At 36.6% G+C, this 72,089-nt stretch overlaps 1 protein-coding gene across 1 annotated transcript; it reads right to left on the bottom strand.

Annotated features, from left to right (window-relative positions):
• Positions 1 to 18,908: 18,908 nt before the first annotated feature.
• Positions 18,909 to 48,042, bottom strand: LOC149150114 (disease resistance protein RPS5-like). The gene is made up of 3 exons (XM_089442705.1): positions 46,389 to 48,042; positions 19,104 to 19,171; positions 18,909 to 19,022 (listed from the first exon to the last, which is right to left on the bottom strand). Exons 1-3 carry the CDS (start codon positions 48,040 to 48,042, stop codon positions 18,909 to 18,911), a joined length of 1,836 nt encoding a protein of 611 aa, XP_089298831.1.
• Between the last annotated feature and the right edge of the window lie 24,047 nt (positions 48,043 to 72,089).

Consider the following 72,089-nt stretch of genomic DNA (forward strand, 5'->3'; position numbering starts at 1 on the left):
TCTAGGCAGTTCATTTTTGTCCGCAGGAGCGAATTTAACATATAAAAAATTGGCAACCATACTGGGGATTGATATTTCCCTTAGTGGTTTCCTTGGCCTTATGATTTTTTCACCTTTCAAAGCGACCTTGATTGCCTTATTCATATAGTAATTGACCTTAAGAAAATGATATTTGAGCTTGGTTGGGTTTCTTGTGTCATATTTTGACCAAACTTTCTCCAATGCACTTTTTATTCTAAGACATAGCGCCCCAACGCATCCTCTCCTCTCTGGAACTGCGTTGTAGCTCACTGGTCTTTGTTCTAAACTTGTGTTGATCCTCTAGGATGAAAAAAATTCCATTCCTTTTCCTTTCTCCTAATTCTTCTTTAGTCCATCAAGTTTTTGTTTATTCTCTAAGTTTTTCTATGTCTCTGAAAATTCATCATAGTGTTTACATTTGATTTTATTAGCCTTTGAGGAGAGTTTGTTTATTTTCTTATTTCTTCTTGTCATGAGGGTTGTAAACATTGACCTTGATTATTGATTTGATAAAATGGATTTTCATATTATATTTGCATTATATGTGAGTTCTTTTGGTCAATGGTCTAGCTTCATTTTCATTTTCACTGCATTTAAAAGTGGAAAGGAAAAGAAAAGAAATTTTTCAGTTTCTTAACAATTTGGTGTATGAGTGTATGAGTGTTAATGGCCTTTGAGCGTCATCTCTTTTGATCTTTGGAATTCTCATCCAATTTCAGTTTGAGTCCTTTGTTAATGAAATCTTAGATTACATTTGATTTCATTGGGAATTCCTTTACTTGCACTTGATTGGTTCTTTCATTGAATTAGTGAAAGAAGGTATTGTTGTTCACAAGTCATCTTGTTATGTTGTTCTTTCATTGATTTGGAATCATCTTGTGTTTTTTTTAATAATTATACTTGCATAGTTAAAATTCTCATCTTCACAACAAGAAAGGAAATTGTGCATAGATTGCATTGCATACTTTTGAGGGGAATTGTGCATAGTTTACATTGCATGATTTGGCATATTCTAAGGCTTTCACATTTTGAATTGGAAAGTGAAATTGAAAGATATATTTAGGAAGCCTTGTTTTCTAAATTATTTTATGTTGAATTATTCTTTCTTTCTTCCCTCCTATAGATAGATTTTCATTGAAAAAAAGAGTTATTTTCATCATACTAGATTGAATTATAGGGAACTCAGGTGAAATTGTACCGTGAGCCTTGAAACTGAAACATAATTGAAGATAAACTATAAAATTTACTCTATCAATATAAGGAGAATTTGGAACATTAACAACATACATAGAGGTCTAGGCAAGAAAAGTGATCATGGGTCTTTAAATGTAGGAGTTGTTGTTACTTGCCTACGTTACATTTGGGGGTAATATGTATTCCATGTATGTAATTATATCGAATTTTTCCCCACATACCTTCGGGTATATAAGATGGCACTCCATGTATGAAAAGCATATTAGAATACTTCCTATCATACAGGATGCATTAGACAACACTACCATAAACTGCACTTTCACATACCTCCGAGTATATTTTGGAAGTCCCCTATAGGTTGCTATCCTACCATAGGTAACTGAGTTGGTCACTTTGTCTATTATGATACACCAAACTCATCATTCGGGGAGATTTCCTACATGTACTAGAAATGGTATATTACATTTCACAATGGCTTGGTAAACCTTTTTGCCTAGTTACCCCTGTTTTGTTTTATTTGTGTCTTTAATTTCTAAGATCAATTAATTGACCGTGGAACAACTCCCTAGTAGATCTTAGATTGAGACTAATGGCAAAAGTCCTTGACTCTACCCGTTAAGGAAACCCTTTCGGTGAGAATCCTAATATTTTACCTTCTTTTGAAAATATTGGTGCTCCTTACGTTGTCCCTTCCCAGATTTACCATTGGTTTACCAATTTGCTCGTTTTCAACCTCCTTTCTTCCAAATTTTCAAACTACTTGTCAACCAATTAGTCCTCCACCTGAATGACATCAACCTCAAGTTGATCCTAAAGTTGACCCTTTGCCTTCTTTTCCTTCTTCACCTGTTGTTTATTCATCCTTTTCTTCCTCCTCGCCTGGTGAAAGTCTTGATTCAAGTAACGAGGAATCTAAGAAGAAAAAGAAAAGGATGATGAAGAAGAAGAAAAATAAGCAAGGATGAAACTAAGAAAACACTCTTATTAATGCAACTAATGTCGAGAAACTTTCCAACCATCCTCGTAAATTTAAATTCCCCTGCATGCTTTGTAAGGGTGATCACCTTCTTAGAGATTTCCCTGGCATTCCACAAGTATTAGAAGTGTGGTCCACATGCTTACATCAACCCTTGTCATCAGCCTCTGTAGAGTCCTTATGCAAGATGGACATGTGGTATTCTATGAGTTCCGAAAACTAAATGAGCATGAGTAGAACTACCCAACACATGATCTTGAGTTAGCAATGATTATACATGCATTGAATATGTGGAGGAAATATCTTCTTTGAAAGAGATTTTTACTTCTGAGTGATCATATTGGGTTGAGGTATTTATTTGACCAACTGAATCTGAACGTCGGGCAGGCTAGATGGTTGGCCACGATCAATGATTTTGATTTTGAGATTAGGTACATCAAGGGTAAAGAGAATAGGGTGGCAGATGCACTCAGTATCTGGGTACATGCACACCACTTGGCAGCTATGAGCTCCTATGGGACAGACTTACAGGATAGGATCTTGCAGGCAGGTTAGTAGGATGTCAGGTATATGGAGATTGTTCATAGGTTGCAGCAATGTACATGTGCTATTATAGGTACAGGTACAGGTACCAGTGCAAATACAGGTACTTGTGGTGGTACATGTATAGGTAGTGGTACAAGTACAGGTGGCAGTACAGGTGCAGATGCACAGGGCATGGTATATTGTCTTACAACGCATGGATTGGTAAGGTTCCGGGGTAAGATATATGTACCGGATAGCATTGAGCTCAAGAAGGTGATATTGAGGGTGTTTCATGCGAAACCATATTTAGGTCACCCAGGTTATCATAAGACACTGGCAGTGGTGAAGAGATATTACTATTGACCGAACTTGAAGAGGGATGTGGCAGAGTTTGTGGTCAGGTGTTTCGACTGTCAGTGAGCGAAAGTAGAGAGTAAAAATCTAGGCAGACTACTACAGCCGATCGCAATTCCAGAGTGGAAATGGTACGTCATTTCCATGGATTTCATCATAGGGTTTCCTAAGACAGTGAAGCAGCACGATTCCATTATGGTTATTGTGGACATGTTAACAAATGTTGCACACTTCATTCCAGTGAAGTCTACATTCTCAGCTAGCGATGTGGCATGCGTATTCATCAGAGATGTGGTTAGCGTCCACGGTGTTCCAAAGAAAATTGTGTCAGACAGGGATGTGAAGTTCACTTCCAAGTTTTTGAAGGAGTTATTTGCAAGTTTGGGCACTGAGTTGGCCTTCAGTACAACTTATAATCCGTAGACATATGGACAGACAGAGAGGGTCAATAGGATATTAGAGGACATGTTGAGGATGTATGTGATGCATCAACAATGGAAGTGGGATCAATATCTCCATTTGGTATAGTTCGCAGACAACAACGGTTGTCAGGATTCTTCGAGGATGAGTCCTTTTGAGGCATTGTATGGGAAAATTTCTAACACTCGCATCAGTTGGAGTGATCCGAATAGCAGGGTATTGATTGGATTAGATATGTTGGTAGACATGGAACAAGAAATGTAGGTGATCAAGAAAAATATAAAGGAAGAACGAGATAGGAAAAAGAGTTATGCAGATAGGAACAGGTTATTCAAGGAGTTCCAGGTTTGGGAACAGGTGTACTTGTGCATCAAACTGAAGAAGAGATCCTTGAAGACTGGATCATGTGCCAAGCTCGCACCACGGTTTTGTGGACCTTTACGTATCATGGAGATGATTCGGTCAGTAGCCTATCGACTTGCACTTCCTCTGACAATGAAATTCCATGATGTTTTCCATGTATATTTGCTTAAGAAGTATGTTAAGGATGTTGATCATGTGATTGACTGGTCTGTATTGCAGGTGGAATCAGATGGATAATTCCATCCAAATCCTCAGTGTATATTGCAAAAGAAGGTGCTCATGCTTCGGAACCGAGCAATCAAGCAAGTTAAAGTGCAATGGAAGCACTTTGGGCCCGATGAAGCTACATGGGAGATGGAGGATCAAATGCGGGCCATGTATCCTTTCGTGTTTGTCAGTTGAGGAAATGCAACTTTGATATGGCGGTGTGGTATATGCTTTATGGTGGTTTGGTATTTGCTTTATGGTGGTTTGGTATTTTTCTTATTGTAGTTTGGTATTTTCTTTATGGTGGTTTGGTATATGACTTATGGTGGTTTGGTATTTTCTTTATGGTGGTTTGGTATATGCTTTATGGTGGTTTGATATATGCTTTATGATGATTTAGTATATGCTATATGATGTTTAGATATATGCTTAGATATGGTGTTTAGTATATGTCTTGATATATGTTTTGGTATTATTATGATTTGGCATATGTTTTGGTATATATATTTTTATGATGTTGCTATATGTACACATGTATATGGATGTAAATACTGCCATGAGCTATGTTATAAATCTCCACCATGCAGTATGGGTGTATGTTATTATGATTATGTTGTCATGTTACCATGCTATCATGTGGTTATGTTATCATGATTTTATGATGTCATGTGGGTTGGAACTCAGTAGGATGATCATTGTAAATACCGTACTGATATGTTTTATAAAGCTCCACTATGTGGTATGTTTTCATGTTGTCATGATTGTTTTGTTTTAAGCCGATCTTTCATTGTAAATATTGCATCGGGTTATGTTATAAAGCTTCATAAGCAGTATGTCTTCTTTCAGCAGGTTTCTAACGTATATGTGTGATTGAACATCGAGGACGGTGTCCCTAAATGGGGAGGGTTCTATAATAGCCCTGGTGAAAATTCCATGTAATAAAATTTAAGAAAAAAACAATAAACATGATCGATGGGACACTTATTCCAAGTTGAATTTTGGGCAAGACATCCTAGTGTGTTCATTCGGTTGTTTATGGCTATGGAAATTGCTAAAGGAAATGGATAAGGCTTTGGGAAGGTAAAATGGCATTTTTGGCACATTTATTTATGAAAAATAATGGAAAGTAGGAGAAAAAGGAGGTGAAAAGTCACAAGTTGCATGTCAGGAGGAGAATGGAGGAAAATAATGGAATATGAAGAAAATAGAGGCCTCCTACATAAATAGGCTTCTGAGAATCAGTTGGTAACCTTTTGTTAGTTCAATTTTGGAGCTCTTTCATTAGTCTCTCTCTCTCTCATACTCTTGGACACTTAGATTTTCTTGGAGAACTTTGACATTAGAGAAAGAAAGGCAAAGAAGGCAAGAGGAAGCAAAGATCAAGCAGGGAAAGGTAGGATCAAACAACTACAATAGGCTTCATTGCGGGTATCGACTTGCATGTGTATTTTTCTTGCTAGATTTGGAATTCATGGGATTGCATGCGTTTCTTTTCAACTGTGGCATGGGTTTTTCTAGATGTGAAAATATTTTTAGCCTAGCCTTGCCATTTCCTGATAGCTTTGATGAGATGGGTTCTCTCATTCGGTTTATGTGGGATTGTCGGATTGGATTTGAAGCTGAGTGGGGTGGATCTCCAAATTGACAAAAACATGGTCTTAGTGGTCCCAGAAACAGATTGTGGATCACGAAGCCACTGGCCTAGTAACCCCTGGACCATCATCTAGGTTACGGTAAAGCCAAATTGTGTGCCTCGATGGGCCTGGGAATCCTTGTCGATGAATGACGGGATATATGGTAAAGTCTAGAGGTGGATTTTCTCTCTGTTGGGCCAAGTGGTCTCGGGATGGGATGCATAATAAATCCCGGGGAGTATGTTTCGGTGTAGGGCCTAGTGATCCCTGGATCAGATTGTGGATACATGATAACGCCTAAGAGACTAGGACGCACTCAAATTCCTCACTGTGTAGGTGGAGAAATCCGGTGGCATCCATGTTGATTGGTGTTTTTGATGTGTTTTATGAGTCCCACATTCATGCTTGGAATATGGAACGGGGGTGATTAGCTGAAGAGAGACTTGGCTCATCCAATCTATGGTCAGGTGGAATGTGGTAGGCCCATCTCCAGTTAGTTTATTGCTTTCATTAATGAGGAATTCATTCCCTTGATTTTCATGTGTAAATGTACTGATGTATATATGGATTTTGATGGCTGATATGTTTATGGTACTTATGTTCCTATTACACTAGTTATATGTATATTTTATGACAACAGCTATGTATGGCTCTTAGCATGTTTTTACTTGTATATGAATGGATAATGTGTCTATGACCTAATAGATGATAATGTAGCAAATGACATGAGGGAACAATGGTTCATAGTGATTTTCAGATAAGTATGAGATCCCTACACTTAATTATGTTGTTTACACTTGTAGGTTACATGTTGATGATATGTTTGACGAAATGCCTGTCATGGCTAGTAGGGGTCTGGTTATGGTCTTGATCAACTCATTGCTTTTGCATCATTGTTTCCCTATACTTTTATTGATTCTAAGCTATCATTCAATTCTGGGTAGCGGCCTAAGCTCTGGGCCTGAAAAACTGGCTTAAATCCTAGGGTTGTTGGCACAGAACTGGAAACTTGGGTCTTTGGTCACTGGCAAGCAGGCCTGTGAGAGCGACTTTAGGCTTTTCGTTTCTCCCTTACCCATAACATGAGAAAGAATATGGCCTAAGAGATCTAGAACAATAGTAGGACCTAGGGACAAGTTGTCTAAGTGGTTGACTTGTCTCCTAAGGGTTATGTTGATGACGTTAGATGACTGTATGTGATGTTCCATCGATTCCACTTCCTTATCATAGTAGGTCGAATATGATCATAGTAGCCTCTCATCTCATGTTTACCCCAGTTGGCATGGTTACTTGGATGGATGTGGGAGGACGGTGTTACATCTTCCAAGTATTTGGGCCTCTAACCTCCAGCCTCCTAATCCTATGTATGGAATATAGGAGGTGGATTTGTGGGCCCGCCCTCTTATATGTCTCGATCAACCTGTTGATGTTATCCAACATCAAAGACAAACTATGCCTAGTAGGTGAACTAACAGAGATTTTATCTAGCTCTCGTGTGATCCATGTCTGTTGGGCCTTAACATCCTCAACTGTGATACTGGCTATAACATCATTCCACGGAGGCATCAACACTACACTTTAATCCTCATCTTCACCCTGTTGATAGTCTGCAAATCATAAATAGAATTCAATACATATAACAAACTAGAATCATAATTACATATGCATTAAATTCAAACACATCAAATAAAGACAATTTAAAAATTAAAGACAAATTTGAGACATAAACACATAAAGTTTAAACGGGATTTAAAATGCAAGATGTGTACATGCAATAGGTGAAGAAGGTCCACTATCCATAGCAAGATCATCAACAAAGACAAAAAAACTACCTCTGACACTTCAATTGGTGTCAAAGGGAGGATCTATGAGTGGAACAAACACTTTAGTATGGCTATGTGATCTCGCCCAACCATGTATAATAGATCCCCCAACACTCCAATTGGCTGCGGTCGGGGGGCATATGGGAGATGGATCTACAAATTACATATAATACATATAAACTAATCTAAGGAAAAAATGTTGCCATAGAAATAATGTTAACAAATAAACCATTTATAAACTCAAGTAGAATAATCTAGGTTGAACTCCTAAACTAAATAGAGTCTATTTTTTGATAAATTATCAACCAAAGTATTGAGTTCTATGCAAGCACATTCAAAAAATGTGATGAAATCTATCTTACACTTTTTCCCATTTATAAATAATGCATTTCATTCATAGAGCATAAATATGTAAATATATGTAAAAAATTAAATAAACTTATTGACAAAACTAATAAAATGTCATGCCAACCAAATACTCCATAAGACAAGTTCTTATAATGTTTGGTTTTGACACATGACATGCGCTGGGTGCAAGCACATGAAGACAATGTTTCTAGTACAACAGACAACATAAGGAAATGATATGGTACAAATTAGAAAAGAGTCAAAATGCTTATATATTCACTTTAAATGCACTTTTCATCATGGATTTAATGTATGTATCAATGATGCATTGTTGAAACCTGAATATATATATATATATATATATATATATATATATATATATATATATATATATATATATATATATATATATATATATATATATATATATATATATATATATATATATATAAGTATTGCCTTATATAGTTAAATAAAAATATAGGAAGTGTAAGTTACAAAATCATTACTCAACTAATAAATTTAATAAGAGTGGGAAATAAGAGATAAATAGTTGTCATATTATTATATTAAATAACTCTACAAATATCAATAGTGGAAATTTAAGGAAAATTACAGTTTATAGATCAACTCGAGTCTTAAAATGTTGTTGAGCATCACTCGTCTCATGTTATTATTAAGAGCACATTATGTTAAATAGTTATAAAACTATGTTACATGCTATATTATGTTATAGATGTTATATATAAACATGTTAAATGTTATATAGGTTAGTTATGTTATATATAGCTCTATGTTAGAGAGAGAGAGAGAGAGAGAGAGAGAGAGATTTAATTAAAAAATAAAAAAATTGGACTTTTAATTTAGTTAATATTTTATTTTAAGTACAATTAATTTTTTTAAAACAAATTACCATATTTATTATTAAAAAATATTTAAAATATAAATTTATTTAAATTTAAAATAAAAAATGAAATAAAATTTCTTATTTGATTTAATAGAGGTTCACCATGGGCAACCATATTCATTATGTCAATCTAAAACTCCTAATTTATTTATTATTATTTATAGTTTAATTGTTTTTTGGTTTGAAACTTTTTGGGGCATATTTTTGGTCAAATTCGTTCAAAATTTAAAATGCATTTTTAATAACAAAAAATCAATTTTTTTTGAAAATTTATTTCACTAAATTCTTAAAAAAAAAATAAAACCTAAAATAATTAAAAAATAAAGTTTTTACCATAGAAAATATTTATAATAAACATGCTACCATTGCAAAAAACTTATACTATATATATATATATATATATATATATATATATATATATATATATATATATATATATATATATATATATATATATATATATATAGTTTTTATGGTGGTTATCAAGGGTTTTCTAAGTTTATTTTGGTCTTCAAGTGTTTTCTTGGCGGTTTTCTAGGTTTTTTTTGTGGTTTTCAAGGGTTTTCTTGGTAGTTTTTTTTTTTGTTTTCATGGTGGTTTTCGTGATTGTTTTTTGTAGTTTTTATGTGGTACTTTTTTTCAAATTAATTTATTTATTTTTCAAAAAAATAAATAAAAGAGACAAAAATGACGAGAAACTTACCTCGACTTGAGTTGTTGCATCGTTGGTGGGGTTGATAGGTCGCTGTATTGAGTTCCTTCATCTCGTTTGAGCTTAGAAATCTTTTGTCGAACTCCTTTTCTGATGGTCTGAGCAAAATGACATGTGTAGGTCATGGTTGGGATTTTTAATAAGAAATAATGCTCGATCAAGCCATAGCCTTGATTGAAACATATAGCTCAATCGAGTCATAACTCTCAATTGAGACTCTAACTTGGGTTAGAAAAGGGCTTGATTGAGGGTTTGTTTAAACGCTTGATCAAGCTATTTTTAAGCGCCTAAATAGCTCGATCGAGCACTAAAACGTTGTTCGGTTGAGCGCTTAAAATTGCTCGATCGAGCATCCTTTTTTCACCAAATGTGGCCTTGCCTCACCAAAAATTGTAACCCAACTCCATGCGCTCACTCATATATGTTGTTAATACCTCATTAGGTTACAATCCCCTGGTTGATAATTTAAAGAGCAACAATTTAAGTAATTAAATTTCTTGACAGAAGAATTTCAAAATGTAGAAAATTGGTTCACGTCACCTAATGCCACATACATCAAGGTATTTATAGCATGAAAGCCCCCACATCAAATTCTTATACTTTTCACTAATAAAGTGATTCTAAAGGAAGTGTCATATCAAGTGACCATTGTGATTGGAGGCATGTTAGCATGAATGAAGAAAGCATCATGGCCAACCTATCCCTTCTATTTAGGTACTTACTTCCTGAAAGGTTATAAATAGGCAGTGGTTGAAGCCTCTGACTTTTGGTGCTTCAAATTCAGGGAACTCAATTTCCATAGGGATGATCCAAGGGGCATTGTAGAGGCTCATTATTTTTAGTTGAAGTATGTGTGGTCATACACTTGAAAAACCAATGAGGAAGAAGAGAAAATAAAAAAATTCTATAATGTTGTAGAGATCATGGAAGCACAAAAAATATCAGTGGCTCTCAACCGATGAATGGTGTTGAACCTACTAATGTATATTCATCAAAGGCGAAATATGTTGAAGATAAGAAGTCTTCCCAAAAGAGGGAAAGAGAAAAAGAAGCATCCAAGAAAGAAAAACAAAACAACTATAAGGAAGGCCAATGACTTGAGAAGGAAAGGGAGAGAATTGAGAAAGAAGAGTCTGAGCAAAGGACTAAAGAAGAAATATCAAACAAATAGGCTCGAGAAGAAGCAAGACAAGAGTAGTAGAGTGAAAAGAAAGCTAAAGAAATATTACCTAGCATGGATAATGATCCTTTGACCCCAACCCTAACACCACTTATAGAAGGTCATCTATTTATTAGGGAGATGGGTATCACAATTGGCAAAGGAAATAAAGTCTTGGATCTTGCGAGTTTCTAGTTTGATAGAAACTCTATCAAGATTGTCCAAGAAAGTCATGGAGATTTATCCCAAGAATAAACAAAATTGATCTCAGTAACCATTGAACAGAATATAGTGTCTAGCACCATGGACAATCCTCTAGCCATTGCTTTTGTAGGATCATCTTTCTTTGTTGCCACTAAAAGAAGAATTTAGCACCTAATAGAAAAGGTCAAGGAGTTAGAGAGGAGTCTAAACAAGGCACAATAGGAAAATAGTAGGCTCCATAAAGAGAATTAAGTTTTTCTACCTTCAAGCTCATACCATAAGGATTACCAAGGAGTGGAATTTAATGCAAATAGGTCATTCGAAGATAAAATGAAGTAATTATATGGAGAACTTGCCACACTTCAAAAGGTAGCTTCTATGCTTCTAACAATTCAAAATGTAATTTGGACAAAGCCCTAACAACCATAGACATAACGCACATGTGGAACATAGAATATCCAAATGCACCAGGAAATTTTTCGAGAAGAGATGAGGTGAGAAAAGAAAGAGATAAAGCAGAGATCAAACTAGTCATCCAATACTAAGAGAAACTAGGGAAGGATGTAATGAGACCTTTGAACATTTACCAACAACTTCATAGGATAACAAAAGTTCTGATCAAATCCCAAAAAATAGACACCTTTAGAGCACATGGAGAAGTGAGGCCAGAACAAAAGATTCAGTAGGAAATACTCTATCAAACAACCATGAGTCTACGAGGGACTTGCTACAAATTTTGGACCAGATGCATGGACAACCAAAGCACCACGATTGTAGATTAAAAATGATGGATTGCAGGCTGGCAAGGATTGAGCATCACCTTGACGTTCCTCCAACAACTCCTAGACCTTCGGCAGACCTAGTAGCCCTTATGCCAGTAGTAGGCTCAGATTTTCAACCACCGCCTTGATTATGTGATGGATCATGTCTATGGATTTCTTTTTGTAAACGATTATGCATATGACTAGATAGGTCAATGTCTCAGTGTAACCCTGTTTAAATATAGTTATGTTAGTTTTTGTTTCGTCTCTTATGTCCCTTCAAAGGGTACGATTTTGGTTTTGTTCTAGTCTCACTTGCAAGAGGTCCATATGACTTATGGTAATTTTTTTATGTGATCTCCTTCTCTTTAAGTAATAGAATTCAATTCATAAATAAATAGGTTTTGTTCTAGTCTCACTTGCAAGAGGTCAATATGACTTATGGTAATTTTTTATGTGATCTCCTTCTATTTATAACTTATGGTAATTTTTTATGTGATTTCCTTCTCTTTAAGTAATAGAATTCAATTCACAAATAAATAAAAATATTTAAGTGTTGTTATTATTTTTTTTTAAGAAATAAAATGCACTTTTAACTCATTTACATAAAAATACAATGTTTATAGGAAAGAAGATTCAACATTTTCATAACTTCCAAAACTTATCTATAAACTTGCCCATTGTTTACAGTATTCCAAATTGATAACAAATATCCCATTTTCATTATTTACATTATTCCAAATTAATAACAAATATCTCATTTTCAGAAAATTGTTTATAAAAAGTTTCCAAGACTAAAATATACCTAACATTATATGAAAATTTATGGCAGAGGTTAGGAACATAAAGCCAAATATAGCTCACAGAAACCACCTTCCTAGTTCACCACAATATGCATATTCCCTGGGGATAAACAAATACCTTGGTTTAACATATTATCTATTTTTTATTTAAAAACTCTCAAAATATATGCTTATAGAACTGTCAACTAAACCTCTGAAACCCAGATTCAAAACCTCATATAAACCATGCATCCAATTCACTTTTAAACCATGCATCCAATTCACTTTTAAACAAGGGAAGCTGCGAGGTAGCAAGTCCCTGCATTGAGTGGGGTAGAATGCTTTTCTGCACTGGTGCGACCGAGCCAGTAAGAGAAGTGGCTGCTGAACGGTGTTCCCCACATAGACCTCGCAGTTCCCCACATAAACCTCGATTCACTTGTCTATCAATATCAATCTCCTGGAAACTCTGTTATTCTGCATGTGGGGATGGCATAAATGTTGTCATGACCTGCAAAGAAGTAGGTGTCAGTGAAATCATACACAATAAAATTATAGTTTAGTTGATAGAATCTGTGATACTTTTAGTTGATTCATTATTTCCCAAAATCACTTGGGGCCAAAATCACTTGGGGGTTTGTCTTAATTGCTTCTTTTGGTCGATGAACCACACAGGACTCTATAATCGGCAGAGATGCTAACATGAATCACATAGAGATGCATCTAAAATGGCATGTCAAGAGAAACATAAACATGTGGAAAGGTCCATGTGTAGCTTAATGCTGTCCTAGACAGAGCTTATAACCTCTTCTATATAGAGAAGAAGAAAAAGCCTTCAAACAAATCCTTGTCTTAGGGCTCTTAAGCAACATACAAACAGCATGATAGTAAGTTTAAAGTTATGAACTCAGATCTGAAAAAAGATGAATGAAAATCCTCAAAAATATGATCTTCCTTGCATATATGGCATGTACCCAGGTCCAGCTTCAAACCCGTGTTAGAGAGACCATCCACTTATTCGTTTCTTTCCCTGTAATTGTGATGAAAAAGAAACTGAATTAAAGCTTGTTTTGAACATTTGTATCTCTTCAAAGGCAAGCCTGAAAAGATAATTTTCCAGATTGTTGATGCCCATCATCCGCTTTATGACCACCATAGAATCACCAAAATTTTGAATTTCGATGATTTCTTTTTCCGCACAGTGGATGAATAATAACCTAACAGCGATCAGTTCAGAAAAATTGTTGGCAGCCCCTCTGAAACCAGCTTTAAATTTTAAACTATATGAATCATTTGCATGAACTATACCTGCAGCTGAACATGTAGAGGGCTTGCCTAGATGGGCCCCATTAAAACATGACCATGCTCCTGCTCATAGATGTCTTTGTATCTGAAGCTTTTTCCAGATGCTTAGGCATTTCCATACTCATTTTCATGCCAGAAGCCTTTACTACAAGGAACCAAGCCCTAGGCCACATGTTTTAGTAACAATAGCTCTTCATCCTCTTCATATTATTCTTGTAATATTCCATGTGTGAATGGGTCATGATAGTACCCAGCCTTGGGATCACGAATGCCTATTGAAGCACAAATTAAGTGAGAATAAATAGAGGTTGGATATTGGTTGCAAGAGTAAACCTGAAAATTTTACTGTGTTTATAAGAGAAACATGTCCTAAGAAAGGTGATGAAATCATGAACCATTCGTATGAATCTTAAGGAACGAAGTTGAGAGACTTGAGAGGGCATTGTCTTGTACAGTGTAACACAGGAGGATTTTAATACAATATTACTCTCTCCAAAGCTCTGTTCTTGTGTGTAACTGTTTTAGCCATGTATCCTAAATTTCTCATGACATTCAATCTATATTAATTTGCAAATTGTATAGTATACCACAAGGATCTTTTTAATGCAAAGATCCTGATAACATCAGATATTTATAACTTTCTTGTATATTTCATTGAAAGACTACAACTATAAAAAAATCATTAGCAGGTCTTTGTTATAAAAAGGTTCGTTTGTGAAGGGCATCTGTGCACAAGAGAACCTTCCAAACTAGCAAATAGTATGGGATGACTGCATTCAAAAGGAGACTTGAGCGGAGTCTAGATCCAACGAGCAGGGAGATGGTGATGAAAACTTGGCCTTCATCAACAAGACAAAGAAAGGGAAAAGGGAAAGTTTTCACCAAGGCAGGTAAAAGTGACAGAGAAGGACATCAGCCTGGAAAGAAGAACGACATGAACATGATCAAGTACTTTGTTTGCAGCAAGGTCACTATGCTTCTTAGTGTCCAAAGAAGAAGAAGGGCAAAGAGAAGACACAGCAGGTAGCAACAGCAACAAAAACCTAAAACTATCTGTGAAATGTGTAATCCTCTTCCTGAAGTAATGTAGTGTATCTTCTCTTCAGCGCTTCCAATTCCTTCTCAAAGTGAACTCTGATTCGTGTATTCTGTCATAAATGGAAAGAAATGTATGTAGTGAGCTTAAGAAATGTATATAGTGAGCTTAAAATGACGCTCCAAGTTCATACACATACTTAGCAGCTTCCAATAAGCTAACATCAGGATCTAGGTAAACTAATAAATATTGGCTGAACAAATCTACCAAATCTTACACAACAAATTTAGCAAATTTAGAATAGAGAAGTTATATGGAAATATTCTGGAAGTACCTCTTCTTCATGAAGCTTTCTATTTCGCTTCTGTTCCTTCAGTATCCTCAACATCTCATGGTACAGAGGGTCAGGAACATTTGCATGCTCACTGTAAAAAACCATCAGCAAAGTTGGTTTAACATAATAAAAGTAAAGCATAGAGGAGATGATCCAAAAGATATCTGAATTTGTGCATTATTAGATGCTACAAATTGTGAAACCTGAAATGGTTCATTCCCTCTAGTAAAGCCATTCAAAAACATGGATGTCTCAGTGGTGGCACTCAATCTCTCAGTCATATCTATCACCTGAGGAGGCTGAGATGATTCAATTGGCATCATAGGCCCAAAGGAGGGACTGCAAACTAATGTATTATCTAAACGTTCAATTTAGCAAATTTAGAATAGAGAAATTATATGGAAATATTCTGGAAATACCTCTTCTTCATGGTGATTTCTAATTCGCTCCTGGGCCTTCCGTATCCTCAGCATCTCATGGTATTTGTTTGCACAGAGCTTGACGGTGCAGATATGTGAATTTGAGCATTATTAGATGCTACAAATTGTGAAACCTGAAATGGTTCATTCCCTCTAGATAATACCGCTACTCATCCTCTACTCATAACCTTGAACGCCCAAATTAGTTAGTTCCGGTGACCCTTCCATCCCTAATGCCACAAAGAAGTTTGAATGCCTACCGTTTGACCCATTGATCCTTCTACCCTTATGCCTATTGTTACTGACCCTCTCAGACCCATGTATTAACCAGGAGGTTCGTATGCCTACCACCATTGACAATCCCACACCACCATGAGGATTTGTATGCCTACCATTGACTGCTCAGTCTAACACCACACACCCACTGGCAGACTCTGGGTAAACGATATCCAATGCCACCAAATTGGAAGAGACGTGTTGCCCAATGATCTCGGACCATACAATGAAAGTATTTATCAATCAAATTTCCCACGCAAATTCCATTCAAATTCAATTCCTTGCCAACACAGTAACGTAACAACCGCGGCAGCGGTTCCAGTTAATTTGGCCAACTGAATGCAACATTCAATCATGGGAAATTAAATCCTCTTTTGTCCACGCTGGGCTACCGTTAGTTTCTAGTTAATACAAAGTTACCCTTTAATGAAATATCCATACCCACAATCCTTGCCAACCCGGCTACATAGTTACTATTTGCTTGCACTTCTGGGTGAAACAGCCCCTATCTTTTCTCTAAATTGAGGAACAAAGAAAGGCAAGGAAACTCCAGCACCTCAGCACCTGCTAATTCATCAATCTCCCATGTTTAGAATTTAATATTACAAGACCAAGAATTGAAATAAAATCCCAGCTGCTCTGTCTTCTGTAATCTGAGGAAGAGGAGGCTTGATTAATCATGTTGTTCCGTTACAGAGGTTGAAGGAAGGAGTCACAGAAGAAAACGGCTTTCACAACATTAGATGAGAAAAAGAACCGCTTTAGACTCTGTACTGCTATTACTTCTATTGCTATTGTTTTCACAATTGCTGCCACTGCTGCTAATCAGTTTCTTCAAGGTCTGTTAACACTGGTTAAATTCTTCATATCATTTTTGAGATTATCTGTTTAGAGTAAGCATGGCATCAATCATCACCTTCTAAACACTCAGGAATAAAACGTCCTTAGAAAATCAGCAATGCTAAAATACTGTACACTGCGCTTAATTTTAGTTTTGTTCCCGTTGTTTTCACAATTGCTATATTCCTACTTATCAGTTCCTTGAGGTTTGCCAATATTAATTTTGGAATTATGTACATAAAGGAAGCCATTTTTTTATAGCAAGGAAAAATCACTGATCAGTCATTCAAAAAATGCCATGGTTCAAGAACACCCAATCATAAAGTTTCTCTATAGTCAAGTTTGTTAAGCGTTTTCTGATAGCAAAAATGATATTTCATACATTGGATTGCTGAACCTAAAACTTAATTCCCTGAAGCCATATTCTTTCTGTTATAAGTTTTGAGATTTTTTCTACTCTATATTTTTTTTTCGAATGTGTTCAAATTTCCAGTAAGAATTTGTTCAATTTACAAGTTTGAATTGTGATTTTTTAATAATGCGAGTGTGCCAATAATTTTGAATGAGCTGAATTTATATATACACTCAAAAAAAACTTTGACCAATTTTTTTACAGAATTCTAAACCATGGCTTTACCTATTAAGTTTCCCTAACATGGGAATTTTACTTCGTTTTCATGTGTTTGCAGTGGCATTGAATCAGATTCCTGGGGACGCCATGCTAGAGAACATATTAGTAGACCCTTTTTATATTCGGGACCTGGTTCTGCTACCTGATGAATTACTGTTACTTGTCCGCTTGCCTTCTACAAAGGCTAAATTAGGGCATAAATCACTGGTTCGCTGTGTCTATTCTGATCACCTCGGTTCAGGAGTTGATGGCATTCAATATTTAAGAGGACGAGCTTTAGTGAGGTGTAGTCAACCTCAAGCAGAGTGGTCTGCGAGCAATGTGTATTTGTTGGACACCTCCACTGGAAGGAAGATTAAACAGAGTATTCATCTTTCAGAGCACCCTATTAAGTGGGATTTTCTTGTTTATGAATGTTTGTCAACGCATACAGATGTGGTTCTCTTCGCTAAAGGGGTGAATCGCAAGCAGGGCATGAATGTAAATTCTGAATCCATAGCCCACTGAGCATGAAGACCACCAGAAGCAAGGCCATGCCCGAAGAAGAAGCCATAAGCAAGCGCCATGAAGATTGAACCAAGCCATTAGATATGAGAATAATCTTCAAGCCATTAGATATGAGAATGTTAAAAAAATAAAAATAATAAAGTGAATTAAATTAAATTAAAAGAGACGTTGCCACGCCAAGAGCATGCTTCCCAGGTGTCGGAGGTATGGAGATCAAGTGCTGCCTGTCTTATCTCTAATGCATGCGTCACTTCCAATTTCTTCTCCTACACAGACTTCGCGGGTGTCTGAGCCCAGATGGGTTGCTGTTGCTGTTACCATTGCCATTGCCAGCGCCACCACCACTGCGTCCATGTTTTTTATTGACAGTATAAACTATCAGACCAATGTCCCCCGCAGCGATTACAACACAACTCAACTCTACTAATTCCCCTCAACCACAGCACCGTGATTCCCCCTTCTACCCCTTCTCTCCACCCCCTCCTCCTGCTATGGCGGAGGCGCCTGCCATCGTTTATAACCCCGCACCTTCCTCCCACAAGAGCTCCAGCCATATTTATGTACCAATTATTGCATCCGTAGGAGGAGCGCTACTTCTTGGACTAGGGCTTCTGGGAGCCATTTGCTTTTCAAGAAAAAGGCGAAGCAAACCAGAGACAATAAAACCAGATGCAATAAAGCCAGACAGAGGGGATGCAGAGGGTTTCGAGATCCAATCAAGCCTTCTTTCGAACATGTTGGAATTGCCAGTATCGGATAGATTGATACGATTTTCCTTCAAGGAACTTCAGGAACTTCAGGAGGCCACCGACAATTTCAGCGGGGCGCACAGAATCAAGAATTTTGTCTTCCACGCGGTTCTGCGTGGAAACAGAGTGGTGATCTTCCACGCGGTTCTACGCGGAAACAGAGTGGCGATCAAACAGATGAGACGACAGGTATCAAAGGAGATCAATGCCCTTCACATATTCTATGAGAGGGCAGGTATCAAAGGAGATCAACGCCCTTCACAGATTCTACCACACGAGTCTCGACACTCTGCTCGGCATCTGCGTTGAAGAATCGTCGGACCAGGACTCAGGACTCTACCTCGTCTTCGAGTAGGACAAAAATGGGTCCCTTAGCGACTATATCCATAGCGCACGGTCACATGCAGGGGGTTCGAACTTGTCATGGAACCAGAGGCTGTAGATCGCTATAGACATCGCAGAGGGGTTGGAGTATCTGCATCACAGCACGACTACCACCTGCGTTCACAACGACCTTAATAGCCGCAATATTCTTCTGGACAAGAATTTTCGAGCAAAGATTGCCAAGTTCAGATTGGCCAAATGCTAAGCAGGGGGTTCGAACTTGTCATGGAACCAGAGGCTGTAGATCGCTATAGACATCGCAGAGGGGTTGGAGTATCTGCATCACAGCACGACTACCACCTGCGTTCACAACGACCTTAATAGCCGCAATATTCTTCTGGACAAGAATTTTCGAGCAAAGATTGCCAAGTTCGGATTGGCCAAATGCTAAGCAGATGCAAGTTCTTTTCCGTAGAAGTGGTTCCAGGTTCGTAGAAGTGGTTCCAGGTTGTAGGAAGAAGGTGAAAGACTCCCTGGTAAAAGCTTATTCCTTCGTTTTCCTTCAGAGCCAACCTTGTACTAGTCAAACCTTGTACTATTCAATGACACAATTAGATGAACCCTGAATGCAGGCTGGATAATACAACAATAGTGTAAAAGTATTGACACAATTAGATGAACCCTTGATGCAGGCTTGATAATAAGGCCGGATAATACAACAATACTGTAAAAGTATTCAGCAGTTGAGCAGGGTTGTATTCAGCAGTTGAACAGGGTCAATCACAGAGTCAATCACAGAGCACTGGATATCAATCACAGAGTCAATCACAGAGCACTGGCTATGGGTAGAGCGCTGGCTATGGGTAGAACCAAAGGTAACTTCTGTATTTTTACTTCTGTATTTTTTCTTCATGATTCATTTCCCTTTCTTCTTCATGATTCATTTCATGATTCATTTCCCTTTCTTCATGAATCATTCCCCTGTATGGCGAATTTCCAGTGCTTCCAGTCCTGGAATAAGATTTGGAATAAGATTACAGCCAGTTACATGCAAACATAAACACAAGAGATAAACACAGATGGTTACATGCAAACATAAACACGAGATAAACACAAGAGATGGCAGCTGGAAGTTGTGCCATGCAAACATAAGAGATGGCAGCTGGAAGTTGTGGCAGGACGCTGTGGCAGGCGTACAAGCGGTGATAAGTATGGTGGCAGGCGTGCCTTGGTGTACAAGCATGGCTACAAACATGGCTGATGCTTTCTCTATTATACTATCCATTTTCTCTATTATACCATCCATGAATCCAAAATATCCAAAATAGAGGAGCTAACATTTAGTGTCATCGACTAATGCCAGTGTTACCTACGTTACATTAGGTAACCTACGTTACATTAGGTAGTATTTTTCCAGTTTCAAAATATCAAGCAAACACAAAATTATAACATATATTTTACCACAAAATTATAACATATGCTTTAGCTTCAAATTAGATTCAGTTTAGCTTCTTCCTCAGGAAGAGGCCAAATAACATGATTTATCAATATATGTCTACAAACTTAGTTTATAGTTAAGAAAAACTTAGTTTATAGTTAAGAAAAGAAAAACTTAATTTATAGTTAAGAAATGAGAAGTAAAAGTAGCACTAAGCTTAGTAAAACTTAATTTATGAGGAGTAAAAGCAGCACTAATAATGCTAAAGTGCTCCGATACGATTACTATAGTCCATGCTGTCCAGTAAAACTTAGTTTATAGTTAAGAACGAAGAGTAAAAGCCGCACTAATAATGCTAAAGTGCTGATTTCCAATACGATTACTATAGTCCATGCCGGGACTGCAGGGACTAAAAAACAGAAAATGCGTCACTTAAAATTTGTGAGGAAGAAAAGCTAGTTTCCGGAAAAAAAATATATTAATCAACAATTTGTACTAACAATTTGAAAAGGTTATTAGTTCAATAATCATTTCAAGTATCTATAATATAAAAATAACTTGAAAATACCCCCCATATATATAAATATACTGGGCACAGAAAATTGATCCACAAAAAACCCATCGAGGATCTCCCACAGATATTTTTATCAGTTTGAAAATCTCATCTTTTTAACAAAGTTCCAAGTTAGTTACCTCTTCCTTTGGCAAATTAAGAAGAACCAAAACCTAATTTGCCGCTAGAAACAGAGGATTATCCCCAAAAACTTTTAAATATTGAAGTTACGCATAAATTTATCAAGTTGAGATTTTTCCTTTAAATTTGATTTCGCATTAACAATGGAGAAGTTGGCATGTCTCTTCTTTTTCTTTTCTGAATTATAATTAGGACAAAAAAGAATTATAATTAAGACAAAATTAAAATATATGATATGCAAACACTGATTTATAATTTGATTTTTTAAATAAGTGGTTGATTTATTGAGTGATTGGAGACTTCCACAGTTTGTCATATTGTTAGTGATTTCCAGAATAATACTATGTAACATGTGTGATTTGTCTAACGTGTCGGACAGTGACTCTAGAAATCACTAACAATTATAAAATATTGTTTTAGCAAAATATATTTAAATAAAAAAATTACAATAAAAAATTAATAAATAAAGACAAACAAATTCTGGTCTAAAAAGGAAATGTGATTCATAAATATAAATTGAGATTGTTTATAATCAAAATTAAAAATAGTTAGTAAAGAAATCATTTAACATAACTTCAAAAAGAGTTGTGTTAGATTAGTTAACTTTCAAAAATCCATTCCATGTCTATGGATATTATTAATATTTCTATTTTTCCTAAAAGCACCCAGCTATGGGAAATTAGCTTTTATATCACACTCTACGAACCTTTAAGGTGTTATTTTTAGTAATATATTTTTTCTAAGACCATGTATACATCAAGTATAAAATATATGGAATCATTCAAGTACATGAACAAAATCTAGCTAGTAAACAAAATAAGGGGAGAGCCCTATATCCTTAGAAAACATGCAATTAAATCATAATCCAAGTGATTATCAATGCACAATTAAATACATGGAACCTATAGCTTGCAGAAGGCTAAGGCTAAGCTAGAAATTGCACTTTAACTCCCACATACTATCTCCAATAAGGCCCGACAAAATAATATTCAATAAACCAGTGGGCATAACCACAATAGGGGTTGATTCCACCCAATCAATGAAACCACCTCATATGCATTATACCTTAAGGGGGGTCAATATGAGTGAGGTGAGAAAGTCATAAAACACAATACTCTCAAGAATCCAGCCCAAACTACTTAGGAGCCAATTATATGGGCTTATAATAATTTATTTAACCTAGATGTCATGGAGAAGCTTCTAGACTTTGACATCTCCAAATCACATGTTACTACATATGAGGGGCTCTTTCTACCACCTTCAACTAGTGATAGCAACCATACTGACAGTGGCACCCCCTCTTCAAGTAAGGATGTTACTACCACCTCTAGCTAGCGATTGCAACCAAGATACTAGTAGTCTCCTACAACCAATGCCTAAGGAGAATTAGATAAGGAGTTAGGCATTTTGAGTCTTAGTGTCTAGGTATACTTTCAACCCCTTAATCCACATAGACCTAGTTGGTATAAACACAATTTTACCCAAGTCATCATTATTATAACACAAGTGCATCATTAATACTAAGTTCTAAAGAGTATTTCCTCATGAGCTAGCTACTCCAAAAAATGGGCATACCAATTCGTCTATAATTCATCTTAATGTGACATATTCCCAATATTTTTCCCTTAGCCTTCCTTGTTCCCATGAAAGGATGAATTTATTCTCAACAAGGAATTTACAAGTGTCAAGAATAGGGTAAAATTGAGATATGATATTTTCCTCTTCTACCCTTTTACCCAAGTTAACTTCAGAGGTCATTTTCATAATCCTTTCCCATTTCCCAAGCTTCCTATGCACTAAGATTAGATAGTCATCTTCATTGAGACAAGAGCCCTTACATTAAGTGCATTTCCATATTTTCCACTCAAGTATCCTATTATAATGTGTTAGTTTATCCAAGATACTAATGTAGATGTAACAACAACATCATAATCAATCTCATTAATGGCAAGGCATATAGTACTTAAAAAAAACATTTATATATCATAAATTATAATTTGAACCAAATTTAGTGAAAATGTATCATCTCATGACAAGGATGGACTCATAGTAAATATTTATCAAGGATCATCATTACTTCACAATCATAATTAAGAATATCAATGCTTCAAATGCAATGTGCTCATTAAACAACAAGTGTATATCATGTCGACCACACCGCCACAAGGAATATTCATGTTAAACCACCATCTAAGATCTCTACCAATACATAAAATTCATTAAGAACAATTAATGCTAATTAGATCATCAACAAAGAAACACTAAGGTTTATTGAAAATTAAGTAATAACATAGATACCAAGGGTATAGCCATTCATTCACACATGCCCAACTGTAATTAAATATGAAATAAGGGACAATAGAGGATGACAAGTCCTAAGCCCCATCTCCTAACAACCATGATAATAACTAGAACCTTCTAGTCATGGTGAAAGGTCAAGAAGTGACACTCGTAGGCATTGGTTAGGCATGGATTAGTCATTCTTAGCAATAATTAGTGGGAATATAATCATACATAATAAGGACCATCAAGATATAATTAATAACATATGCTTAGAAACATACTAAAGGTCGACATTCTCACCCTTGTCATTTTGAGTACATACATCTCAAAGGGATAATGAGTCCAATAAGAGCAATTGGAACTAGAATCTTAGCATAATAATCACCATACAACATGAGGTGTTATAGTGCAACAACATGAGCTTACCTTGACTTCAAGTCAATAATGCCTCAATTTCTATTTTGGTTTTGGGTTTCACAAAATGAGGCATGAATTAAGCATACAAAAAGAGATATAAAAGTAGCAAAGATGTAGGGAATTTTAGCAGCTAAAGAAGGATTTCAAGGAGCCATTTGGCACCAATTTATTTTCAATATCAATTACTAGATTATTGGATTCACCACATCTCTTGTTGAGTCAACTCTCTCCTTTATTGTATTTATCTTTGATTTTTCAACAACACTTTTCATGTTGTTCTTTTATATAACATATTAGGTAAACCTTCATGTATTTATATTAATGTCAAAGCCAGCTGGTGAAGAAAGCTTCCTTCTATGATTACAAATTTCATAAAAGATTAAAAAATGTTAATATAAACCTTCATATCTAGTGTTATTCTATATTTATGAGATTAATACTTTTATAATGATCTAAGTATGGTAAAGAATTTTGAGTAATGTTCAATCTCTAATATTTATTATCATTTTGTGTTGTGAAATGAATTATTTTTCTTACCTTCAATGTTATGGGGTATGCCCTAGAGACCCATGGATGAATTTAAGCTACTAGATTCATTTTCTAATGCCCCACATGGCATATCTCTAGTCATTAAATTCTTAAAGACCTCCATAAACGTTAGGTGTCTATGGTATTTGTGTCCATCTTCATATATTAGTGATTTCCATTCATTTTTTTATTTGAATATGCTTATCCTTCTTTAACATTCCTTTGTATCTTTCTTTGTATAAGTTTATGTTTCTATAATATGTCGTAAAGGTTCTAAATGTATTTGGTGTTGATCCCAAGATTTTAGTGTGAAAGTTTGTGCCTTGCTTGCATTGCTCCGCCATATTTTTATCTTGTAAATAATCATCAAAAATTGGAGTTTGAGTTTAGATTGTAAATATATTATTGAAGTGACACTAAGAAGTCATATGGCATAAGATATCTTAGGGTTACCCTCTTTGGCTTAAGAACTAGCATGATGATCCGGATTTAAACAGGAACATAATAAAGTACAGAAATAAACATAAACACATAAATGAAGTAGAAATAATACTTCATTTCATTGATGGAGAATACTGAAATATGATTACAAACAGAAATAGAAATAAACTAGCTTGGGCGATGGTAGCTTATCTCTGAGAAGAGATGTGGTAGCTACATGCCTTTGAACTGTCTTACAATGAGGCTCGAAGGCCTATTTATTGTTGAGAAACAATGGAAAACCCTAAACATTTAAAATCCTAACCCTAGAAGATGAAGCACCAAACTATGGCCCCCGTTTTGGGCAAATTGGTACATCAACTTCTCGGGGTCGTAACTTTGGCATACAATCTTCGTTTGATGCACACAATACCTCGTTAGAAATATCTATCCAAGGACTAATACTTTGGGATGAGCAACATCGGTCCATGGACTGATATTGCTCCCATTTTTCCCAAAAAGCATCATTTAGGGCCTCAAAACGGCTCCCGAAGTTCAGGACCCAAAAAACTGCTAAAAATAGTAAATTGTGCTACAATTAAGGAAACTGAAAAACTAAAATAAGGGGTCCAAGTGGAATTGGCAGGTGGCCACTAATGTCCACCTGGATCATTCCTCCCCCCTTAAGAAGTAATGGTCCCCATTGCATTGAGTTCCTCTATGAGATGAGGAAACTTCTGCTGAACTTGGTCCCTAGTGAGCCACTTGCCCTGGTGAAGGAGTTGGCTTGCTTTGACAACTCGATACAGTTGGATCTGATGCTGGCAATTGTGCTTGATCTACATGTCCATGATCCGATTAGTTGCAACATGTTCCATGCAATATGGATTTGACTCTGTTGGTGTGAGTTGTTCTGCAATGTCAAAAGTGTCTAGTAATGGTGGAAAGTATAGCCAAAGGCGGTCAACATTGAACACTAGGTGTAGACCAAGGAATGGGGGAATGTTGAGCTCAAATGCATTGTCTCCCACAACCTTGGTAATGGTGTAAGGACCATATCGGAGTGGTCTGAGTTTCCTATAGGCTTCGGTAAGGCGTTCCTTTTGCAAATGCAACAAGACTTTGTCGCCCACCTAAAACTTGTGTGGCACCCAATGTTGATCATGTCGTTTCTTGTACTTGGCATTTGATTTCTCCAAAATGTCATGGACCTACTGGCAAATATGTTGGATGTGCTCAATGAATTTGTTTGCCTTATCTATTTCGGACTGGACATGAGCTGAATCTTCCTGAGTAGCTGCAAATGGCATGGCCACATCAATGGGACATAGTGGCTGGAATCCCAAGCCCACCTGAAAAGGGTTGTGGTCAGTCGAGCTGTGGAGAGTCTGGTTATCACTGTTCTGAATATAGGGGAGGATCTCATCCCATGTGCGTGGATGCTTTGAGTTGTACATGTGCAGAATGTGTATGATCATGCTGTTGACAACCTTTGTCTGGCCATCAGTTTGGGGATGGAAGGTTGTGGACTTAGTGATTTTGGTGTCCAGCATCGACTAGAGACTGGACCAAAAGGTACTGAGGAACCTATTGTCCCGATCTGAGATGATAGATTGTGGGATCCCAAAGTGTACCCACACCCATTTAAAGAAAATTTTAGTGGTGGCTTCTGCTGTGATGTTCTTCTTGCAGGCTACCATAATGGCCCTTTGAGAACTTGTCGACGACCACAAAAACACAATCATTTCCATGCTTCGTAGAAGGAAGGCCCAACATGTAATACATGGAGATGGATTCCCAAGGTCGACTAGGGGTAGGCAGCGGGGTATAGAGGCCTTGCTTCTTGATGGTTGGTTTGAAAATAGCGTAGGCAGTGCAGGATCTGATGTACTTCCTGAAATCTTGTTGGAGATTTAGCCAATAGAAATACTTTTGCAGTACTGCCACCATTTTCTCGACCCTGAAATGCCCAGCAGCGCAACTATAGTGTGCTTCCCAAATCATCTTGGCACGCTCGCTTGAAGGAACACAAAGGTGATCGAGGTGGCATAACAGGGCATCCTGGAGGTGAAAATCTGGAACATGTTGACCCTCCAAGAGTGTCTGGTATGTGTGGCCAAATTCTGGGTAGCTTTCACAGAGAAGTGGCCAATCAAAAGTTTCGTTCCCTAAGAGTTGAGCACGCTGGTTAACGCCACGATCGGTGGTCGACCAAGGCAATCTGCAACATTATTGGTGCTTCCCTTCTTATACTTGATATTCAAATGGAACTATTGCAAGTATGTGGACCACTTCTCATGGTGATCATTTTGCAACTTCCCTTAGGTCTTGTTGTGGTCACCAACAACCCCCCTCTTTGATTGGTATTAGCAATAACACCAAGCAAATGGGGACCCTTAACAAAAATCCAAAAAACATTTTATCAAAAAAAAATTGTATTTTAACTCCCTAAAAGCTATATCGCATCGCAAGAAGAGAGTGAGACGTTTTCCTATGCGCATAATAAGCTGCGAAGAAGCGATGCGAAATTCATCGCATCGCTTATATTGTGAGGTGCTCTTAAAAGAAAAACTTAAGGAATTGCCGACGGCCGATATGCGACATCGCATATTGCAACATTGCATAAACAACACACAATGATTATGATTAACTGCGATCTACGATACTGCGATCTGCGATCAGTTTTGATGGCTCCAAATCTAACGAGGGAGCAGGAGCGGGATGCGTTCTGATTAGCCCAGACGGAAATAAGACCATGCTTACGTGCAGGCTTGAATTCGATTGCACAAACAATACGGCGGAATACAAGGCCTTGGTGCAAGGCCTATACAAAGGAATCGGATTGAACGTTAAGTACCTTCAAGTCTTCGGAGACTCTGAGATTGTCGTCAAACAGGTACGTAACGCCATACATTGCCTATCAGGTCATTTGAAGCACTATCAATCTTTGGTTCAAGATCTGACTACACATTTCATAGCATTCGATATTTTGTCAATTCCAAGACTCCAAAATGCGAGCGCGGACCTGTTAGCTAACGTAGCTTCTAGACTTATTCCCTCCGAAGATGTTAGTCTAGATAGATTCTCTATAGAATTAATTTTTAGACCGTCCATCCCTGACAACATTACAAACTGGAGAGTGTTCAATGACGATCCAGACATTGTAAATTTCCTCACTTCTAGAGGATCCTAGTCAAATCAAATAATTGACGAAGACCATCACGATCACCAAATACAACAGCATAGCACTGACAATGCTATACCTAGGTTAGTGGTTAAGTTAGAAGACTTATATGATTTGAAAAGTCGGTTTAAAAGGCCTACCAATGCTAAACTTTACAGTTCGACTCTGAACTACGATTTAGTAAACCTAGGAACCGATGAGAAACCACAAAACGTTAATCTAGACCACGGCCTAGCACCTGAAGAGAAATTAGCATACATCCGTCTTTTGAGACAATACAGACATGTTTTTTCCTGGAACTACGATGAGTTGAAAATGTATGACACTGCTATCATTCAACACACTATCCCGATGATTGACAATGAAAAACCTGTCCAACAGAAGCTCAGAAAAATCCACCCCAATTTAGAAAATCAGATAAAAACTGAGCTAAATAAGCTGTTGAGAGCCAGAATAATCTTCCCCGTTAGACATTCCAAATTGGTCTCTAATATGGTACCCGTTAGAAAGAAAAACGGAGATATTCGAATTTGTATTGATTTCCGAAATCTCAACAAAGCCTGTCAAAAAGACAATTTTCCCCTCCCACCTATGGAGCAGATATTACAGGCAGTAGCAGGCTCAAAATTAATGTCTTTTTTGGATGGATTTTCAGGATACAACCAAGTACTGGTGTATCCCGATGATCAATTAAAAACCACATTCCGAACTAAATGGGGAACATACGCATATTGGAAGATGCCATTTGGTTTGATCAATGCCGGCGCTACATTTCAGAGAGCCATGGACATCGCATTCAAAGGCTTAGTCAATAAATCTATAGTGATTTACTTGGATGATATAACAGTGTACTCCAAGAAGCGAAGTGACCATCTCAAAGACTTGAAACAAATCTTTCAACGATGTTTAAGGTATGGGATTTCACTTAACCTGAAGAAATCTTTTTTCGCATTAAGTGAAGGAAAACTTCTAGGATTCATAGTGTCAAAATTTGGCATTCACATTGAACCTGACAGAATCAAAGAAATTTCTGAAATATCCATGCCTCATAAAAAAAAAGCCATGCAATCTTTCCTTGGTCAAATTAATTTTGTGAAGAGATTTGTCTCAGATTTCTCACGTATTGTTTCTCCTTTGCAAAATATGATCAAAAATAATTCAAGTTTTAAATGGGGTCAAGATGAGCATGAAGCATTCAACTTGATAAAACAAGCCATCATTAACGCTCCATCTTTAGTAACCCCGAATTTTTCAGAATCTTTTATCTTATACACATTTGCCTCAGAGAAATCTTATGCCGCGATTCTAACTCAAACAAATCAAGAGAAAGCGGAAGCTCCAATCGCATTTTTTAGCTCGAATTTACAAGGTGCTGAACTCAACTATTCCGACGTAGAGAAACAGGCGTACGCTGTTTTCAAAGCAATCAAATATTTCAGGCCTTTCTTACTCAAAGCCCATACTAAAGTCATAGTACCGTTTCCAGCGGTAAGAAACCTTCTGATACAGAAGGATGTGGGCGAAAAAAGAGCAAATTGGATCACCGCTTTACAAGAATACGACCTTGAGATCAAACCAGCAAACATTGTAAGAGGCCAAGGCTTCTGCAAAATGTTGGCTGGAGCATCGCAAATTCCTGAGAATTCATCTGACGAGGTACATACGTATGAGGTAAGCCTAAATGATGCAGAATCATTATATGCTGACACCATTTATTATCTTAAGAACGGGTATGCTCCATCACGCCTGGATCACACCAAGAAAAGAGCTCTGAGGTTGAAAGCCAAACAATACCAGCTCATAAATGATGTTTTGTTTAAAAGGAATTATGATTCTGTGCTTCTTAGGTGTCTTGAGAAAACTGAAGCCGAAAAGGTTTTGCAGGAACTCCACGATGGACCAGCAGGCGGACACTATGCTGGAGATGCTACTGCACATAAAATCTTACGTGCAGGATATTATTGGCCCACACTGTTCAAAGACTCACACAGTTACGTGAGGAAATGCCAAGTCTGCCAGACTGCTGCAGGGAAACAAAAGAAATCGTCCATGCCACTACAGCCGGTAAACATCGAGCAACCATTCAGCCAGTGGGGCTTGGACATAATAGGTGAGATCGTTCCTCACTCTTCTAAGCAGCATAGGTACATCCTCACGGCAACAGATTATTTCACTAAATGGGTAGAAGCAGTTCCTCTCAAGATAGCCAATTCTGAAAATATTATTGAATTCATAGATCAATTTATAATCACTAGGTTTGGATTGCCAACGGCCTTAATATTTGATAATGCTTCATATTTTTCTGGAAATACAATGACTGAGTTTGCACTTAAAAGAGGGTTTAATCTGAAATATTCGGCCAACTACTATCCACAAGGTAATGGATTGGCTGAATCAACAAACAAAAACTTGATTAGGATTATTAAAAGAACAGTCAACCAAAACCAAAAGAATTGGCACAAAGCGTTGGTGAATGCTTTATGGGCAGATAGAATAACGAAGAAAGCTTCAATTGGCACTTCCCCCTTTAATTTAGTTTATGGGAAAGAAGTGGTTCTTCCAACTCACTTAGTCATTCCCTATTTATCTTTAGTACAACACATCGATGAGGTACCTACCTCCTCCATACAACTAAGACAAATGGAAATAATTAAATTAGAAGAACGATGAGAACAAGCTAAGAAAACCCATGCTCATCACCAAGCGCTGATAAAATCCTCTTTTGACTCAAGCATAATGACCAGAAAATTTTTTCAGATGGGAGATTTAGTTTTAAAATGGGATAAGGCTCATGAAGAAAAGGGCAAACATACGAAATTTCAGAAACTGTGGCTTGGCCCTTTTCAGATTGTAGAAGTCATAGGCCCATCGACGTTTGTGTTGCAGGATTTAACAGGTAGAAGAGATTCTTTGCCTGTTAATGGACAGATTCTTAAAAAATATTTTCCATAGAAGATCACTCTTCTATTTTTGTAGGATAGTTTTAGTTTTTATTTGTTTTCTCTTTCTTATGAATAAAACCAGTTGTAGATGGTCACTAAAAGGGTTCATGAAAAGGACACCAATTCTCTATCAGATTTTGAGCTTTTCGCTTGTACAAGTAGCAAAAATTTTCGAAAGATCTGATTTTTATTATTGACAGGTAGAGTTAACCTTAGCCTAAACATTGATGCTAGTTTCAACTTCAAAAAATTTGATGAAAGCAACCTTTGTTAAAAAATTGTTTTATATCAGCACAATGAAAGGTATCAATAATAAAATAAATATTCTCTGTAAAGTTGCTGTTTTCAAACTCTATTATTGTCGTCCAGAGCTTTCTTAAGGAAAAACAATGACTTCCTCCCTGCTAAAGGAAATCGCAACATTCAGAAGAACAATCCGAGAAAACACTATGTCTCAAAGAATAAGAGGTCTCATCACGAGCCGGCTTATCATGGTCACAGATATTATAACTTGCTGACTTTGCCAATACTGTCCACCAAAACAGGGAAACGACTCAAGATTGTTGCAATCAAAAGACAAGGGGTCTCATCACGAGCTATCTTGTTCAGCAAAACTGTAAATCAAGTGAATGACTGTGTCATAATTTGGCCACCAAACCAAGACATTGTTCTTTAGAGAATAAAAAAGGAAAAAGTGTCAAAAAGGGTTTTTCTCTGAAATGTTGTAAATAACCTCAAGCAGGATAAAGGATCATTGCTGGATAAACAGGTAACCCTGTCGAGGCTATGGACGCTTGCGGGCAGCAGAGGCTCTACCTATGACAAATGAGCATATTTTAAAAGGCCAGCGCGTAGAGAAGACCTTATTTTATCTTTAAAAGACCAAGTAGTGTCTGGTGTGAATACAAGAACTAAGCCTGAGGAAACAAACGATTGGAATATGAAAAGGTTGAGACGAAGTATCAATGTTAGGATAAGGCATAATATACTCTATCTGTCCATAACAAAATTTAGACATATGAAAATTTTTCTGCTTCGGAAGCTGAAATTCAATAGAAAAACAGAGATAACTGGTTCTTCACAGTGAATCACCATTGTTGTGGTCACCAACAACCCCCCTCTTTGATTGGTATTAGCAATAACACCAAGCAAATGGGGACCCTTAACAAAAATCCAAAAAACATTTTATCAAATTTTTTTTGTATTTTAACTCCCTAAAAGCTATATCGCATCGCGAGAAGAGAGAGAGACGGTTTCCTATGCGCATAATAATCTACGAAGAAGTGATGCGAAATTCATCGCATCGCTTATATTGTGAGGCGCTCTTAAAAGAAAAACTTAAGGAATTGCCGACGGCCGATATGCGACGTCGCATATTGCAACATCGCATAAACAACACACAATGATTATGATTAACTGCGATCTGCGATTTGCGATCTGCGGTGAATGCGATCACCAATTCCTGCGATGATACATCTTAAACGACGCAATCCTCGACACTGCGATGCGAGTCGCAGAAATCACTCATCGCAAACTTTCCTCGGCACAACGTTCAAGGAAAGCTGTCTACAGACCAAATTGCGTGCGCGACTAAGAAGAATTTAATCATTGTATGCCAAAGTATCCGAGAAGGATTGTGTTGTGTTTTTCGAAGAGTCAGTTCATTATGAGTGTCATGATTATGCATTCATTAGAGCTTAAAGCTTTCATGTCAATCTTTTCGTCGTTACTCTTTTCCTTTGCGTAAACTGTAAGACAACAACTAATATAAATCAATGTGCAGGAAACATCTAAGGAAAAGGGGAAAGCGTTAATACTCGGAGAACAGAGAAGAAATGCCTTCGCAAACGGATGCCGCATGCAGCAGGACCGCGGACTCCAGAGTATCACTCAACAGAGACTGATGGAAATAGACTATCCAAGACTCAGAGTCAAAGGCGCACAAAAGCAGCATGTTCACAAAAGATCCTGAAGCTTAGACTGGGTAAAGCAAAAAGAAAAACGCTAAAGAGGGAAAACGCACCAGAAAAGCCTGGAACAAAGAACAGAAGCAGTTTTCATTACAGAAAATTGTTCAGAGAGCAAAGTCCCTAACTTGCTCAGTCATTCGCCAGGCCGGAAACCGAAATAGAAACAACACAATCAGTTCGAGAGAAATTTGGGATATTACCAAGTATACGGACAGCAAATACACCAAGCCAGAGGAAAATATCTTCCAGTCTGCCAGAAAGTGGTGCCAGCTCTTGTTGTTTCTATTTTCGTAACTCAAACGAAAGAAGAAGACAACCAGCCGACTCTTCCGAGGCGAAGGTTGCATTGCTTACAACACTAAGGAGCAAATACATAAATGGTTAGAAATTAGATTCAATTTTTAGAAATAATTTGCTTTAGTAGAAGGGCGGTCATTTGAAACCGTGTCCTAAATTTATGTAATTAAGATTAATTAGTTAGCATTATTTAAACCCTTCTCAGGCATTTGGAGAAGGGTCCGGAAATTTGTCAAAAAACTTGTCCTCAGAACATCCACTTTTGCACCCTCGGAGGGGGTTTTTGGTGAATGGACGGATCGAGATTTATCAATGTTTGCATTTAATGTCTGCTACTGATGTTGCACTTTTGTACTCTTAGTAGATGTTAGAACAAGTAGAGATAAATCGTTATTGCTTGAAGCTTATGAGTGGAACCAGTCATAAATGGTACTTTTATCTCTTGACCTATTTCTGTTCATATTCTTAAAGTGATATGCAGTTTTCAGTTGTTTATATGTTAATGCATGAATGTGTGGGTTACCATTTGGCACTTCTGTATGGTGGAGTCATTTATTTGTGCTTGATATATGAATAACTTATTATGCGATATGCTGTTCACAACTGTTTTGCCTAACTTTTTATGCAGAATGGTTTATCTTAATTGATTTCTATTCTTATGATAGCTGAATGATCTTTATTACCAGTTATTGTTCAAAATCTTTTTAGATCGCATAATAGAAGAAATACACCCCGTGTTAGTGTAGATTAGACGTGTTGTTTTTCCTTTATTAGATTACAATAGCATAGAGTTAGCTTAGAAGTTTGAATTAAATTATCTTAAAACACTCCTAGATCAGCATCACTCAACTCTACACACACACACACCCCTTAGATTGGGAAACTGGTCCCATTATCCCCAGTCGGACCCGCTATACCAAACGGATAAGGAGCTGCCAACCAAGGTCCGGACCGGGTGGGTATCCCCCTTGTTGTCGACTCGATTTTCGGGGCTTCAACAGGTCTGTATGAACTGTAGGGGTTGGTGGTCTATGTGGATGACCGTTTCCTTCCCCAAAATGTAATATTTCCATTGTCGGCAGGCCTGCACAATGGAATACATCTCTTTGTCATAAGTGGGATACTTTCGGACTGTGTCTGAAAGTGTCTCACTGTGATATGCCACTGGATGCATGTGTTGAGTAAGGATTGCCCCAATATCATAGTCAGAAGCATTCATCTCGATCTAAAATGGTTGTTGCAAGTTTGGTAATGCGAGCACTGGTGCCGAGCAAAGGCGATGTTTCAACTCTGTGAATGCCTTCTGTTGAGGTTCATACCAAAAGAATTTTTCTTTCGCTCCTCCCTTGGTGAATTAACTCAAGGGCCAAGTGATATGAGAAAATCCCAACACAAACCTGCAGTAGAAGTTGGTGAGACCCCGAAAGCTGCGGAGCTCTGTTAGAGTGGTTGGAGATGGCCAATCTCGAATTACTTGGATCTTGGTTGGATCCACATGCACCCCCCGTTCATCAATAATGTATCCCAGATACTAAACCTAAGTCATGCTAAAAGTGCATTTCTCCAAATTGGCACATAACTTGTGTTGCCGCAGTGTTTGGAGAACCTGTCGGATGTGGTGGAGGTGCTCTTCCCATCTCCGGCTAAAGATTAGGATGTCATCCAAGTATACCACTACAAATGAGTTGGTGAATGGTCGCAAGATGTCATCCATTAGCCTCATGAAGGTTGCAGGAGCATTCGTCAACCCAAAAGGCATGACCAACCATTCAAAAAGGCCCTCCTTGGCTTTGTAGGTAGTCTTCCACACATCGGAGGGTTCGACTGGTACCTTGTAATATCCTGACTTCAAATTGATCTTGCTAAAATATTTTTCCCCCTTTAGTTTGTCTAGAAGGTCATCAATCCATGGGATCGGGTACCTATTCCGGATAGTGATGTTGTTCAGCGCCTGATAGTCAATACAGAGTCTCCAAGTCCCATCCTTCTTCTGTACCAACACAATTAGGATCCCACAGGGTGATGAACTCGGTCAGATGTAACCTTTCTGCAGTAGCTCCTGAATCTGCCTCTTGATTTCATTTTTCTCCAGAATGGAGCGTCGATAGATTAGTCCATTGGGCAGCGACGCACCTGGGGCCATGTCGATGGAGTGCTTGACCTGACAGTGTAGAGGAACCCCCATGGGAGAGGTGAAGATGTCCTCGTACTCCTCCACAACCTTGTCCCTCTATAGTTGTCGTGTGGAGGGGCCCTGTCTGGAGGTCATGGCCACTATATTCTTCTTTTCTTGAGGACGTATCATTAGGAAAACAAATTTCCATGTTTTGGAAATTAGCTTATTGTGTTTCCTTGCAGTAACCAAAGAGATGGCGGTAGGCTCTGGTATCTTGTACAACTTATTGCCCAAAATAAAAATAACAACACGAGGCCTTGATTCATACACAGCATGTTGCTTCCACAATTATGGTTGGCCTAATAATAAATCACAAACATTAAGGGGAGCAACGTCACACAACACCTCATCCATGAAGGGCTTGATGTTATATGGAAGGAAACACTGCTCGCTCACGCAAATATCTCATCCTTGTTGAAGCCACCTGATGGTGTACGGTTATGGATGTGTTGTGGTCAGTAAGCCCAGTCGCTTCACGACCTCTATCGAAATGAGGTTCTTTTGGCTCCCATTGTCGACAATGAACTGTAGCGGGGAGTCCTTTACCCACATTTGGGAGTGCAAGAGGCGCTCCTCTTCCTCTGGATCTTCGGGTTCCTCCTTCTGGATCTTTGTGGTGGCAACAATGGCGTTGAGCTATGCATCGATAATCTACTTCCCTTTGTCATTCCCCTCGTCAGGTTCTGACTCAGAGTTGGAACATGCATCTAATTCTGAAGCCTTTAGCTCGGCCACTAGTGACTGCTTAGCCAGACACTCACTTGTGTTGTGAGTGGAGCTCTTATGGAAGTCACACCACTTTCTTGTGTCCTTTTTCAGCGGCGCGACACTGTTCTTTGCTTGCGGCTTTGGCAGGTTGTCCTAGGTCGCCCTGCCTTGGCTTTGTCCTTTGTTCTGCGGTTTGAGGGAACCTTTCCCTTGCTTCAGATTCGTAGATCCAAAGTCTCACTTCTTCTATTTAAACTTTTGCTCTATCTTGACGGCATATCGGTATGTCGTGCTGAGCGAGGAGATGTTCAAGAATTCTATTTCGTCCTCAATGTACCTGTGCAGGCAGACACGGTATTTGAGTACCAAATGCTGCTCTGAATCCTTGATACCCAACATTGTGCAAAGGGTATAAAAAATATTGGTAAACTCCAGCATGTCTTGGTCCCTTCCCTGCTGTAACGTGGTCCACCTTATGTATTGATCCGCATAGCTTCCGACAGGGTAGTACTGCTCCTTGATGGCAGCCCAGAATGAACTCCAAGTGGGTGCGGTGGAAAACAATGAGGCCATACTTTCATCCTTCTAGTCACAGTAGGTTTCCCACCAGTCCTTGACATGGGGGGTGGCTTTGAGAAGAGCGAAAGTAATCTTTTCCCAGACAGAAAATTCATGAACAGAAAAATACCCTTCTAGCAGATTTAACCATTTATCTACAACGTCTGCATCTATTTGACCCTCAAATATGGGAATTTCAAAGTTAACTTGTACCTTAAAGGGTGTGGTGCTTCCAGAGTAGCTACTAGAAGTAGATGTGTTGCCCCTAGGTAGCTGCTAAAGGATCTGGGCAAAGTTGTCCATCATCACATTCCTTTGTCGCTCGAGGGCCTCTTCGAGCAAGATTTTGATAGGATCTCCTACCCCCTCGTCTTTCTTTTCATCTACCATGGGAGGTCGTGGGTATTTGCGATGCTGGTCTTGCAAAGGTTAGACTAGTTCAAGCCCTAACTCTTTATATCCTGACCTCGTTGGGGACATGCAAAGAAAAACAGAGAAAGAGCAGACCGCTCTGATACCACTAATCTGGATTTAAAAAGGAACACAATAAAGTACATAAATAAACATAAACATAGAGATGCAATAGAAATAATACTTCATTTCATTAATGGAGAATATTGAAATATGCTTACAAACAGAAATGAAAATAAACTAGTTTAAGCGATAGTAGCTTATCTTTGAGAAGAGATGTGGTGGCTACATGCCTCTGAACTGTCTTACAATGAGGCTCGAAGGCCTATTTATTGTTGAGAAATAATGGAAAACCCTAAACATCAAAAAACCTAACCCTAGAAGATGAAGCGCCAAACTATGGGCCCCGTTTTGGGTAAATTGGTACATAAACTTCTCGGGGCCGTAACTTTGGCATATGATCTCCGTTCGACACGCAAAATACCTCGTTAGAAAGATCTATTAGAGGAATAATACTTTAGGATGAGCAACATCAATCCATATATCTATGTTGCTCCCAGTTTTCCCAAAAAACATTGTTTAGGGCCTCAAAACTTCTCCGGAAGTTTAGGACCCGAAAAACTGCTAAAAATAGTAAATTTTGCTACAATTAAGGAAACTGAAAAACTGAAAGAAGGGGTCCAAGAGGAATTGGCGGGTGGCCACCAATGTCCACCTAGATCATTTGAGGCCTAAAGAAAGAAGGTTTTCTTTAAATCCTGCAGAGGGTGTCTTGGCACTATCCCCAAGAAAGCAACATGTGAAATAGAAATATCCACTTTAAGGTAATAATCATGATTAAAAATTATAAAACATGAGCCAAGTATTATAAATGCAAGAAGAAATATCACAAATATGATGTGAGGTCCCTATACTACTAGTGTAGCCCCTTATTGTTATTAGTGCAACCCCCTTATTGTAGTTTTGTGCCCATATTGTTATTATTGTGCCCCATAGAAGCCCACTATTGTTATTGTTGTGCCCTTACAATATTATTATTATGTAGGCTCTGATTATATTGTGACCCCTTAGACTCCTATATATATAAAGTAGGTCTTTTCATTTGTATCATCCAAGAATTGTTCAATTATGTAATGTAAAGGAGGTTTACCCCTCAAAGAGGCTGATTTTGAGGTCGTTGATCTATCTTTTCTTCTATTTTGTGAGCTAGTTGCATAACGTTTGGTATGAAAGCTTTAGATTCTAGGGTTTCGCTACTTCAAACGGGTCATCGTGGAATTTTCGCTATAACTTTTTTCTACGAAGTTTCAGAAGCTGAAATTAAAACCCATTTGATCCAAAATCTTGATGAACCTCTTGTCAAAATTTCAGATCGTGGATCGCTATATTTAAGGATATATGATCTAAGTAAGTTAGGTTTTTTGGAGGCTCACGAATTCCATCGCAAACAGGCAACCTTGGGAAAATCATCATAACCCTCTCTCTGAGCATAGAATTCAAATTTCATAAAAGGTGACACAACGAGGATAGACTTTAGTTTTTTGGGTATCTTTTTTAGGGCCGAAGGTCGAAACAGTGACATGTGGCATTTCATACAAGTTGACTCTACTGAACTAGTCTATAATCAAGTAGTTGTGGAAGATTGGGCGTAGCTCTTTCATGAAGAATCCAATCTTGGTCAGACCTATGGGGTTGAAAATAGAACTCAGAGGGCTACTGCTACATAAAATTTTAGAACTTGGAGATTATAAATTACAGAGTTATAACCGTTTCAAAATCGAGCTCATAAAACAAAGAAAAATCGATAAGAGGAAGTTTGATGGCAAGGATCCGGTAACTTGGATACTACAAATGGAGAGATATTTTGATCTACATTATGTGAAACTATTACAAAAGGTATGTATTGCATCTTTATACTTAGAACTAAATTAGTTTGTATGGTATAGAGGGCTTTGTTATCGTAAACCACTTGTCATCTGGTCAATTTTCACTAAGGAACTGATAACACATTATGAGGATACAAAGAGCAACACCTTCTTTAGCCAATTGATAAATCTCAAACAAAAGGGTTCAATGGAAAAGCACATTTAGGACTTCCAAAAATTGACTCGAAGGGTAAATGATATTCTAGAGGAGCAGATAATTGATGTCTTCATAGGGAATTTAAAGGATAACATTCCACATGAGGTTCAACTTTAGAAACCTAATTAATTGGAGAAGGAACTCAGGTTGGCAAGAAAAATTGAAAGAAAATTTATGGCAATAAGGAATCATACCACTCCCAACTATAAATATGGAAGTGTTATTGCTCCTAGCCTTCCATAACCTACAAGGTTGGCACCACAACAATTGAAAGAAAAAAGAGAAAATGGGCTTTGTTATAGTTGTGATAGAAAATACACTAAAGGTCATAAGTGTGCTAAGAATAAATTATTTTACATTGATTGTGAAGAGGAGGAAGAAAAGGATCAAGAAACTTCAAAAGAAGTGGATATACACCAGGAAGCCTCCCTAGCTAAAGAAGAAATGAATCTGACCATATCTTGTAGCGCATTGGTAGGAATTACCACTCCTCAAACTCTCAAGATAGATGGAAAAATAGAGATAGTGGAAAAATGTTTGGAAGGATATCTTCATTGCTTTGTATCTAATAAAAAAACACAATGGGTCAAGTGGTTACCTCTGGTTGAATGGAGGTATAACGCTTCAACAAAAATGATGCCATTTATGGCACTTTATGGATATCATACACCATCCATCACATCATCTTTAAGAGAAAATTCTAAGGTTCAAGTAGTGGGATATCACATCAAGCATCAACAACAAGTTCTCCAACTCTTAAAATATAACATCACTTTGGCGCAGAATCAAATGAAACAATAGTAAAATCAACATCGCAATGAAAGAAGTTCTGATGTAGGCGATTAGGGTACCTTTACGACTACAACCATACAAACAAATGTCCCTCAAGCAAGCTAAGAAGGATAATAAATTATCACCAAAGTACTATGTTCCTTACAAGGTGTTGCAAAATATTGGTACTATGGCATACAAATTGGAGCTTCTTGCATCTTCCTGAGTGCACCCAGTTTTTCGTGTTTCATGCTTAAAGAAGGTTATAGGTGACAAGCTCCTAGTTCAAACAATATTGTCAGAACTTGACGAGGAAGGAAAAATCATATTGGAACGTGAAACAGTCATGGAAATAAGAACTTAACAGCTACTAAATCAATCAATTTCAGAGTATCTCATGAAGTGGAAGAACTTACCCGTTGAAGATTCCACGTGAAAGGATGAGAAATTTACACGGAAACATCCAGGATGACACTTTTTTTTAAGGAGAGGGGCATGTTAGGTCCCTATACTACTAGTGTAGCCCCTTATTTTTATTAGTGCAACCCCCTTATTGTATTGTTGTGCCCATATTTTTATTATTGTGCTCCATAGAAGCCCACTATTGTTATTGTTGTGCCCTTACAATATTATTATTATGTAGGTTCTAATTATATTGTGACCCTTTAGACTCCTATATATAGAAAGGAGGTCTTGTCATTTGTATCATCCAAGAATTGTTCATTTCTGTATTGTAAAGGAGATTTCTCCCTCGAAGATGTTGATTTTGAAGTTGTTGATCTATCTTTTCTTCTATTTTGTGAGTTGGTTGCATTAAATACGAGGCATAGGATTGTTAGGAAAGACATATCCAACAATTAAACCTTATAGACACCTCTGGTGAGGAGATATGTATCTCAAACAAGTTGTTAAGAAATGTAGATTGGTTAGGATTGCATAAGAAAAGGAAGGAGTGGTGTAAAAGGAGTTTCTTGCCCTAGGAATTCAAGAAGGTTAAGCCAACTACTTTTGATGGTGAGGTTTAGAAGAATAAGAAGGATGAAGCATGGTTGCCATGATTGAAGAAATACTTTAGGGTACACACTTACTGTGAGAATATGAAAGCCAATGTAGCCATATTCAAATGAAAAGGAGAAGTTTACATTTTATGGGAGGACTAAGGTATCAACAAAAAGAAGCTCAACTTTGAAAATTTTGAAATATAATTCATAGAGAAATACTATTATGAAAGATATTATGATGGAAATATTAGAGAGTTCATTGACCCAAAATTGGGAAAACTAGCAATGAATTCATATGAAAATAGATTCATAGAATTGCTAATGTATGTGCCTCATATCAAGAATGAGAAAGTGAAGATACATCACTTTCTCAGGGAAATACCATATTCTTTTCAAGATTTCAATGAGTTTGATGATCCAAAAACATTTGATGAAACCTTCAAGAAAGCTAAATATTTTTATGACTAGTGCGAATAAAATATGGAGTCCCAAATAGTGTGGAAGAAGAGAATAAAATTGGATTCAAGAATAAATAATATAGGTTATCACACTATAGACTATTTGAAAAAATATGGCAAGTTTAGTCTTCCATCAAGGAATGAGCACTAGCAAAAGTATCCTTCCCAAAGTGGAGATAAGATAGAAATAAAAATAAAAATATTGATATGGCCATAAATAAATACCATGCATAGTTTTAAACAAATTTAATTGCAATTTTCCCAAGAAGATAAACTGGGATGTTACACCAACGATCTTGCAGATATTTAAGATGTTGTGTGGTTAATCTATTTTGAGCACTTGCAAAGGTTGTATACATTAGCAAGAAATTTTATGTTATCCATCACCATTTTTTTATTGAGGATTAGTTTTACAAAGGATAACATTACTTGAGTAATAGGCTTACATAGGATAGACAAGAAATCGTTTAAATGCTACATTATGCTCAACAAAATGTGAAGTGATTTTGTTACTAGAAACGAGGTGGTGAAACTTGACAAGGGAGTAAAATTCCAATATTTGAGTCATCCATGTGCTAATGTGGCATATCTTTTATTGAAATGCACTATATGTGAAGGCCACCATAACCTTCTATATTGATATCATTTCAAATTTCTAAACCATTTGAAGCACTAGAGACTTATTAGTAGGCCTTATTTCTTGCTAATATCACTTCATCTTACACCTTAGAGAATAAAAATAGATAAAAATATTCCACAAAGTTTAACTAATCATGGATTGATCAAGCTATTACTTTGGGATGCCCTTTCATTCACCAGTTATATCTAGGAGGCATTTATAGCAAGGGTTCCATGAGTAGAGCATGCACAAGAAAAACATGAAGAAGCACAATAAGAAGAAGCAAAAGAGGTAGGGGAACAAGACGAAGAAGCATGGTAGGTGGAAGAACAATAGGAAAAAGGACCATAGTTAGAAGCGCAATAAGAAAAGTGCCACATGCAAAAAAAAGTAGGAAATCACGTGAAGAAGAGGCATTTATTGAAGGAGGACAACCCATTCGAGGGTTTTAAGATGGTATGGGAAGAACATCCCAAAAAATAGAGGAGAAAAGCATCCAAAATTAACTATAAAAGTGTCAAAAGGCCCTTCATGTGAAGAATTATCCCATCTCAATCAAAAGGGATGTGCTAAATATGTTATTAAGCAGAAAAGGGTAATATTACATTTCAAGACAACATTTTCACAAAATAATTTGTTATTGAAAAAATTGCTACAAGAATGGATATAATGGAATAGGTTAATATTACTAAGAATCTCTTGAAATAGCTAAACCCGCAGCTAAAAGGAAGGTTATTGTTAGTTTCAATCCTAATAAGTATCATCTGAAACACTCTTTTGGTACATCATTTAAATATAACCAAAAGTTAATTATGGAAAATAAGAGGTGGTTCCATGAGTTGGTAATGGATCAAATTAAGTTAAAGATTTACAAACCGAGGAAAGTTTGCATACAATGGCCTAGGATTTTAAAGAAGGTGGGTGGTGATCTTCACCTTCACATGAAGGTGACTAGAATGATTAATTAAAATATGAGGCTTCAACTATTGAAGTGATTGATATAGAACCACAAGATGTTGCTACAAAACCACAAAATGAACTTGTTGCTACACAACCACAAGATTCCTTCTCTATAGAACCTCCAACAAAACTTATTGTAGTTGATTTTATGGCTAAATTAATTGAAGTATAAACACAAAAATTAGACAACCCTACTTCAATATTAGCTAATGGGTAAACAAATGAAGGAGAAGCTTCAGTTTATTAGAAGTGATTTGACTAAGAGAAAAAGTAATGAAATAGAAAACAACAACTAAATCATTTAGAAAGGATATTATTTCATTGTAGAACCATTGATGAGCCATATTTGATTTGAAATAAAAATGGGTTGAATTTTATGTTATACATCAAGAAAAATGGAGATATTTTAGAAAAGAAATGAAAAAATTACCTAAATTGATAATTTATGTACACAAGATGAAATAAGAAAAAAAAAAACTTTGGAAAATGAGTCATTTAACCTTGCTCTCAGATTTTCATCATGAGTTTATGTAGTATTCTTACAGGAGCAATGGTTACATCATTCCAAAATAGATATTTAGTTACTATGCAAATTCGTATCTTCAAAGTAAGTTTTGGAAGCTTATGGTCAATGAAGTAAATAAGATTAAGAAAATGATTTGTGAGTTATAATTTCATGAAATTATTCTAAATCATAGTAGAAATGAAACTATAATCTTTTTCTAGGTTATGTTCAGGTGAAAGCTTTCACTTTATTAGTGACTATTTATAGTGGAGTAATGATATATCTTTCATAGAGTACACTAAATAATATTCCTATCTATGGGTTAGAGGGAAACACTTTGCTAAATAGAGTGTGGTTTTTTAACATCAAATACAGTTAAATAAAACTCATTGGATACCTTTTATTTGTTGAACCCAACAAGTGGCAATATTTGATTATGAGTACAATGTCATTTATAAATGATTGGAAGCTTTGCTCACTTGTCAATGAAGATGGGACTGCTAGAGCAATGAAAAGAGAGAAATAGAATCACTAAATTATCCCTAATTTAGTGCTACCTTAATAGAGCAAATAAATATATCCATAATCTAAAAATACATGGGACAACATGGATAAATATAAGGTTTCATTTTCCCCTTATTTTTTTCTTCACATCAAAATATAAATAACTATAAATATAGGATCCATGAGAGGAGGATGTTTCTTTGCAATAAATGGAGAGGAATGTAGGATATTATGCACCATGGGACAAAGGCCAATCATATAGTTCTAGTACCCTCCATAGGAAACATTCGTACTCTAAAGATTAAGCTTGGAGGTTGCATGAGGGTGTGCAATAGCTCTAGTTGGGGGGAGATGATGAGTCACTATTTTATCTATTTTAGTCATTTCTTACCATTGTTTCCTTTTCTTTCCATCCCTTTTTCTTGTGATATACCCTAATTTTGATCTTTTCCTCATCCAAATTCATAGATTTCTTCAAAGGTACCCCTTGTCAAATATCTTTGCATTTATTTGAATTTTGTAGATTGATACAAGAATTTATTGTATTTTCACCTAACTTGCAAATTAAAGAATTATATGGGCCTTTGCTATAGATGGAGTACTACAAGATATTGAACTTCTTTGCTAGGAATCCATATTTCTATGGATCTCAGAATTTGCTTTTTATGGATCAACGGTATTTATTGCTATCGATTATGAAGCCTAATGTTTTAGATTTACATGTATGGGTTCAAGAAAGGTAAATTCATATGAAAAAAATAAAAGTTGATGACTACAAATCCTAAAGAACACATCAAGGAGAAGGTATCACATGTGCTCATTATTATGTAATATTGAAATAATGACAAAGACATTAATTTAGATGTCTAGTTTGTATACTTATATTGCCGCCTATTGGGGTATAATCTATTAATACAATTTATTCAAATCTTGTAATATATTTAAAGCAACTTAAGAATTTTTTATTCTCAAGAACTTTTCCATAATACCTATTAAATAGTTAAACACTTATGCCAATAAAAAGTAGCATTCACATTTAAATAAAAGACATATATATTATGAATAATATATTTTGTTAGTTTAATAAGTTGTTTTGCCTTGATTTTCCATCTTATTGTGTATGAAATGGTCCGTGAATATAAATAATTGAATTGTGAATCCAAGTCTTCAAATAATGTAGGTTCTTTCAATACTTTAGTTAAGGGGGAAGGCCCCACTTTGAGTGAGGTAAGGTGTTGTTAATTAATTAGTTTAAATTGTTATGTGTGTTTTTTATTTCTTTAATAATATACTTTATTTTTTTCTAATTAAACTTTATTTCATTTATTTTTTTAATTAATTAGTTTCAAATATTGTAATTTTTATTGTAACTATTTTTTTTAATAATTTTATATTCTTTTTCATTTATGAAATGTGATTATATTTCCAACGATGAATAGAATTATTATTTATTGCTAATTTAAATTTCACTATATATATAAATAAATAATTTAAAAAAGAAAAAACAAAGAAAAAAACAAAAAAACCAAAAACCATTCCAAATCAAATGATAAATAAAAAGTTTACCATTAATAATTCAATGCACGTGATGTTCGAATACTTTTATAATATTTATAAAATATTGAAAATTTTATTAATAATGATTTAACAACTTACTCATTATAATAATAATGAAACAAAGAAATCATAACAAAATACACTTTATATGATCAATAATTACAAACCATATGGCTCTTAAGTGTCTAATGGGCTTAGGAGTTGTATTGATTCCTCCGTATTTTATGAAATAAGATCCCCATGCTCCAATCTCTTTTAAGAGTTGTGGCAAGTTGATTTAAATTTCACCTTGGATTTGATGTCAGAGAAGAGACATCGACATATTATGGAGAAACACATTGGGTTGTTTAGGTTAACCAGCCATATAATGGGTTAATGCATATATGAGACACAGTATATTGGATTTGTTCATGCCAAACACCTAAAGTACCGTAGGAAATTCCCTATGCTATTCTTTTAGTAGCCAATTCCACATGTTGTAACAATTGTACAAGAAGAGGAATGATATATCATCACTGATTACTACATGTTTCCAAGCTCTTCTATTTGAGAGAGAAATGATTTTAGTTTTTTTGCAATATCCAAGATCCTAAATTTGAAGATACAAAAAATTATTTATGCTTTGAGATTCCATTTTTATTGAATTTAAACCTAGGTGTATCTATAATCATGTTAACTTGCTCAATGGTAAATTAACACACATTTGTTACATTCCATTAAAAACATCTTCAGATCAAATAATACGAGTGTGGAACAGAATTGACACAAAGACTTCGATGGTAACAAAGCATCTGTTAGAATTCCATTCTCTTACAGTTCAATCTTACAGTTTATCTCATCTGGAAAATCTCTTAAGTTATAACAACCCTTAAGATAGAGATACTTCATATTTTCTAGGTCTCCTAGTTGAGATGGCAACGATTTTAGATTTCTGCAATATCCCAGATACAGAAACTGAAGGGAAGAAAGATTACCGATATCTTCAAATATATCTTCAATTTCAGTCCAGCTCAGATTGAGAAACTCAAGGTGTATTAATTGCCACAACGATGCTCAGCTCCAATATACTGTGAAGTGAAGTTAAGAAAAAATACTGTGAAGTGAAGTAGCCACCGGGATACTCAGCTCCAATACCCTCAACGAGGTGAAGTTGAGAAAAAATCGTGCTGGAATTTCTTTCAACTCTTCATTTTTTCCCAGGAATAGAGAAACCAATTTCGGGCATCTCAATTCCTTCGTCGGCAAAGACGTGATATTATTGTCATAGACTGAGAGTCTTTTGCAAACAGCCTGGTTCTGGATATCAGGGAAATGTTGAAGCCTTTGACTTGCCCTAAATACACAGTTCTCCTCATTCTCTGCCACACAAATTGCCATGTTACGGACAACAGAGTGAACTGTAATGACATCTCCTTTCACCTGAAATAAGCATCGATTTTCTAGTAACTCAACATAATTGTACTCCATCTTCAATAAAGAGTCTGCATCTCTGGCCTTAAGTAGGCCTTTTGCTATCCAGATATGCACCAATGCTTTCACCGGAATTTGTTCACCTTCGGCAAAAGCGGCACAGTATAGAAAACAATTTTTCAAATTGGCATGAAGCAGAGTCTCGTAACTCCACCTCAATTGCTGAAACAAAACTGGATCAATGGAAGGACGAGTGATTGGAAAACTGAAATCCGTTCTCTGCATTTGCCTTAAAGCAAGCTGCCAATCATTTAAAGCTCTGTTGCCAATCATTGCAGAGGCTACTAACTTTATCGCCAGGGGCAGACCTTCACATTCGCTGGCAACTTCTTTGGCAATATGTTCTATCTCCCCCGGAATATGCACATCTTTGAAAGCTATACTGCTAAACAACCCCCATGTGTCCTCCATGGGCATGCGTTGTATTTTCATGCACCCGTCGGCCTTCATTTCTTCAATCAGATTTCTATTCTCCGTAGAGAATACAAGTTTGCTGTCTTTGTCATTGCTAAATTCCACGCCTAATTCGTTCAGATCGACTTTTCTCAACATATTCTCTAAATCCAGAAAGAATTTCCTCCTCTTGAGATAAGCAGACAGGATCATCCTCTGCATGCCAACATCATTATGACAGTTGGTGAGGTCTAAGTTAACTTCAGAAGCAATACGACTCTGCAACTCTACATTTGGAAATTGATCGACTGGAACCCAAATGGCATCATCAAAAATGTCACTAACCTTATAGGAGTTGTACATTTTTCTGAGCATTGTTGTTTTTCCCACGCCACCGCTGCCATATACTCCTATTATCCGAGTTTGGGGAGATTCCGTAACCCAGCTATTTAGCTCTATCTCTGCTTCTTGTGGTGCGGCGGAGGCAACCTGTTGAGCACTGCAAAACACTGAAATATCGGTGTGAAGTTCATTAAAGAGCACATTTAAAGCTGCCTTCCACTCTTTGATTTCTCTGGAGAGTCTGGGCGTACAAAAAAAACCTTCAAGACAATGGTGCGGCCGTTGTGAGCGATCAATCAAGTCTTTGGCCTTTACAACTGCATCTTGCATTCTTTGCAAAGAGTTTCTCAGAGACTGAGGGGGAGTCTTGCGCTGCCGCTCGAATTGATCGGCAATATCGATTAAGATGACCTTCATGCGATTTAACTGAGCTTCTAGAAGCCGACGGTTATGATCCAACTGCCTAGCATCGTCAATCTCTCGGATGACTGCAGCAACAACAACGTTTATGGAGTTAGATGCGGCTCCGGTCAGAATATCCATTGCCAATGATTGGTGGGAGCAGAGTTGGGAAGAATATGAAGGTGAGAACAAAAAAGTAGAAGAGAACCTTGAGAGATAAGTCAATTGATGGAGTTTTTATTACTAAATATCTTACTTATTTTTTATTATATCAGGTTTCAGTTTTGTTTTTATATTTTTTTTATTATTAATATTAATAATTTTAGCTAGACAAGAATGTTTTTATACATATGGAATTTGAAGAAAAATAATAATAATATAATAAAAGCATATGTTTTGCTTCAAGGATTAGAATTGGAAAAAGACATCAAAGATTCAAACTTAATAATTATGTGTGGACACTATTTTAATAATAAAAGTCTCTTTTTTTCAATTGGTCCTCTCAATATCTAAGTTGTCAGAAACACCCCTCCCAACTTCCAAAAATGTCATTCAACATTTAGGAAACGGAAATGGTTCACCTTTTAAACATCATGGAAATGTTTCATAGTTGTTTCAGATTTTTGGAAACAAATGATTTTGAATTCAATACATTTATGGAGCTTTTAAATTTTTTTGGATCCATTTCTGGATTCGAAAATGGATCCTCCCGCAAATGCTAAAAACAAAGAATGGGAGGTGTTTTTTTCACCAAGAAAACTCAGTGTCGAGGGCCTTCCCCTCTTAACCTATGTATCACCCATAACCCTATTTTCATTTGACTAGTGCCATTTTGTTTAGAGTGACTTTTGTAGCGTTTGGAGTCATTTCTAAAGGCATGATAAAAAGATGAGTGTTTCAAGAATCATTATCATAAGTGGGCAGCTTCATTTTTTATTTTTCTGCATCCATATCCTTTCAAAGTGCTTTCAGCTCTAGTCATAAAGAAAAATTCAGCAATTATAGTGATCTTTATCCTCTTTGGAAACATGGGATCCTACTTGAACATAGTCTTAGTGGTGAAACTTGGAAATGGTAGCGCACTCTCCATAAGAATGACTGAATAAGCTTTTACATGAATGAAGGCACACTTGTTGCATGAAGAATGGTATAGGGTTAATTGTTTTCAAAATAGCTCTAGCACATCAAAGGGATCCATATGAAAAAGAACATCATGGTGCTCAAAGGTTTGTATCAAGATATATAACCTTACGAATTTCAGGTTCTTGTTTGTGCGTTGTCATGTTTCTATCTGTCTTTATTCTAGACAAGGCTAATGTTTCAGCATCCTGAAATTGTATTTTGGAAAAACTGCAATGTTTTAACTTCCATGCACTAGGCCTAAGCTAAGTCTCTTTTCCTTACCATATTCCAGTATTTCATGGATAAAGAAGCTAAATTTTCAGTGGTTTGTGAGATTTGAAAATAGCAACGTTGTGATTGTTTGTGGCTCTTCGACAATAGCAAATGAAAATAATAGCCAAACATCCTTCAAATATGCACAAACTTCTAATATCTAATGACCCGTAATTATTAATCATGATAACAAATTGATAATATTTATGTTGAATTGATGATGATGATTATGTATTTTTAAATATATAATATGGATTCTAGATTCTAAAATATGAATGGTAATATGAAATTTTTATTTTTTTGTGTGTGTGTGTCGTTTCCTTTTCATATTGTATTTGGATTTTTTTGCTTAAATTTGTATATGTTTCAAACCCCATATCGGTATTTATTCCCATATCTGTTTTAGTGCAACTTAACTCATTATTATGATCTAGAATCGATATTGGAGCAAATTTGACAAGAGAAGGGATACTTGGCCTCACTCTCTTACTTCCCAATCCTTAGGCATAAAAATAAAAAGGAAAATGGGGTAAAAAATTGGGAACAAGCAATCAAATGGGAGTTATCTTAACTAATTCTAAGGAAAACGAGCAATCAATTCCACAAATCCCCCATGAATCACCCTATTAGTACTAACATGAGTCACATTAAGAATAACAACATAGACATAGATCTCATATTAAGTGGGAGTGAGTTGATAAGACATTTCAACTACCCTCTTATGCTCGTTATTATTTCCTATCTTTCTTAGACTTCCCCTCCATATTCAGATGAGATGCATTTGGGTTCTTCCTCATTGTAGAAAATCTTGAGCAATTTCAAGTACTTCATCTCAGCCTAACCACAATTCTCCTTGGTTCAGGCCCATGTTGGATTTTTCTTTCTTGGCATCCTTTCTCCCTCCTCTAGAAATAATTTAGCACCATCAGTGTCGATGAATACATGATAACTCAATTCATGTTGGGTTTTATCAAAGTCCTCATGTATGATTCAAACCTTCAGTTCTCCTTATTACCATCTTCATTCCTTCACCTTTGTTCCAAAGGTTTCCCATTCAATTATGGGTAATTTAGGAGTAAAAATGATAGCACTAATCACCAAAGGACCGTGGCCACTATATTTAGCGGTTATTTATTTCCATCAACAACTAGGAAGCAACAACAAAAGTCTTTTAGAGCATGCCTTAGTTCATTATTGCTACCACATCTCTGGTTGGAAGCTTGTGAAAGTAAATAAAAAAAAACAAGGGACATGTATCACATCCACCAAATGGACTCTACAGAGCTTTGATGAACCAAACAAATGCTATAAAACCACAAAGAAAGGATCAACGGTCTAAAAAATCAATTAGGGGAGAATAAAACCAATCCCAATTGCATGAAGATTCATTTTTTCTCTTAGCTTTTGGAACTCAGGTCGTGAGTTCCTTAGTTTTCCAATCTAGCCACATTTCAATTGTAGAAAAACAAATATGGGATATTTAGCTTTTTTTGGTTCATCATTCATCACATGCCTCTTCTCCTTGCAACTCTCTCTTATAACCCCAATAATGTTTTCTTGATGAATTACCTATTAGAACTAGGCAATCAACCACAAATGAAATCAACATTACCACCTCAGCACTATGAAAGCATCTAGGTCATTAACTTAATTCTAAAAAAAGATTTCAATGAGTAACTCTCCTCCCCTATCCTTTAACTTATAACATACTACAAAGTTTTCCCCTTCCTTGGACTCTTTTGCAAAATTTATGCTCATAGTTTGTTTAGAACCAAAATCTACTAGAATCTTCTTACTGGAGTTCTACTAGGTTACTATTCCAAAAATGACTGTTATCATTTCTCAAGGTGGGAGGTTTTTGGGTTGTACTCCAACACAAACTCTCCAATGCAATTTTTGAAGACATTTTTTTATGAATTATAATTATATGTATGTATATATGTGTGCATGCATGTGTGTATTCCAAGTAACCAAGCACCCCATCCTCTAACTCATAGACAAGGGTAAGATATTATTTAGGGCTCAAGGCCATTTAACCAGACTCAAACCCATTACAATACTATCCTTGATAGAAGTTAACCTATCACTTCAAAAAATTAAAATTTTATAAAGAAAATAAATTTCATTTTCTTAATTATCTAAAATAAAACCAATTAACATACATATATTTTCTAATCAAATTAAAATATATTTATAATTAAAAAAAATAACAAAATCAAAATCAAAATCAAAATAAAGTTCACGATTAATTGTATATCAAAAATTTAATTCCATCATGTTATTATAATTACAATTATAATTAGTTTTTCACTTCACATGGAAGGGAGAGGTAGTATTTTTCATTCACATATAGGGAATATCATTCTTTTAAATAATTTTTATTTGAAGTTAATTATTATATTGTTTTTATTTTTAGTTATGAAAATTATTTTTATTGTGAAATTTAATTTTATTATTTATTGTAGAGTAATTTATTATTTATTTTAAATTTTAAATTATTTTTTAAAAGAACTAATTAAAATAGTATAATAAAAAAATTAAATAATTATTTAAAAATATTTTTATATAGTTTTTTTTAAGTTTAATTTATATTTCCTCCAAAAATTATTATATTTTAGTAAAAGAATTCACTGTTCATGTAAGTTTTAGTCTCATTTTATCTTTAGGGAAACTAGATTTGTTGGCCAATATCCATAGTTCTGATAATTCAAAGTAAAAGAAACCATTATTGAGAAGCTACTAATATCTACCATAGACTAAACTATATAAAATAAAACAACTACCAATTGGCTAAAGATGACATCAAGAGTCTAATGAAGTGACTGGGGCCATGTCTTAAGTGCTTGTTCCAATTGGAGAAAGAGGCTTAAGTTCACACTAAAGGTGGATTTCAAGGTGAGCAAGTTGGTCATCTAAACTAGCAAGAAAGAAGTGACGATATCATTGCACCAACTTGATTTCATTCATGGAAGATATTATATCATCGTGGTATTTATGTTTCTCTTTCAAGACCCTGCCCAAAAGAGTTTCCATCTACCAATGAAGAGTGATGGATTTCAAGTATTGGCTTTGTCTTCCCCTAGTGTGTCCATTTTCATGAACCCAATTGGCTACCTCCACTTGGATTTAAAAATTAGAATAAGCTTGTCAGTCACCAATATTCAAATCTTCAAGTTGACAAACTTCCTCATGTATTTCAAATGGGGTGGTGGAGTGAAATCTAGGTGTGGCGTCTTGGGCATGAGCATGGGCACGCGACCTACCCTAACAACCCCTTCCCCTAGACCTCTAATGGAAACACATTTGTTGTTGAAGAATACAACACCAAATATGTTTTAATGAAACTAGAATTTTTACCCACAACACCCAAACACCCCAAGGATTGATATTGATAAAACCATAAACAAACAAGAACTAGGGAGCTCCATATTTCCAGAGCAATCGGTGACACTGAGAAGACATTTGAGAAGGAATGGTAAATGAATGCCTTCTGGAAAAGGTCTAATAACCATCAAGGGAGACCAATGTTTAGTTCACCACACACTCTAGTTGAGCTTGGGCCATAACAATCTAACATCCACCAACTAATAATGTAACCAAATAATGAAATGGGAAAGATAAAGATATTTGATAAATAGAAAATTGTCAATGTTGGCCATCCCTTCATACCTAAATTGGTAGTGATTTGTGATTCGGATGAATATTTTTTGGCACTAATCCAGGGCGGGGGAAGACCCAAGGTTTAGGAGTTTTCCAACAAAACACCCAAAGATACCAACATTAGCAACACCCACAAGCATGTGAGGTCTCATTGAGATATGAAATTGGATTGTAGAACCTGTGTAAGTTGTGCAAGGAATCATGAAGATAGTATGCCTTCTTAACTTATGAATTTACAATCCAAACTATTGCAGAGATTGTGTGTTACAAATATTCCCATGGCTTAAGCATGCATATTCCTAACCTTTACCATGTACAATTTCATAAGTCATGAATTCTATATATGTTAACAAATGTGCATATCCTACAAATTATACAAATAACTCATCCTTTGCTAGCCCTTCAATAGGTACGCATAAAGTAAATTGATAAGAAACAACAAAATCAAGGTTCATTATTTATACATTAATCTAAACATACACATCAACCAAATGGGATACAATAACAAAACTCATTTCAAACTTGAATGTCATCCATGATATTCGCTATGAAACTCAAAATTCACATGGAAAAACACATATGAGACCAAAACCCTATCGAGCCCTTATATTCATATTGATTAGCAACATAGAACTAAATATAATACACAATTCTAACAACAAAACTTGGAAAGCTCGTAATTAGTTAATATCTCTGGCCAATGCATAGAAATCAGACCCATACAATGGTTATACAGATATCAATCGAAAACTTATCATTATATTACTCAATAGATGTAGATTGTAAAGAATGGGATGGAGTATGTTTGGATAGAGTACTCAGATAGACACAAGAAAAACCTAGAGAATCACTAGAATTAGAATTGACAAAAAACTTCAAAAACCTTAATTAACAACAATCATCCCTTTTATCGCGGAGGTTGCTCCGACCCTGCATTTGGAAATGTTTTCCATATTAGCCTTTCAACTCACCCAACTAAGCAATTCTCACATGTTCCCTCCTCAACTATCTGTCGCTTCATTCTAGGTTAAATCTTCCATATTATCCCATGTCTAAATACCATGAAGTGTTGGAAGATACTCTAACAACTATAGTACAAAATAGTTACTATGCATTCTTCCATTGAACATCCTTTCGTCAAGCCTCTATGCAGTACATTGTGCAGAGACTTGTCAAACCTTTTCGTGGTATTATGTTCATGTTATCCCCTCTTTCTAGTGTAGTGCTCCAATACTTCAAAAAATTAAAAAAAAAATCCCCTAGGCCTCCTTCCACAAAATGTCTTCTCCACCCCCTCTATGCCCCGCCAGTCCTCCAACACTACTTGTTGCTTGTCTCTGATCCACTTGGTTTTTGTTCGATAGTGAGAGTAGTTTGGACTTTTACAATCTTTGCCTTGAATTTCTAGAATGAGTCCTTGGCTCGGTGCGCAATATCCTCAAACATGGTTACCAAGTCTATTAAGTTATCAATTTTGTCGACTTGTACCAGACGATCTTGGAAAAATGGTTCATTCCTAGCTATGATATTATTCACTAATCTCTAGGTAGTAGCAAGGTCATTAATAACCTATATAACTTCCTCCTGTAGTTGCTCTACTTAATGCGTCAACTATTTTTTTTTCCTTCCACTAGTTGATTTATTAGCTCAATGTGGTACTTTATAACATTGCAACATGAAGCCTTGATGCTAATAGTGAGAAAATACCACCTTGAATGGTTGCATTCTATTGTTGAGCATGGAAGATATTTACACTAAGATCCTTCAACTCAAAGCTATCCTGTAACTTTTTCCACAAATCAACCCTTGACTCATACAACTAAGTGTATTCCTTCTCCATCTTGTGGCCATTGTTCAGATACTTTATTTTCTATTGCTCCTTTTCTCTTCTCTCAATCTCCTTGGGTGGGGTAATAGGTTGAATCTGTAATTTTAATTCTTCTCGTCACACATCTAGGCCATGAACTACTTGTTCAATTTTAGATAGCTTCTACTCTAGCATAACATACACTACCATAGGCACACCAGGAATTTTGATGTACACAACTTGGATAGCCCATCGAAGTGTCTATTCCCTGGTTTCTATTTAGTGTTTGGTCTCTTGTATTTGACCTTGTGCCTCTTACAATTCCTTATGCTCCGTAGTCAACTAGAGCAAGTCTGCGGCTCTCAAATGTGCTCTCACTTGTATTTCTTGGGAAATAGAATGTTGTAAATAGTTAAGAAAAAACATAGATATTTGGTAAATATTCAAATCTACCCATGGCAAGACATACTCATTGTTGCACTTCAGTTTCTACAAAATGCACTACAACTGGTGATAATGACAGAGTGCATGGTTCTGAATATGCCAGAGAGGATTGCAACAATTCTGGTTGAATATCGTGTACCCAAAGTGTGTTAGTTTCCTACATGACTTCTACTGGATCTCATGCACTAGATGCAAGCATCATGTTTCTTGAGGCTTTTATCATTACTCATAGTTTTTCTAACTAATGTAGTGCACGATCTTATTGTTCTTTCCATTATTTGGCTACCTATCTAATAGCAATGATGAGGGGTGAAATCCCCTGCTAGGTTACTTCCTTCATTTGTGTCGCCAGTGTTTTAGTTTCATATTCCAACATATTAGGGTCTGTCAACTTGGTATCTTTCATCTTCTTTCTATCCGTAGATTTTTGGCTTGTTAGTTGCCTATTTTTTTTTTCTATCACTATTTCCACATGTCTTGAATCTTGTGGTGGCATGACTAGACATGGTTTTTTTTGTTCATTCTAGCAAGGTTTTTGGTCGATTCTTCACCTAGGTCGTCACCTTCCCACTTGGTTGGTTATTGGTCTTAATAATGTTGGGTTCTATCTTTATCTCATAATGAATTTCTTCAACATCTATATATGAGCCCGACACTATTTCATTTGGTCTTAATGTCTCTGACACTAGCACTTTCAACTCCAATGGCTAGCCATTAACAATCTCTAAAACATAGGCTTCATCAATTTTATGCCTGCACTGCAACCAAGTTCCATCAAGTTCTGCTTTAGCCTAGACATATGTAGAGTGGGGATTGTCACAGAAGTGCTCCACTAGGCCATATGATAAGACAATATGAGATGGTACCCATGGTACCTTCTAAATCACCTGGGTGATAGCTTCTTTCCAAACATAAAAAATGATATTACTATTTTTCTACTATGCTTTATTAGTAGTATAACATAAGCCTCCAAACCTTGGTGAAATGAATTTGGTACTATCAGGGTGGGGTAAGGTGGTACCTTTTGATAGATTCCACACAGTCAAAGCAATCATAATCAATAACCATGCATAATGAAAGTATGTGTCTATATCGTACCTACACATTTATGCAGTCTTTCATGAATTGATTTAGTAGAAAATTTGCCCACTTCATCTAGACACCTTCGACACACTTTGCACTTGTGGAAGACACCCTTGCTTGACATTGATCCTCGAGGTGCTTCCATAATAGATTACAGGCCATCAATTTGCTTGCAAAACACACACCATATTCCTCAATACTCGTTATCTCTACACCACATTTCCCATGTGTAACTTTGAATTTTTCTTCTACCTCCTTAGCCACATTATTTTCATTCTCTTTTCAAATAGAGGTTTTAGTTCCTCTCCATCTATTGGAAGTCTGCTAATTCTCATAATTAGCTAAGTATTAATTTATATGGGCTCATTGAGCAATAAAAACCCTTTATGTACACAAATCAATAATAAGTTAATAAAAAATTTTACCTTGTCACTCCACCCAAAATGAGGAATGTCGAAGAGGTTGATGATTCCAAACTTCTCTAATGCTGAGGCCCTTTTTTGTACCTCATCTTCCACGGGTTTTCCTTGTTTCTCTACTATTTGCACGTATAGCTAATGCACAAACTCTAGGAATTTCTTCAAGTCCTTAACATCATGATATTTATAATTTAACTTATCCACTAGATCCAACATCTCCCCTTCTTTGATCAATCCTACTAGAATTTGGGCCATGACCAAATTGTACTTTGGTTCTTTCAAGATTGAGACTTTTGGAATAGAAATCTTTGGCTTAGATGAAACATGGGGACTAGGTACACTACCAATTTCCTTAGCTTTCTCTTTCTTTGGGGTCGATGAAGATGCCATGATGAGAATGCTTTCAAAATGGAACAATCTTTATAAGTCATAGACTAAAAATCGATACACCTTTGGCTAACTATATTGCCTTGGATATTCTTCTCTAGATTGGCTCTCTATACTTAAAAAATGTGTGAGCTTGAAATCAAAATCAAAATAAATACTAATTACTTACATGCATGGTGCACATTTCTAATTGCATTAAATTTTAGGCGATTGTGCCCACATTCCACCATCACTTTGTTGATCTCAGCATGCAATAATCTCTAGATCGGAACATCATTCATGGTTCGGGCTAGGTTGGAAGTCATGTCAGAGTCTTTTCATACATAGCCTACTATTTGGATAACATTTTTCTTTAATTAACTTCATTCCATATTTTTTCACCAAGTTACATGATGTCCATTCCACATGGAGAACACATGCTTTTTCCAGTGCCAAGTTTTGGACTTTTTCATTCTTTAGTATCGTACTAGTCTCTAGTTGTATTCCACTTTCCCAATCTACTTACGACACTACGCACTTCCTTGATTGGTGGTCTTCTTACTACATAGTGATCCAACTTGAGGCGCACAAGCCTTTCACTGTGTCAAGAAGGATCATAATTGGCAAGTCTATTGTGCTACTTCTTTGTAACCTCCTCTACATAACATGCGCCTGCAACCATAAATAGCATTATAAAATAATTATTTATATACATCTCATTGTTAAATGACAGAGTGGTTGTCTTTGTACAATTTCAACCTACTCCCATTCATAATTCCATTAAAGTGCTCATTGTTTAACCTTTCCAATTAAGCTTCCCCTACTTATGTGATATGGAAAACAACATAAGGTCCAAACTAATGCATTTGAAACGTCCTAGGGTACTTCAAAAACTTGTTTTGATACATCAACACTTGATTGCCAGCTTGGAATTTTTTTTTTTGAATGTCGTGATCATGCCATGCTTTCTGTCTGGCATTTTGTGCATACTATTAAAATATTTCTATAAAAAGGTCCTCCTCCAACTGAAATAGCCCCAACATCCTTTGCTCAACTTCCACATAATATGCTAGCCCTATAACCATATCAATCCATAGACTTGGCACTGTAAATTACATCAACATAATTACTTCTTGGCCACAGACCAATCTAAACAGTGTCTTCCTAGTAAGTTTCTTTGACATGGTTTGGTATTCCAAAAGAATATCTGGAATGTTCAAGTCACTATCATCCCTATTTTCATTGCAAATTTGGGTCAGTGCGGCCTCCAATATTTTGTTAAAGGATTCCACTATATCATTTGCTTGTGAATGATAAGATGTACTCTTGATCTAGGTCCGAGTGTGACAAAGGACCCTTCCAAGACCTTTTACTTTCATGATGTGTTAAATTGAATTTTTAAAAGAAACATAAATGAATACATGTGCATGCTATAAATAAGAGGAACATGACAATCGTCAGCACAAGAAAACATAATATGTTGATAATGGAGTTCGTCCAGGAAGGACTACGTCTATGGGCCTCGGTGTCAAGATGGTGTAGGCCGTCGCATTAAGTGTTGTCAATAGTGATGATATACACAGAGGTGATATCACTATCATACAAGGAAAATTACCTCACACAAGAGTGGCTCCAAGAGATGTTCCACTACAGGAACTCTCAATCAAAATACTCCTATCAGTATGACACAAACTCATGCATGATGAGCATCCTGCCAACATGGCATGAAAGGGATCTCAATGCAAACATACATGATGACGACATGAGTATCCCATCAACATACAATAAAGGGATCTCAAAACATCACATGATGAATCATGACAACAAGTACATCACATAGACGATTCTGTGTCACATCAAGCAGGAATCATGAAAACAAGTAATAAACAAGATCCTTCATTAACATCAAACAGGGATTTGTGCATCACAATGCATGGCAAAAGAAGTACATGAACGCACTAAATATACCTCACAACCGAGGGCCATCTGAAGAAGTGGATGTCAAACTGTTGAAGTTGTTTGTGCCATCGATCTCAACGCACCGAATCGCATGAAAATGGTTGCTCGCACATGAATGCTGACACCTGCATTCCACTTAGAAAAGTGGCTGAATAATATAATGAGCAAATGAAAAATCTAAACATACCATCATATTTGTGACATCGAATAGTGCAAAATTGATTGTCCAATTTTTGAATTATGAGAAATTGAGAATCTGGGGCTCAAGGAATCTTTTAGATTCCCCCTAGATTCCCTAAAGATTTTGCTACATAGATGAACTAGGAATCTGAAACTCCAAAGATGAATCTGACCTTGCCATTGCGATCCCTGTGGAAAACCATGAAAAATGACTCTAAACTTGACTATATTCCGACATGGAGAAAAATTACCTCCTCAGGAAAATTTCAAGGATCATGGTTTCACTCCTTGTTTCTGCAGCAGTCATGGTTCCACCTGCATACTGAAAAATGGCCAAAAAATGCAGAACTTTGATGGAGAAATGGAGAACAGAATTGCATTTGTGGCGTTTAGAAGTATTGAAACCATATAAAATTTGTCAGAATCTGACAAAGTGAAAATTCGGCCCTCCTGCAAAATGTTGCCTTGAACTGCATGCACTACCTTCATTTGCCCTGGGCGCACTGATAAACTGTGTGTTAAATATAAAATGTGCTGACGAATTTCACAAGAAACCCATTGGCTGAGTTGGTTTGAGATCCAAATATTGTGGAGGAGGTTGGGCGGTCAAACCCCGCCTCCTCCCTTTTTTTACATAATAAAATGCTAATTTAAAAATTAGCTCGGGTTGGGCCCGCCTTGGGCGACCCGCCCACTCCATCTACCCCAGGTCATATGCTTATTAAAGCAGCGGGTTGAGGTTGGGTCCACGCCCCAAGGGCCGGCCCACCTTTCCCACTCATGAGTTCGTTTTAGTGGGGTTGGGTCTATGCCCCAATGGCCAACCCACCCAATCTTCAATGGTAGTTATGGTGGTTGGGGGGAGGGGTCAGGGGTCATGGCCCGCCCCTCCATAAATAATTATTTTTGATAAGGTTTGGGTTGGGGTGGCGGGGTTGGTGGCCCGCCACCCTTTTATATATATATATATATATATATATATATATATATATATATATATATATATATATATATATATATATATATATATATATATATATATATATATATATATATATATATATATATATATATATATATATATATATATATATATATATATATCTATATATATATATATATATATTATATAAAACAAAACTATGCATCCTTGGACATTCAGTTTTCGACCGAAGGAGTCTTTTTAACCAGGCCACAATTTTTCCTGGAATCTGGTCGGAGTTGGCCGGATTTGGCCGGATTTTGTCCACCGGAAAATTTGAAATTGCAGCCTCCTTAAGCCTAATGAGTTAGCAAAAAGTCAACCTAATTTTGACTGCCTCTATCTCCTTCATCCGGACTCGGATTGATGAACCATTCACACTGCCGCGATGAGGACGACGAGATCTATGCTCTGGTCCTAGCTTGAGCATAATCCAAAACACTTTTATATTTAATCTTTCCTGGGTTCTCTTTGTCCTATGTGTCTCTTGAGCCACCTAAATCAATCCTCCCTACTGAGGAGCTTTTGGTCCTCCAAAAGCATGCAAAACAATCTGCAATTTTTCTTTACCTTGTCTGCATCACAAGCATCCTGAAAGGTCTCACTTCCATATCCTTCACCTTTGTTCTTCGGAACCTTAAGCGATGAATCGACACCTGCAATCTCTGCAACCTGTAGTACATTGTTTTACAAATTACATGCTTGACTCTCATGACCAAATAATGACCCAAATGTCCCACACTTGCCATGAGTTTATAACACATACTCGGTGGTCAAGTTTACAACAAGATGGACACAATACCCCAACTACGAAAACAAGGCCAACATATCATTGTTGCTTCAACAAGTGATGGAAAACACATCATCACTGCAACACATGATTTACAAAAATAAGGCCAAACACTATTGTTTTTCTTTGACAAGTGATGGGAACATGACATCACTTTCACAGTTCAACATGCAATACCAAATAAGACCAGACATCATGGTTGTTGAACAAGTGATGGAAGACACATCATCACTTTTACATTTTAAAATGCAACAAATGATTTACAAAAGCATGACCATGAAATGCTAACATATATAGAAATCATTTTTCACTTATCAATGTGAATGGATCATCTCCTTGTAGCGGTTTTCCTTGTCGAACAATTGCTTCACCTGGTTCCTGCACTGACACTTTGTCTTTAAGGCACTGCTCTGGATGGAGCCTCCAACAAGTGGCTCTGTGATGGCCACTTCTATTGCAATGACTGCAATAGGTTTTCTTCCTCAAGATCTGTTTAACATGTTTCTTTACCTGCTTTTGAGAGGCTCTTTCACACCTCATCCTTTTGTGTGCTTCCATTCTTTTCCAACACTTAAAAAATGTATGGGATGTAATCCACAAAAGGTACATGTCTTTCGATGCCATGTTTTACGTTCATAATTAACAACATGATTACAATCGAAATGAACATTTGAATGTCGAGAGTGGTTATACCTTTCCTTGTTGTCTCTGGTGTAAGTATGACAATTATAGCTTGCTTCAACTCTTTCCTTGTAATGGAAACTACCATGGGATGATGGGGATGTTTTCCCATCATTCTCTTTCCTCGACCATTTCGACGATGTCTCAGATGAATCTGACACCTTCGAGCATTATCCTTTAGTGTATCTCAAGCCTGCAAATTGAGGTCTCTGTATAACCTCCAATGGTTGAGTTATGCCTTGGTTATTAACACCAAGTTCTTCTTCCTTCTCGTGCTTCATCCTGGTAAGGAGCCTCATGTTTGTCCCTGTATTTGGGATCTCCAATTCCCCAACAAAAATCATACTATGTGATGATGAAACTGAAAGTATATCAACATATTTTACCTCCTCTATCGATTTGGAAAGAACTTATGAGGGCTGCTCATCATCTGTTGTTGGTGGTTCGCTAAATGTCATGGTGCATTCCCCAACTTCCTTTCTGACATATACCCAAGTCCTGTTTGACACAGTGATTCCTCTACTTTGATGGGGTTGATAATGCCTTGGCCATTGACGCCCAAGACCTTTCCTTCATACCCCATTTTCTTCAATAGTTTGGAGCCAATTCCCGTGGTGTGATTTTCAAAAACAGTGAAATCATCATCAGGAGACATACATGAAGATGGAGAACTACTTTTTACCTCACATGGGTCACGTTGCAGCCTTTCCAACGCCTTTTCCTTTGCTTGCAATTGTCGTAGCAAACTGTTTTTTTCCTCTTTCTCTTCATGTAGACGCATCTTCAATTCAACGTTCTTTGTTTGAAGATTCTACTTGTTGTGCTTCAGTTCTTTCAGGGCCTCTTTCATGGCTTGCAACTGAAGTTGTAATCGCTCCTTTTCCTCTGTCTCTTTTTGTAGAGTTTCATACATTATTTCCACTCATTTGGAAATTCTGAGCACGGTCTCGTACATCAATTTTTCATCCTTTGTCGTTGCACATTCCATTGTTCACACTTGCAATTCACATCTACATAAATACCGCTCTAATACCACTTGATCCAGGTCCGGGTGTGACAAAGGACCCTTCCAAGACCTTTTAATTTTGTGATGTGTTAAATTTCATTTTTAAAAGAAACATAAATGAATACATGCGCATGCTGTAAACAAGAGGAACATGACAATCGTTAGCACAAGAAAACATAATACGTTGATAATGGAGTTCGTCCAGGAGGGACTACGTCTCCGGGCCTCGGTGTCAAGATGGTGTAGGCCACTGCATTAAGTGTTGTCAATAGTGATGATGTACATAGAGGTGATGTCGCTATCATACAAGGAAAATTCCCTCACGCAGGAGTGGCTCCAAGAGATGTTCCACTACAGGAACTCTCAATCAAAATACTCCTATCAGTATGATACAAACTCATGCATGATGAGCATCCTGCCAACATGGCATGAAAGGGATCTCAATGCAAACATACATGATGACAACATGAGTATCCCATCAACATACAACAAAGGGATCTCAAAAAAAAACATGATGAATCATGACAACATGTACATCACATAGATGATTTCGCGTCACATCAAGAAGGAATCATGAAAACAAGTAATAAACAAGATCCCTCATCAACATCAAACAGGGATCTATGCAGCACAATGCATGGCAAAAGAATTACATGAACACATTGCATATACCTCACAACCAAGGGCCATCTGAAGAAGTAGATGTCAAACTGCTGAAGTTGTTTGTGCCATCGATCTCACGACATCAAATCACATGAAAATGGTTGCTCGCACATGAATTTTGACACCTGCATTCCACTTAGAAAAGTGGCTGAAGAATAGAATGAGAAAATGAAAAATATGAACACACCATCAGATTTGTGACGTCGAATAGTGCAAAATCGACTGTCCAATTCTTGAATTCTGAGAAATTGAGAATTTGGGGCTCGAGGAATATTTTAGATTCCCCTAAGATTCCTCAAAGATTCTGCACCATAGGTGGACTAGGAATATGAAACTCCAAAGGAAAATTTGACCTTGCCATTGCGATACCTGTGGAAAACCATGAAAAACGACTGTAAACTTGACCATATTCCGACATGGAGAAAAATTACCTCGGGAAAATTTCAAGGATCATGGTTTCACTCCTTGTCTCCACAGCAGTCATGGTTCCACCTGCACACTGAAAAATGGCCAAAAAATTTAGAACTTTGATGGAGAAAAGGACAGTTCCATTGCGTTCGTGGTGTCGAGAAGTGTTGAAACCATATGAAATTTGTCAAAATCCGACAAAGTGAAAATTTGACCCTCCTGCAAAATGCTACCTCGAACTGCATGAATTGCCTTCCTCTGCCCTGGGCACACTGATAAACTGCATTTTAAATAGAAAATGTGTTAATGGATTTCACAAGAAACCCATTCGCTGAGTTAGTTTGAGATGCAAATATTATGGAGGAGGTCGGGCAGTCAAACCCTGCCTCCTCCATTTTTTTACATAATAAAATGTTAATTTAAAAACCGGTTCGGGCTGGGCCCACCTTGGGTGACCCGCCCACTCCACCTACTCCAAGTCATATGCTTATTAAAGCGGCAGGTTGAGGTTGGGTCTGTGCCCCAAGGGCCGGCCCACCTTTCCCGCTCATGAGTTCGTTTTAGTGGGGTTGGGTCTGTGCCCCAAGGGCCGGCCCACCCAATCTTCAATGGTAGTTACGGTGATTGGGGGCAGGGGCCAGGTGTTTTGGCCCACCCCTCCATAAATAATTATTTTTGATAAGGTTTGGGTTGGAGTGGCGGGGTTGGTGGTCCGCCACCCTTTTATATATATATATATATATATATATATATATATATATATATATATATATATATATATATATATATATATATATATATATATATATATTTGTTATATAAAACAAAACTATGCATCATTGGAAATTCAATTTTTGACCGAAGGAGTCTTTTTAACCAGGCCACAATTTTTCCCAGAATCTGGCTGGAGTTGGCCGGATTCCATCTACTAGAAAAGTTGAAATTCCAGCCTCCTTAACCCTACCCAATAAGCAAAAAGTTAACCCAACTTTGATTTCCTCTATCTCCTTCATCCAGACTCGGATTGATGAACCGTTCGCACCTTCATGATCAGGACGACGAGATCTATGCTCTGGTCCTAGTTCAAGCATAATCCAAAACACTTTTATTTTTGAGCTTTCTTGGGTCCTCTTTGTCCTTTGTGTGTCTTTGGAGCCACCTAGATCAACTCTTTTGATGATTGTTTTGAAATTCCTCTATTACATCATTAATTATTTGGTTCCAAAAAATGGGTTACTTTATTAGTCATCAAGACCTTTGGGAATCCAAAGTGTGTGATTAAATTCTCAAATATAAATTTGGTAGCAGTATCTGCACTACAATTCTTAACTAGTGCTGCTTCAACCCACCTAGTTAAGTGATTTGTTGCAGTAATGATGTATTGTGTCCTGCTTCTCCTTGTTGGTGGATTAATTAGCCATATGAAATCAATGAATCACTTTTCGAATGGTTGCAAGGCTATCCATTGGTTGAGCGGCATCTTTTCTCACCACAAAGGGTTTCCTACTCTTTGACATGTGTCACAACTATGACAAAATTCCTTTGCATCCTAGTGAATAGTCAACCACCATAAACCTGCACATAAAACATTTTGTGCAATTAATTTTCTTGCATAATTTGCTCCAGCTACACCTTCATGTCACTTCTACCGATATGGCAGGTCTCTCATGTCCCAGCACACAACACTAAAGTATACCATTTTCTCCTAGTTTGTACAAACAATTTTGCGATGAGATGGTGTTCTATAGCTTTGACAACTAGGTGTTTCTTCTGCACCATCGTATACTCCTATGGTGATAAATTGGATGATTTGAGCAGAGTGTTCATTTACCATGTCCACATGGAACAACTACATGTCTGGTAAGTTTTCATTGACATTCCTTTCCTCCTTGTCTAAACTTATGTGTGAAAAATGATATGGTCTAGCATTAAACTTATCAAGCTTAATAATAACTTAAAAATCATATTGTTGGAATAGAAATAACCACCAACATATCCCCCCCCCCCCCCAACGTTGGTTTGTTGATAAGGAATATTAGTGTAGAATGGTCGATGTATAGCTTAAAGTGAAATCCAAATAGATAGTGTTTGAACATTTGAGGTGTGTGCACCATGGTCAAACCCCCCATGCTTCATAGTAGTATAGTTGTGCTCAACCGTAGAAAATGTTTTACTAGAAAATGCAATAGGATGGTCTACCTCTGCTTCCCTTGGTTGTTCCAATATGATGTGTAATGCTATTGTTGAGACATCGACATGGACATGGAACTTTTCTCCTGTCAAGGAACACTAATATTGGTGTTGATACCAAATTTCTTTTATTTTGTCTAAATATGGCTAGCGTTCCTTGATCCCTTTGAACTTGACATCCATTTTTATAATATCTCCAATGGCATACTAAATTGGGCATATTTGTGCATAAACTTCTTCTAATACCTTATATTCCCTAGTGTTGTGTGAATTTGTCATGTTGAAATTAGAGGGGGAAGGCTCATTATCACTCCAATATTTGTTAGGTCAACGAGTAGTCCTTTCTTACAAATTACATGCTGATGTAAAACCCCCATCGGTGAATAAAAAATACACTTCTTCATATTAAGTGAAATTTACATATGTCTACGTTGATCTGGCATAAGCTGAAGAATTTTGAGACGCTTCTATAGAAGGTTGAACACAGTCTATTCCTCGAAGTATGACTCCAATAATTTATGGATAAATTCTTTGAATTCTACTACTACCCAAAAAAATAATATATCAGGTGTATTCTTTAATCTGAATGGCATGAACATATACTGAAATGAGCATCAATTTTTCACAAATGTGGTCATGTGTGGTCCTCCTTTGTAATTTTGATCTGGTGATACCCTAAGAACCCATCTTTGAATGATAGACTTATTTTCCTCTGACTTTCTCTAATACCTCATCTATAAATAGGGATTGGAATGGATCATGTATGCAAGCATCATTCAACTTCCTTAAGTTGACACATATATGGATTTTTCATTTCTTTTTCACCTACATGACCATGGGACGCTAATCCACTTTGACTGTTCAACGGGTTCAATGATACATGACTTTAACATCCTATTGAGTTCCTACCTTATCTTCTACTTATATATGGGATAAAGGCAATAAGTTCTTTGATGAATTTCCTTTGTGCCTAGCTTCAAAGTGACCTTCATTTCTCCTTGCTTGCCCACAATTCCCTTCATCTTCACAAAAATTTTGGGGAACAAATCTTGATATCCGCATAATAGGTCAGAGATCTTCTCAAGAGTGGATTCATCCCATTAATCCGCAATCATTATGAACTTAGGGTTATCTTTAGTTCTAGTGTTTATTTTGCACGTCTTAATAGGCTTGGTGTAATATGGCATAGTGGAGTCCAAATCTAGTCCATTCGCCTATATTTATCCCTCGAACTTTAGAATATTGATATCCTAAGGATCTTCTTCATCACCAATGTCTTCCACAACCCCATAACACTATATCATCTTCATAGTATTTTTGAAAATCTAGTGAAACATATTGAGTGGAACTTCTCTTGTCGTGGGCTCTGGTTTGGGTGTGAATATATTTTCTTTAATATATTACATATCCTTATCTATGAATGTATCTCCTAATTCAAACTGAAAATTAATACAAATATTTATTCCATTTCCTATGTATATGTTGTGCTTCGCCATAGCTCCAACTGAGTATACCAACTTTGTGGTATGACATCCACCATTTGTACAAATTGGTGCACCCACTACACCTCCATAATATCATCATCGTACATTTTATGGTGCATTTGCCCAACTGAGCGGTTAGGGACTCCTTGCCTCTATATTGTTCTACATACTCCCTAGAATCTAACCCAAACCTGGTCTATAATAGGTCCTTGCATTGTTTTTAGGTCTCGGTGCAAGCCTTATGTGTCACCCACAAATGCAGAGGAGTAGTCGTAAGAGCAACATTTAGAATGTAAAATCTTAACTAGTCTAGCACATGTTCTTAAAACCCTTTTAGAAAAGTACTATGCATGCCAACCCATCAAATTGAGGATGTTTCCTTATTTCCATTCTAACCCACCTCATCGACCAAGTAATTTGAGAACATACTCTAGTGGAAATCTCATGGAGGAATTGTATATAATTCTCTACTACCTCATCTAAGTCCAAAGAACATGAGTTATTAATAATTCCCCAACTCAATGCACCATCACCATTTGGGTTGACATAGTCATCACACTGAGTTGTAATGTTATAGACATTGTCGAGGTTGACTACGTCGAGGTCCTCTCTCACAAGTTTGACATAGTTTTCCCCCTCTTTACAGCCTAATGGCATAATAAATTTTATGTCCCTTGTTTCAAAAACCATTTGTCATTTTTTCAAATTGATAATAGCCTTGTTATCAAATGCCCAATTAATGCCTAGAAATGGTAGGTATGGGTCTATGTTATCGCCAATTTTAATAACCTCAAAGTCTACTAGACTCCTTACCTCATCAATGTTCACGTTTACATCTGCTAGTAATCCAATTGGGAATATCCTATATTGATTGTCAAGACATATTGGATTGATGACCATATGAGCTTGGGATTGCCCATAAATTCCTAAGTTTTCTTTGGAAATATATTAACATATAAACCCAATTATAGGATGATATTATCCATATCATAGTCAAATATCTAAGCATTGAATCAAAATGATATATTAGTGAAACTTCAACACATCACTTGCTTCACTGTCTTTAGAGGGGCCTATGAAGAATTAACTCCCTCACCTTGCACACCATGTCCATTAGTTTCTTTTGCCCAATGGTCAATCATCTTGTATATCCTCTCAATTATCTACTCATTTCTAATCAAATTTAAGAAACTTCTTAATAAATTATGAATAGGAATTACCTCCCCTGATATCATCCCTTGTGGCTACCTCATCGAGCTTAACACTCTACACTCTGCAAATAAAAATTCCCTTCTTGTGTCCTTGTAAATTTGATTATCCCTAGTTGGGTCAAATATTAGAGGTTGTTCGAGAGTTTTATGATCCCAATGATGAGGCTACTCTAGTGGCTTGATCATGTCCTATCCTAGTCCCACCTATGGTCACTTCACACACTTGGGGACAATCCTATCGAGGCCCCACGGAAACCATTTACCCATTTGTCCCTCTCTTCTCCTACCACTATTCATGTAATAATTGGAAATCCTCCGTCATATGGTCCAGTTCTTTGCAATATGCACACCTAGTGCAAGGATTCATACAATCTCTCATTTTCTATAGTTGATACTTCACTCCTAGATTGATATAATGATATTGAATTTTATGATGCTATAGAATGGTGCTCAACTCCTTATTTTTCCATTCTTCAATAATATTCAACAAAATTCACTTGTCTTTGTTCAATATTTTTCGTATCCTCCTCTGCATCCATTTTTACCACATTCAACATGATTATCTCCTCCTGGTTTGGGATTTCTATAGGGGTTTCTAGAGCCTTCCTTTTAGGGGAAATTTTGGCTTAAGTATTGACCACATTTGATTCTAAATTCATAAGGTATTTCAGGAGCTCTATATCCTCATCCTAATTTTTAAGCATTGAATACTTGTTTCTTGTTGGAATTGAGGTTGCCTTCAGTTGAAAAAATTGATTTTTAGGGTTTCTTCTTCTAGTTGCAACTTTTTGAAATCCATCAAAGTGAGTTGTTTGGGTTCCTTTTGCACTTCTTATTGACATAGCAGGAAATATCCAAATAAATGATCATACCAGTGGCATCTCTAGCACCAAAATGGAACATGTTCATAATTCAAAGGTTAACATCAGTCTTCATCTTGGTAGGATATTTCTATATATTCTAGAAAAGGCTTGGATTTATTCATGTATACATTTATTTTATAATATGATGTATACCTCTCACATTTTCTGACCTCTGAGACATTAATAAAGGATCCAATCAAGTTTTCAATTCCCTCTATAATATTTGGGTCCCAAAATTCTTTGGGAAGAGAAAAAAGTCTCACCCACACAAGTGATGCTAAAAATTGTTCCTTTTTAGGGTTATATCCTTCCCCCCGAAATATCATAAATCAAATCTTTTATTTTACGCAATAATTAATTGTTGTCGGTTTTAATAGGAACTCCACTTAAACGATGTCCATTCGAAAGGTGATGCAGAAGCATACCAAGTAGTCTATCACAGAAACTGAAAACAAAGAGATTTCATCCATCTTTACAGATACAGTATGCGCTACAGATGGAGTTGCCACTACATGGCAGACTATCTATACTACACTCAAGAATGAAAACCCCTGAAGTAACAGATGTTCGACCAACAACTAACAGCACAAAACTGTCAGGAGTGTAGTTCAGAGATTCTGCATACTCTTTCCTTCACCAAATAGCAGCAAGGGATGGACTCTTTCCATACACAGATATGTTAAGATGGGTAGTAGAGAATACAGAAGTCGAAGGCAGACTTATCAAGACAACTAAAAATACAGTCTTGGGTTCTTTTAGAGCCGAAGATTTACAACAAATGTACATGCTACCCGATGCCCAGGACATCTACGACAAATAGTTTGTTGCAAAGTTTGTATAAGAAAACGAAGGCTCGTTTAAAATGATACAGGAATGGAGGAGAAGAGATAATAAATTCAAACAAGGTAAAGTGGGTATGTACCCCATTGCTTCTTTGGCCAATCCTTATAATTTTGTAGCCTCTATGCTATGTAGATTGTATGGCCTCCGTGATAATTCTAAATTCTTGTTCAATTGAGTTCCATTAATTGAGGCTTGTGATAATTCTCACATTATGAATTGGGCAAACATTATGTCTGAGAATTTGGCCAAAGCGATTATTGAATATCACCAAACCAAGGCCGCCTCCTCTAGAGCAGTTCCCCAATTCTTTATGTCTGCATATATGTTCGGTGCCATTTGTTTCTACACTCATTTTCCAACCATGGGTTGGAAATGGACTACCAATGATCCTACTCCTATCTTCCTAAGTTATAAGAAAATGTGGGAAAAAGATTATATTCCACATTTTCACCAATTATGCCAGGGAGTTTTTCTTCCCTTACATAAGTTAATTTTCAATAGAAGATGTTTGAGATTCACAAAAGAAGCTATCACAGACATCCAAGCAATCAAAAGGTATTTTCTTGAAGAGTCCTTCTCTTATATCAGGATATTTGGTATCCAAGGTTTCCCACATGTCCTCCATATGTATGTATTGGATAAATTATTAGCAAGAGAAGTAGCATTCCAAACAATAGGAAATGGCATCACAAAAACATTCAGGGAAATGAAGAAATCCCTATGGCCAAATTTTCCCCTTCAGTGTGGGTCATTTACCCTTCTTAATTATGCTCATGCATATAAAGAGTATCAGAATATGCAGTTATTAAAGCTCCTCATTCTACCAGCAAGGCCTTTTGATCCACAATAGATAGCAAACAAATCCACCCTTTCAGTTAAGATCAGACCTGTAACTCATACAATTGATGAGTTTGAAGATTTACCGAAATTTGCCTAGGATTTTGAGCAGATTCTGAATGCAGCCAAGACAAAGTTCGACCACAAGAAATTCAGAGGATTCCAGGAGTTTAGAGGACAGAGGTTAGAATACCTCCCGCAAGAATTTTGGATTACTGGTCATGTAATTGAAACTAAGTGTCAGAAGTAGAATAATCCAGTCACATCACGAGGGCAGGAAGCAGAAACAGATGAATTAGAAAAGCTCTAGGACACATTCAATGACAAAATACAAGATACTCCTAAGGTATCATCAACAAAAGAAACCACAAAATTTCAGACCCCGCCAGGGCAAATAGTAGTAGTGACCACTAAAGGTCCAAAAATGAGTTTCCAAGAAATAGAGGTAATCCCTGCAGATCCAACTACTAAAATTGTCTTCAATGTAACAGATATCCCTCCTCTAGATGTAGTTTACAACCCTCTTCATAATGTTGTTGTAAAAAGACAAAGAAAGAGGAGGAGAACTGAAACTCCTTCAGAACATGAATTTATGGATGTCCTATGGAAGGACACACAAATAAATCTGACTGAACATTTGAATCGACTATCTCAATTTGCCAGAGCCTATGCTATAGCAACAATCAACAAAGCAACCGAAGTCTCAGTTTTGATTAAAGAAAAGGATGACCAGATCGCATTATTACTATGACAGTTAGATGAAGAAAGAGCAAGCGTGAATTGTCAAGTAGAGGAGCAGCTACATAAGATACAATAGGATAAGGAAGTACTGAAAATAAGTCATGAAAATGACTTATCTGCTAAAAACAAATAAATCCAGGAGCTAAACAGTGACCTAGCAAAGTATAAGGATATTC

Source organism: Pinus tabuliformis, chromosome 9, assembly GCF_031772625.1.
Source record: "Pinus tabuliformis cultivar Carrire ecotype Pingquan chromosome 9, CPIR1, whole genome shotgun sequence".
NCBI lineage: Eukaryota > Viridiplantae > Streptophyta > Pinopsida > Pinales > Pinaceae > Pinus > Pinus tabuliformis.

What these genes read in the sequence shown, in the direction of transcription:
- LOC149150114 (XM_089442705.1), bottom strand. Translation starts at nt 48,042, where the DNA reads ATGGATATTCTGACCGGAGCCGCATCTAACTCCATAAACGTTGTTGTT. An exon ending in GGTGGCTACTTCACTTCACA is followed by an intron (nt 19,172 to 46,388) that starts GTATTTTTTCTT and finishes TTGTGAACGCAG; the next exon opens with GTGGTAGTCGTGCTGTGATG. An exon ending in ATAGCGATCTACAGCCTCTG is followed by an intron (nt 19,023 to 19,103) that starts GTTCCATGACAA and finishes ATTCTTGTCCAG; the next exon opens with AAGAATATTGCGGCTATTAA.